The 72,089-nt window shown below is 41.1% G+C and overlaps 1 long non-coding RNA gene across 1 annotated transcript; it reads right to left on the bottom strand.

The window, feature by feature from the left end:
- Nucleotides 1-50,612: 50,612 nt before the first annotated feature.
- On the bottom strand, nt 50,613-57,640 carry LOC119866102. Its single transcript, XR_005379035.1, has 3 exons — nt 57,453-57,640; nt 51,940-52,716; nt 50,613-50,969 (listed from the first exon to the last, which is right to left on the bottom strand). It is a non-coding gene; the product is annotated as an uncharacterized LOC119866102 (long non-coding RNA).
- Nucleotides 57,641-72,089: the final 14,449 nt, after the last annotated feature.

Raw genomic sequence — 72,089 nt, 5'->3', positions numbered from 1 at the left:
CAGGTGTCACCTGGGGCCGGGGCCATGCTGGGGACACGAGCCTCCCTGTGCTCTGTGCTCTCTGGCCGGCGCCACTGGGGCCCTGCGAGGTGGGCATCGCGGCAACAGGGGAGTCACTGACCCCATCCGATAGCTCTCAGAGGACGTGGCTGCACCTCTTCCTTTGACGTCCTGGGTGAAAGAGGAAATGATGTCTCTCTGATCTTTTTTGGTTTTAATTGCCTTTTATTTTTTAAAAGATTTTTATTTATTCATGAGAGACCCAGAGAGAGAGAGGCAGAGACACAGGCAGAGGGAGAAGCAGGCTCCATGCAGGGAGCTTGATATGGGACTCGATCCTGGGGCTCCAGGATCACGCCCCGAGCCGAAGGCAGACACTACCACTGAGCCACCCCTAGACGTCCCTGTTTTTTTTTTTTTTTTTTTTTTTTGGTATATTTTTTAATAGGACTTCGATTTGCCAACATATAGTGTCACACCCAGTGCTCATCCCATCAAGTGCCCCCTCAGCGCCCGTCACCCCAGTCTCTCTCACCTTTTATACGTATCTCAGCATTGCTCATACGATGCCTCTTGTCTCATTTTCATGGCAGTTCCCTCCGGATGGAGACACAAAACAACTTTGTGATCAATTTACCCAAGTGATCACTAGAAGCAGAGTCAAGACTGTAGTCATGGTTGTCTGATTCCAAACACCTAAATATTGTTTTATTTTCCCCAGTGATTCAACTCTTTGAGGAAATAAACTAAGGCGTAGGCCCCTTCGGCACCATGCTGAGTGTTTAAAAATGCTCAGTGGATACATTGGTGGATTTTTTTATTTTTTATTTTTTATTTTTTTATTTTTTTTAGTGGGTACTTTTTTACTGCTCAGTTCACAAGGATAGTGAGAACCCACGTGCACCTTGAGTATTTTTCTCTTCCTGACCCTGTGGTCGACCAGATGGTCGGTGCCCAGAGCCTTGTCCCCCCCAAGAGATGCTCCGATACCGAGCGCTGGCCCCCGCAGGACCTCTGCTGCTTGGGAAGGAGCCTCCAAAGGTCATCAGCGGAGAATGACCTTCGCAGGGGCCAGTGTAGCCTCGTTCTGATGGTGTTTAGATCTGAATTCGCGGCCCACGCCAGGCCCCTGCTGTCCCCACGTTTCAATCCACGCGGTGAAGGACCCTTTGTGACTCTCCACAGGTAAGTGGCCCCACCAAGGCCACAGGTGAGCGCGGTTCTCTCCGCTGAGCAGCAGCTCGTCTCCTGGGCGTGAGCTGCATCCTCAGGAGTCTCTGCTCGTGTGTCCCCTCGCTGGACACAGACAAGGGGATGCACGGAAGGAGCACTGTGTGTGAGCACCGTCGTGGGCTCCATCCTTTCCCACATATCGCAGAGAGCGACAGCACTGACAGGTGGTGTAAGGCCGACAGGAGAGCTGGGGCCGCCGCCTGTGTGCCCAGCAGCAGGGTTCAGGGCTGCAGGACAGGGGCCATCCAGCCATCAAAGGACCCTGGGCTATGACCCCTTGGCATACACTCGCTTAACACAAACTGCCCATCGGGAGCAGAGGGCCTTCTCTCCGGGTGCCTGTTTCCTACTGAACACCAGCGAGGAAGCATGTGTAGTTCTGCGTATTCCCGTGTCACCGCGCCGCCCGTCGCCTGTATCGTCAAACAGCAGGTGGGTCACACCTCTCCTGGCAAAATCAGAGCTCGAGAGCCTCCCGCCTCGTGTAGGTCGAAGACCATGTTTCAGTGCGGAATATGGTAAAGGATCCCAAAGCACAGAAACCCGACACACTTGTGACTCCAGGACAAATGGGTACCAGCCCCTGGCTTAGACCACAGTTACGAGTGACGGGCACTGGGGGTTATTCTGTATGTTAGTAAATTGAACACCAATAAAAAATAAATTAAAAAAAAAAAAACCCTGCAGAACTACGCTTTTATGCACAGACAGAAAGAGTGGCATGGGAGAGGATGCCATTTCTCAGACTGAGGGCAGAATTTACTGTGACCGCACTTCCTGTGCACACTGAAGTCTTTGTCCCGTGTTCCAGACAACGCAGAACAAGGATCCTCCTGTTTCATTCAGGCAAACTAAGGCAGAGCACATGTTCCTGAGTTTCCTTTCTGGGTGTTGGAGTTCACCTGAGCGCTGGGGCCTCCGGCCTCTCACTCCAGCCCGGCTGCTCCCAGGTGCCCGACTCTCCCCGATGAGCCCCGATGAGCCCCAGTGCGCCCCAAGCAGGCACACGGTGACCCCACACCGGCTCTGCAGAGCTGCACCTGAGAAAACCACTACATCTGTGTGAACAAGGGTCACAAATGCAGCCGCCTCCGGATCCACACGGGTCCTACCCGCGGTAGGCTTTAGGGCACTCTTGTTTTTCAGGTGAAAATACTGAAATGGACACTGAGTGCAAAGCAATATGCTTTCAACCCACTTTCCTGGAAACCTAAGACTCTAAATTTTGTCTTTCCTATTTTAAAATATTGACTAATAGAGAAATGCTTTTCTACTCTAAGAATACTAAAAACTGCAAACGATAAATTCGATGTATACTCGATATCAATTTTGAGGCATTGACAAAGGAGCCCTGGGAACCATCTCCAACTGGAATTCGCACGTCCTTTCTACGGGGCACCCTGTGTTCCCACCCAACACCCCTTCGCCACGTGAAAATTGGCTCCAAGGGTCGCTTGAAAATCTAGTATTTCTAGAGAAGCCAAAAATACAGATTTTGAAATAATACCCACCTCTCTGAAACGCTTTTTTGAGAACTCAATTTCAAAAGCTCGTTCACTCCGAGGGCCACATATGCATTCTGTATGCGTGAGATCACATTTAGCCCACAGGCTAAGAATTTTCAACTTCTCACGTGGAAAATGAATTTTGTATAATGCAAATTAAATCATGAAGCTATGACAATCACGAGCAGTTCAACTTTACCCAACTCACAACTGTATAATTTACTGCGTGCACAGCTGGCTAGCACGTCAATCAACACGGTACACGGTTCAGGCTTTCAAATTCTCTAGGGTTAGTGAAGATGACATGACTAGATGGGATGATGATTGGGCACAGGAAGGTTTTGTGTGTTAGGAAATCAAACAGGGTGAGGTGTTTGCAACCCATTTTGCTGTCACAGTAAGTACGACTGCCACATTGCAGGGCATTTCCAGCGGTGTGCAGAGATTTCTGAATTCCTGTAATTTTTTTTTTCCGTAATGTTTAATGATAACGTTAGTGCAATGAATCTCATGAAGGGACATGGTGTAATACACCGTCTCGTTCATGCTTCTTGTGAGGATGTTGATACTGGGAACATCATTCTTTGTCAATCACACATTGCTAGCTCTCGTTATTGCCGTACGTCCACTTGTATATTTTAAACTTTTATCGATAAACAACACATATACAGAAAAGTACATATAATCAATCTTGCAGTTCGATGAATCTATACAAACAGAACATCTGCTTCGTCAGCACCCGGTTCAGGTGCTAGACGTTCTTCAGCACATTAACCCCATTTTGTGTCTCCCGCTAGTTTACTTCTCTAAAAGTGTAACCAATATCCTGATTTTTATTCATGGGCTAGTCTTGCAATCCTGTGAACTTCATATTGCTTTAAGAGTCGAGTACATACATTCAGGGACTGGTCCCCTTTCATTCACTATTGTGCCCGTGAGACCATCTATATTGTTGAATGTACTTGTGGCCAATCCATTCTTCACCACAGTGCGGCATTTCATTCTGCGACTATCTCACGATTTATTGATGGACCCCATTGACGGGCCTTCTGTAGTTTTTGAAGGGTTGGCCACTGCACACAGAGCTGCTAGGACACCCGTGCATGTGTTTTGGGGAACACAAATATTCACTTCTTGTAGACAAAGCCATGGAGTTCCTAGGCCATTGCTTTATATCTGTATCTACAGGCTCCTCGTACTGCTAGTTTTCCAAACTCACTGAGTCATGTCGGACTACTTAAGACTCTGAAAGCAGTTTATGAGCTTCCAGTTCTCAGTATTTTACACAGTACTGAGTTTTTAAGGTTATATTTTATTCTTTAGCCATTCTTATGGTTATGTATTTTCATTTTGAATATCCCTAATGACTAATTAAGTTGGACATTTCTTATATTATTGCCCTTTGGATATCTTCTTTGGAGGAGTGCTCATTAACTTATCTATATCTTTTGCTTCTTTTTATATTTTTAAATATATATTTCTATTGTTGCTTATATTTTTCAGACTTAATGACAATATATCCATTTCTTTGCAATTTTGTAATGAATTGGCTTATGATAAACATATATAATAAATATTAAATTAGTAAGGAGAGCTTACTCTTAAAGATTTTCACAAAAATATTAGAAATAAGTTCTAGCTATTTTTTTTTCTTTAATTAGGTCCTTTGAACATAGTTAAAGCTAATGATCTCAGGAAGCATGATTATCAACAGGAACAAATAATCGTAAAATGACAATTCAATTCTCAATTTGATTTTTCTTTTTCTTTACAATAATTCTGGACATCTAATCATGTTCAGACATGTGTGATACATCTGTTCAAAGAACTATACACAGGGCAATACACATATTCTTGCCCTCGTTATAAAGAGAAAACCCAAACAATTCAATTAGTATGAAAACTCCTGTTACATGTTTTTTTGCTTTTTAATTAGACATGAAAAGAAAGCATGAATCTCTCCAAAACTTCTCTTGATGCCATCATGAAACACATTTTTCGAGTTGCACATGCATAATTGTCTTCTGTGTTAACACAACGTGTCTCCCATCATTGCAAATAGTTCACTTATTTCTGGGGGAGAGGCTCTGAGGCTAAGGATGCAAATTCACCTTAATTTTCTGTGAGCAAATCACTTCCCGTGGTTCATGATGATGAAGTACGCCCAGGTCAGAGAAGAATAAAGGCTGCCTTTGCTGTTCTTTCTTGACAATTTGACCAGTCTCCATGTCACAGTCGCACACATGTTGCTAGATGCCTTTCAATCACATGTAACCTGCCTCTAGCTCTAAACCTCATCCTGGAAAAAGAATCCAGCTGGAAGAAAACAAACACAAGAGGAAATAAAGATTTTCCTTTGACACACCCAACAGCAGGGCCAGCCACGGACTTCCTGGGTCATTAAAAGTAATTAGTCTTGGCATACAACTAACAACTTGACAGCTATGTTTTAAGGAAAAGACACAAAGACATAATAGAATATATTAAAGGAAAATAGGAATCATCCTCCCCTAGGATGTATAAACTAAAATATTGATTTTTAAAGTCAAATTTTGATTTTTTTTAAATGTTTAAAACAGAGGACTGAATTATCGTGCATGGAGCTCTCAACAGGTCCTGGAATCCCACGTTTTTATAGGTACACCTTACTTTGATTTGGTGTTTTTCTTTCTCACTGCATTTTGGCTGTTTATTTAACATAGGGAGTGTGCCACTAACTTCATTTCAGTTTCTAAAATCCTAGGCTAATAGGATTTTAATCCTATTAAAATAGGATTAAATTTTAATCCTAATGTAACTATTTTTATAAAAAACACTCAACTCCTTTTTGTTCTTGACACTTGCGCAGAGCAGTGAGCCAGGGCATTTTAAGCTTATGCCCCAGTGCTTGGTCATTACTTCAGAAGTGCTGGCAAACAGCAATGAGTTAATAACTGACTTTTGAATTTCAAAATTAATTTAGGAAGATAAGTCAAAGACAAAAAAGGCAGTGGTCATCTGGGATGATTTGTGGGTGCTCCTTATAAGCAACCCCTTGCATCCAGGCCACCACGTGGAAAAAATATAATCTACATAAAAACAATGCTCTTGCTATGAAAAAGCAATAGTTTAATAGAGTCTTTATGGTTTTCACCTACAAATAGTGACAGTTTTATTTCCTTTTCCAATCTGGGTGCCTTTGATTTGTCTTCTTGCCCAACTGCTATGGGGATGGATTGTTTCCAATACCATAAGAGTGACATCATTTCTTTAGAGGATAATGCAATTTTCAAGTTTCATTGTGCTAATGTGGTGTGTCGTGTTAATTGACTTGTGGATGTTAAGCCATCCTTGCATGCCTGGAATAAATCCCATTTAATCATAGTGTATGATCCTCTTAACGTATCATTGAATTCAGTTTGATAATATTTTTATTGAGGATTTTTGAATCTATGCTCATTGGGGATATTGGCCTATAATTTTCATTTGCTGTGGTGTCCTCGTATGGTTTTGATATCAGTGTAATGATGGCCTTGTAAAATGAATCTAGACATGTTCCCTCCTCTTTGATTCTTTGGAAGAGTTTGAGAAGGACGGATATTGAATCTTCTTTAAATATTTAGTAGATTTTAGCAGTGAAGCCATCCGCTTTATATTTTATTTGTTGAATGTTTTTTATTACTCTCTCATTCTCCTTTCTAATAATTGATCTATTCAGATTTTCTATTACTTCATCATTCAGTCTCAGAAGACTGTATATTTCTAGGAATTTTCCATTTCTTATATGTTCTCCAATTTCTTGACATATAATTGTTCACAGGGGTCTCTCATGATCCTGTATATTTCTGAGGTATTAGTTGTAACTTATCTTTCATTTCTAACTATTTATTTAAGCCTCCTCTCTTGTCTTGGTGAGTCTGGCTAAAGGTTTGTCAAATGTATTAATCTTTTCAAAGACCAAGCTGTTGGTGTTATTGATGTTTTTTTTTTTAGTCTCTATTTCACTGCTTTCCATTGTGATCTTTATTATTTCCTTCTTTTTACTAAATTTGGACTTTATCCTCTTTTCCTAGTTCCTTTATTTGTAAAGTTAGATTGTCAGAACGAATAAATTAATTCAGTAAAGCTACAGAATACAATATCATTATGCAGAGATTTGTTGTGTTTCTATACACTAATAATGAACCAAGAGAAAGAAGTTAAGAAAACATTCCCACTTACAATTGTATCAAAAAGAATAAAATATCTATGAATAAATTAAATGACGAAGATGAAAGACCTGTATACACTGAAAAGTATAAGACATTTATGAAAGAAAATGAAGAAGATATAAAAAATTGAAAAGATATATCCCATGCTCATAAATCAAAAGTATTAATATTGTTAAAATGTCCATACTATCCAAAGCAATCTACGAATTCAATCCAATCCCTATCAAAATTCCAATAGCATTTTTCATAGAACTGGAACAAATAACTCTAAAATCTGTGTAGAACCACTAACAGACTCTGAAGAGCCAAAGAAATCTGAAGAAAGAAGAAGAAAGCTGGAAGCTTTACACTCCCTGATTTCAAACTGCACTGTAAAGTGGTAGTAATCAAAACAGCATGGTACTGGCAAAAAAGGAAAAAAAAAAAAAGACACATAAGGTGAATGAAACAGAAGAGAGTCCAGAGATGAACCCAAATGCATATGGTTAATAAATTTATGACAAAGGAGCCAAAAATATACAATGGGGAAAATACAGTCTCTTCAATAAATGCTGTCAAGAAAACTAGACAGATTACATGGAAAAGAGTGAAACTAGACAAAACACAAGAATTAATTCAAATTGATTAAACTTGAGTGCCTGGGTGGCTCAGTTAAGCCTCCAAGTCTTGATTTCAGCTCAGGTCATGATCTCAGGTTTGTGGGGTCCCCATGTTGTGATCCACACTCAGCAGGAGTCTGCTGGAGATTCTCTTCCTCCCTCCTTCTGCCCCTCCCCTCATTCACATAGGCTCAGTCTCTCTCAAATAGATAAATAAATCTTTAAAAACAACAACACAACAAATGGATTAGACTTGAATGTAAGACCTGAAACCATAAAATTCCTAGAAGAAAACATAGGCAGTAAGCTTCTTGACATCAGTCTTAGTCTTGAAGTTTTGGATCTGACTCTAAAAGCAAAGGCAACAAAAAGCAAAGACAAACAGGCAGGACTCCATCAAACTAAAGAGCTTCTGCACAGCAAAGGAAGCAATTTAACAAAACGAAAAGACGAAGCACTGAACGGGAGAAGATAGCTTTAAATCGTATATCTGTTAAGAGGTTAATTTCCAAAGTGTATAAAGAATTCAAATAATGCAATAAAAAAGGAATCCAATTAAAACTGGGCAGAGAATCTGAATAGAGGTTTTTCCAAAGGAGACATACAAATAGTCAACAAACACATGGAAAGATGTTCAACATCACTAAGTATTAGGAAGATACAAATCAAAACCACCATGAGATATGACTGTTAAAATGGCTATTACCAAAAAGACAAAGGAGTTTTGGCAAAGATGTGGAGAAAAAAGAATCCCTTTTCACTGTTGGTGGGAATGTAAATTGGTGCAGCCACCGTGGAAGACAGCATAGAGTTTCCTCAGAAAGTTAATAATAGAACTACTATATGACTCAGCTATTCAACTTCTGAGTACTTCTCAAAAACAAACAAACAAACAAACAAACAAACAGAAATTCAATAAGATGTGTTCCTCTATGCTAACTGTAGTATTATTTATAATAGTCAAGATATGTAAAACCCCAATGTCCATTGATTAAAGATACTGGAAATATATATACAATGCAATCAATATTACCCAACCATAAAATGAAGGAATTCTTGTCATTTGCAACAACATGGATAGCCTTTGAGGGTATTATGCTGAGTGAAATAAGTCAGACAGAGAATGACAAATACTGTATGATTTCTTATATCTTCCACTTATATGTGGAACCTAAAAAAAAAAAAACACAACAAAACTCAAAGATACTAAGAACAGAATGATGATAATCGCAGGAGAAGGGGGTTGGAAAGGGGCAAAATGGGTCAAGGGGGTGAGTTGTGCTGTGATGGATGATAATTGGACTTATTGTGGTGATCGCTTTGTAGTGTATACAAATATCTAATTATTATGTTGTATACCTGAAACTAATAACAATGTTAATGTTATAAGCCAATTTACCTCAATAAAAGTAAGGATGATTTATCAAAAAAATTGTTCAAAAGTAGACACTCTGCCATCAATAATACGTGCTCTAGCTATTTTCTACGCAGCTAGCTACCCCTGGCCCTCCTGTATAGAAATTCTATAATTGTCACTGAAAATACTCTAGAAAGGACAGCCAAAGAGTTTTATGTGTTATGAGACCTTGGCTTATAAACCTTTGGTTTATAGACCTTATAGATCTTCAATTTTTAAAAGCAGAAACATAAACTTTGTACTGCCAACGACTGGCATATATAGTTTATGTCCAGACTAAAGGAGGGTAATGTGGAAAAGTCAGGAGACTCCAATAGACCACTTTTTTGGGTCTCTAAAAACCTCCTGAATGATAACCTCCTGGCTCATGCCTGATGTAAATCAGAGAAGATCAAGAGATCTATGGTGATCTCAGGACAGAGGCACGTCCCTCCCCACAAGGCATGGGTTACTGATATGGTCCAGACATGCCCTGGGGCTGGATATGGATGGGACTTTTCAACCAGGCACGTGTCAGCAGAACAGAATAGGCTCAAGACAGCCTGTGAAGTTGCTACTGACCGCACACGACTAGAGAGGAGCTGAATTTGACCACGCCACCTTGAAGTTCATGAAGTTCATGGGGGTTTTATGAGGGGATGAGATCAACGGGTCAAAGAAGTCCAGGTCCTAATGAGGGATCCTACCACAAAATGCAGTGTGGACTATCCGACCAGAGTGATGTGGAGACACGTGTAGTCCAGTGGCAGCCCCACTAGTTAGCGGTGTAACCAATCACTCTCAGACTTCGGTGGCTAGAGCTCAGAGTTTATTACTTCTCCCAGATCTGTGGGTTGGCTGTGGGGGCTGTGGGCCTTGTCTGCTTTATCTGACCTTGGACAGAACTGTTACTGAGTCTGCAGTCAAGCCGAATCTCTGGCTAGAGACTGACAAGGTGAGTCTTAAAAAAAATACGCTTTCCTAAAATTTATTGGCATTTTCCCCACAGGTGAAATGAAGCTTCAAGGTGAAAACAGTAAGTTTATGGGGGGGGGGTGGATGTTGTTTTGCAGACTTGTACAAAGGGTGTGAGAAGTCCCAACAGCACAGAGATTTCAGATGTGTCTGATTTCACTGTAAAATCAGAAGCCGTAATGTTTCTATTAATTGTACCAGGACTGCCGATGCTGCCCGCAGTGCTTCTGCAAACCAAAGGAGGTACGTGTACGTAAGTTGAAGAAATGCTGTGTTTTCTTTAATTTTCTGAAATATTTGTTATTTAACTGTAACCTCCGCTGCTACCACCCAAATTAAACTCTTCTGATCGTATGCCCATACGATTCTATCAGCATCCTAAGTGTCCGATCTGTCCCTTGTCCGACTTGCAGAATTGCTGAGTTGGCACATACACAGCCCTCATGCCGGTGGCTGCTCTTAGGAGGAGGTAAAATTCGTAGTTGCTGGGATACTTAATATTATCTCAATATTAAGCCAAATACAACCTCACAAACAAATAGCATGTTCATATTTTTATTTTTCTGCTTCCATCGCTTCGGTTATTCTTTTCTTTGGCATGAAATGCCATGTACATCATATTAATGTCAGTCTTTCTCTCTCTGTCAAGCTTCCTTGCTGGAACCCTGTCCTCTCTCTGCTTCAGTAAGGATGCGTGAGTCTTAATTTTCTCTCTCATACATTTCCTGCACAGCCACCAGCAGGGAAAGCATTTTGGTCTCCTCCGAAAATGTCTACTTGAAATTCAGGGGCATCTAACAAGAAGGTGACATACAGGACAGTGTCCACCCTGAGTATTGTAGCATAGACTTTGCCCACAGAGTGTTCAAATAATTTTGCAAGTTAATTTTTTTTTTCAAAACAATGCTGATTTTCAGTTTCTCTTGAAATACTAGAACATCTGGCAGCCCTAGGACTGCACTTCCAAAAGGCAGGACTTTCTAGTTTGCCATAATCCATCATCCCCTACTCCGTGAGACGCTATTTACCACCAAAATTGCACTCTGTTTCCTACATTAGAGTAGAGAAATACATTTATTACGTCTCTATCGCCAGTGAAAAATTTAGGTGAGTTGAAACATGGGAGAGAGCATATTTCTTTGTGAAAGGAAAACCAATTCACAGGTGGCCACCTGGTCTGCTACTGTCATGTTGTTACCCCTGCGGGTTTCTGGACTGCGATGCTACTAATCATGCATGGGCTCGTTTTTTACATATTTTATGTATATGTTTTATTTCATTTCCCAGAGTATAAATTAACTGATGATAAGGAATCACCTTTCAATGCATATTTTACAACTTCATACTTGAATACTTTACTACATTTGTTTTCATAAGTGACTTCACCATGTTCACATGTATGTGCTTATACACACACACACACACACACACACTCACGATGAGAAAGAGAAGCTTTTGGGGAAGAATGCTGGTGAAAAGAGTGTTGGTCCCACGTCTTTCAGGGACTACAGAGCTACTGTGGTGTCAGCTGCCAATGCCTCATGATTATAAATATTGGAATTTTCATTTCTCTCATCGCTGATTCTCAATCCCATTGAACCACACCTAATGTTGGTTTGTACAAGTTTCAGGATAGGTGACTCTCCATTCTATAATGTAACCCGATGCAGCCTTCTAAGTTCTCAGGTCTGTCAATGAGCCTTCTCTCAATCTTTGCCAATATAACCCAAAGTCTTCCATGTCAGCGCATAGGCCCATCAGGCGTTCTTGAGAAGAAAACTGAATCAAGGTTAAGTAAGTTTGTGAAGTATATTTTCATTTTAAAAGTCTTTGAGTAGGGCTGTCTGGTGGTTCAGTCGGTGAAGCATCTGCCTTTGGTTCAGGTCATGATCTCAGGGTCCTGGGATTGAGTTTCGCTTTGGGGTCCCTACTCAGTGGGGAGCCTACTTGTCCCTCTCCCTCTGCCACTCTCTCTCTCTCTCTCTGTCAAATAAATGAATAAAGTCTTTTAAAAAGTAAAAGTCTTTTAGCAAGTGTGAGTGTGTTCAAGACTCTCTGAAATGTCAAATGAAGAGACTCCTTTAATTTAGTATAACTCAGCATTTTCAGGTATATTGGAATTGAGAGCACTTTTCCCCCCATCCATCCAAGTGGGACTGAAGATTCTTAGGTTACCACTAGTAAGATCTTATCATATTAAAAACTTGATGGTTTTTAATCTCTTGAGGAGCTCAAGAAAAATCAATAAGAAATTCTCTTTGTCTCTACACTATATCTCAAATTTTTAAAGAAATGGGTAAAATTATTTTTTCTATTTACTTCCTTGGAATATCAAATTCAAATTTAAACTCATCATAATGATGAATTCATTCATTTTCCTTAATGCATCTTCCTTTTTGTTTGTCCTTTTTATAATTTTATGTAGCCTGTTTTACTTTAAGTCACTCTTTTAAACGTATGTTTAAACATGTTTGGGGGACACCTGGGTGATGCAGGTCTGTTCAATGATTGACTTGATTTTGGCTGAGTCATGACCTCAGAGTGGTGAGATCGAGGCCCACATCGGGCCTCCCACTCTGCACACAGAGTTGACTTGAGTTTCTCTCACCCTTAGCCCCTATCCCCCTGCACACTTTCACTAAAATAAAGATTTATATCTTTATAACAAATATTTAAAAATATGTTTTAAGCTGATAACCCCCAGTTTGTTAAACATGGCACATTAAGAGCGTATGCTGATTTCTGCTTCCATCAAATGAAAGTGAAAGGCAGGTTGTGTCTGCGGGTGGACACAGGTCGGGCCTCAGCCAGATGGTGGTAGGACCCACCCACAGTCTCTAGCTTTCTTTCTTCTTACAGCATCACCCCTTGGTTATGCTGTGCTGCCATGGCTCACTGGCTTGGCCTTAGCTTTCAATTTCTCACCCTACTTTGCAGGGTCACTGATCCTGGTGGTGAGACCAGCAGGCTGACCCCAGGAAGTGAACTGGCACAGTCACTCATACCTTCCTCTTCACACTCACAGCCCGCTGCCTGCTGCCCAGTGTCAGAAAACTACTGTTTTCATCTTGTTTTTCAGTTGTTTAATGTGGAAAGATCAACCCAGTCTCCTTTTCACACTGGCCTGCTCGAAGACTTTTGAAATTTAAATTTTGCATTCCTGAGAGCTACTCCCCTTGGTCTATATGCATTATGTTTCCATAAATTGCTAGATTTATAACCAAATTTCTGAAAAGCAGTACAAAGAGAATAAGTTTGGAAACAGATCTGTACTGAGCAATGAAGATTAGAACAGAAGTAGACTTCTCATCAGAAAGCACGTAGGCTGGAGGATTTTCGCATGATATGTTCATGTGTGATACTGATTTGTACATTTGCTTGCTTCCTCTCACACTGTCCTTGACTTGTTCTGATGAGTGTTCTGTGGAGATCATGAAGAAGGTGTGGCTTCATGCTGGAGCCCAGGTGACTAGGGGATCCCATCCCAGCCCTGTCCCTGGAATGTCCCTTCTGCTCACCCTTCCTGCTCTCAGAAGCTGCAGGGAGGATACCACCGCAAGAGGGCAATGTGGTGTTCAAGCACTACCCTGATGGTACGTGACACTGAGCCTAGTGGAGGCCTCCGTATAAACTTTTAAGACTCCATCGAAAGATGATGGATAAAGAAGATGTGGTCTATGTATACAATGGAATATTCCTCAGCCATTAGAAATGACAAATACCCACCATCTGCTTCAACGTGGATGGAACTGGAGGGTATTATGCTGAGTGAAGTAAGTCAATCAGAGAAGGACAAACATCATATGGTCTCATTCATTTGAGGAATATAAATAATAGTGAAAGGGAATAGAGGGGAAGGGAGAAGAAATGGGTGGGAAATATCAGAAAGGGAGACAGAACATGAAGACTCCTAACTCTGGGAAACGAACTAGGGGTGGTGGAAGGGGAAGAGGGCGGTGGGGGGGTGACTGGGTGGCTGGCACTGAGAAGGGCACTTGATGGGATGAGCACTGGGTGTTATTCTGTATGTTGGCAAATTGAACACCAATAAAAAATAAATTTATTATTAAAAAAAATAAATAAACTTTTAAGACTTGCTGGGCTGGGGCAGATATCTCCTCATCACATAGCCACAAAAGACAAACTTCATGAATAAGTTCCCTTGATTATTAAGGCCTCTGCCTACCTACATCTTAGTTTGCTTCTTCTTTGGTCTCTTCCTGCCATCCAGATATGGGAACTGGTTTCACATTAGATCCAGGAAGTTTCCAAGGTGGTTATAAAACTTCTCTTCTTCTCTTCTGTATTATTCAAAAGATTTTGTATTTAATTGAAATTAATCCTTTCTAAAATGTTTGATAGAATTCACCAATAAAGATTTCTGGACTTGGAGTTTTCTTGGAGAGTGATTTAAAATCAAAAGTGAGTTACAATGGAAGATGGTGGCAGAGTAAGACCCTAGGCTCACCTTGTCCCATGAACACATCTAGATAACTATCAACTCATCTTGAATATCCCAGAAATCAAGCCAGAGACTAGTAGAACAAACACCTTAACTAAAGGGAGACAAGAGGCCATATCAAAGGAGGTAGGAAGTGATGAGACTGGCACGGAGAGGAACAGGTCCTGGCTTTTGCAAAAAGGACAGAGCTGTGGTCACAGGAAGAGAGAGAGGAGCACACAGAGGGACCCACAAGGTGAAGTTTCCTCTCAATCATGGCTGGAAAGTGAGAAGGGCTGAATTTCATGAGTCCTGGCAACTACCAGAGCTTCACCTGGAATTTTGAAGGCCAGGGTGCTGGGCTGGGGGAGCTCAGAGGACACTGCAGCTTTTGAAGAAAAGACAAGGCAAACAGCCCGTGGACAGTGAGGAAGGAGTGATCTGAGAGCACCCAGGGCACACAGTGGGGAGATCAGCTGCTCATCTCAGAGCCTGTCCCAGAGAGGCAGCGTTCATGGAGTAACCCCTCCACCCCAGGAACAAAGGTGCTGACAGGTGCCCTTTCCTACCTGCCCCTCAGCATAAACACAGAGCCACCTGTGAGAACCAGCACAGAGCCAACACTTACTCCCTAACTTGCTGATACCAAGCCTCACATCCACACTTGGGCAGGACTGCCGCCACCCTTGGGCACACCTGCTTCAGTCCCAGCATGGCGGGACCCTCCCCCTGGGATACTGGCCCAAACCCTACGCACACTGCCTTTCCTCACCTGTGAGTTTTGCAGAGCCTCTGTTCTGGTGGAGGTGGTGACAGGTCTCATTTCACAAGCAGACCAGAGCACATCTAGTTAAAAAGCACCACATTCAGACCAGGGACCAAATACCAACATCAGAAAATCTATGTTAGAGGGTTTTACTATTTTTCTTCATATATAGGTGCTCAGAAGAGATGGAATATGGCAGTAACCAGGGTCAGTTTACCCAAGATACTAATTACTCTCTATTATGAGCTAAACGCCTCTTTCTACACAAACTGGTGTGTGTGTGTGTGTGTGTGTGTGTGTATGTTGCAGCCTTTGCAAAATTACTTAATATTTGTGTAGTATGTGCTTCGTGTAAATGTCTTACAGAGATAAGCTCATTTAATTCAATTCCCATAATAAACCTTTGAGTTAGAAATCCACCCCATGCCTCATTCTGCTGTGCAGTAATGTGGTGCTTCCCCTTGTTCCTTTGCTGCTGCTTCAGCCCCCTGAATGGAAAGCCTCTGGTCACCCAGTGCTTCTGTGAACGACCCCTCTGCTAAGTTAAGCCGCTGCCCTTGCAACCTCTGCTAAGATTCCAGGCTGAGTCATGGCCTCAAATCGGGGCTCCTACATTAAAATGCATGCAACTCAGGTCACACCTGTCGGTTAAAGATACTTAGGGTCTATGGGATGCCCAGGTGGCTCAGTGGTTGAGCGTCTGCCTTTAGGGTCAGGGCGTGATCCCCGGGGTCCTGGGATGGAGTCCCACATCGGGATCCCCACAGAGAGCCTGCTTCTCCCTCTACCTGTGTCTCTACCTCTCTCTCTGTGTCTCTCATGAATAAATAAATAAAATCTTTTAAAAAAAAATACTTACTGTCCTGAAAGTATTCCTTCCTGCTGTCTTCCTCTCTGTTCTCAGGTTCTTTAAGACAGCATCTGTATCATTTGCTTTTTGTGTTTTGTGCCTTATGCGAGTTTCCAGCCACAGCCAGTAACTTTTCTGCGTAAAAGAATAGCCGATTCTGGCTTCTCAGACCAGTCTAACTTCCCTGCTGCCTCTTCATCTTTCTGAGTTATTTGGCCAATCTTCATACATACATTTACACACACACACACACACACACACACACTCACATACCTTCCAGTGAGGGGATTTAACTGTTTAACTCTTGCAGTGAAGGTAACCATCCGTGGAAACCATGTTGCCTGGGTGGGTAAGCTTGGGAACTTAAGAAAGCCTGGCTCAATGACATGCGGATTTTTTCACCTTTTTCTCTCAAGTTTTCATTTGTAGCTATTAAAAAATAAGTCCTTAAAAACATCTTTTACGTTCAAGTCTGCTTTGACATATTTGAGGGGAGGGATGGCAATTGCACTCGTAGAAGAACACAGGTGAAATCTGCCTTCATTTCAGCTTTTTGCCACGAGCACTTCTCCTTCTTCACTTCTTCACCTGATTGAAAAGATACCTGATAGTCAACCGCGTGATGCAAAGTCTCTATAGGAAAGCATATGTCACATTCTCCTTTTAGATGACTGTGGATGGAGGTGGTTGATAGGACTAGAAGGCCATTTACCTCCTGGCTTGCAGGCATGAGTTTGGGTTCCAATAGCATTGGCAGAGGCTTCATGTTTCTGGTAGAAACAAGGCGAATGCCTGGAGAGAAGCATGGGCATGGCGTGTAAACCCGAAGTTCTCAAAAACACATGCAGTTTGCTTTTTGTTTTCTTTGCTTTTAATAAGTATGAGCCTGCTGATGAGCCACCAAGGAATGCACACAGTAGGTCTTTGACTCATTTAAACTCTGAAAACCAGAAGCGGTTTGGATCGTGCATATCCAGTGCTTCTCCTGTGTGACCACATAAACCAGCACCGGATATGCAATTATTTCACTGTTTTCTGTCACCTGCGACCTTCTGTATGTAAGGGCTGTGATTGCATAAAGCGGCCCTGCCTTGCTTACACTTCCAACTCCAGCGTCCAGCAGTGTAATCAGCACATACAGCCACTTAGTAACTAAGACTACTTGTTGCATTACTAAAAGGTGTGCACTGATGGCTAGTGTTCCGAATGCGCTCAGGTATTTCAGGTTCAGGAATCCACAGAAGGGATATGGGAAGGTGAAGGATGTGGAGAGGGGAAAGCCAAGTCTATTACCTGCAGAGTAGGGAATTCTTTCTAGCGTGTTTCAAAAGACAGAACATAAAAGTGCCTGGTGGCCAGACAAGATCTTTTGAAGAAAAAGTGAAATGCTTGGCTTAGGATCCTGATGTTTCATTCTCTGGCACCACCGTTAACAAAATTCTCTGGGAAGTATGCGTGTAGTTTGCGTGTGTCTCACTGAAGCTGTCGTTGAACCTTCTTGCACACCAATATTAACGGTTCACAAAGTCCTCATTTCAGTGAACAGAATGGTGGACGTCAAACTTTTTTCTTCGTATTTGGGTATTTGGCAACCTCGGTTTTTGCCAGATGTTTTGTTTTTTTATTTGATAACACATTAGCGCTCTGCACAGACAGCTGTTCCTGGAGAACGGTGAAATATGGTAAGTGATTTTGAATTTGGGACATGAGCAGAGGAAGTCTACTTCGGGTCTTAAATATTTATCATATGAAATCGTCTTGGGATGCCTGGGTGGTTCAGTGGTTGAATGTCTTCCTTTGGCTCAGGTCATGATCCTGGGGTCCTGGGATCGAGTCCTGCATCAGCCTCCCCGTGGGGATCCTGCTTCTCCCTCTGCCTGTGTCTCTCCTGTCTCTGTGTGTCTCTCATGAATAAATAAATAAAATCTTTTTTTAAAAAATCCTCTAAAAATCAAAGATTTTCAGTCTGCCCAAGAGAATAGCAAAGTGGATTATCCATAAATGCATTTTCTCCATTTTCATCTGTTTGGATAATCTAAGAAAAACAAGAATCTTTATAAAAGTGAAATAGTTTAATATTAAAATAAAAGCATATTCACAGAGCTCACATCGCTTCTTGCAGCTTTAATGTTGTCTTACTATAACATGTTTAAATCGTGACTTTCTTTGAACATATTTTTTTTTCTTTGACCCGTATGTTTTCAAAGTGCTTTGCTCTCCATAATGTATTAGCAGTGAGCAGGCTGTTGACTCTGAAAACCAAAGTCGGCATTAGGAATACAAGGAAAATCATTTCTAATTTGTAAATTCTAAAGCATTTCCCCCTTGGTCTCTCATTTTCTCATCCTTTCATTTATTAATCAACATACATCATTGATTCACATATACTTTTAATATATTTTATTATGGTTACAAACATACAGATAAGTAGAGATGTGAACTGCTTTGATTAATAGTAATTTCGTATCATCTTGCCCTTAAACAAGCGTCAGCAGAAACCATGTCTCTGGAGATGTGCTTACTCTTTGAAGTTCCTCATCCCAGATTTTTTAAGCCCACCCCCAGTAGCAGGTCTCGCCGGGGTCAGCAGCGCACTGGGGGAGGAGTGCCAGGGCCTGGCAGGGAGCTGCCTCAGCCTGACCCTGGCTCCTCCCTTTGGAATATTCTTGGATCCTCTACCCCGTGTGTGCAGTTCACTCGTGTTCACGTGAGCCCTGGAGACCAGCCCAGGGGGCCTCCCAGGGCCAGGGCCAGGGCCAGGTCAGCAGCCTAATGACTCTCCTTTGTTGGGGGATGTTTTCTTCATAGAACCTTGAGACATTGGCTGACAGAGTGTTGCAGACACGTTGATTTGAGATGACTCTCATTAGAGACAAGATGAGGAATCATTGTGAGCAAAATGGGGAAAAATGAAATAGGTTGCATATTTTATTAACTGGTATGGTTTTGATGAGAAAATGGCTGCTACTCTTTGTCCCTCTGTATGAAATGTCTTTTTTTTTTTTCCCCTGGCTGCTTTTTAAGATTCTCTCCTCCTTTCTGGTTTTATACAACTTGATTATGATGTGCTTTGGAAAAAATAATAACTAGGCAGGAAATCATGAGATAAAAATACAAAGGATAAGGGACTTAATGCTGCTACGGAAATTTTGGACAGACCCTGGTGGAGAAAGTGATGTTTGAGCAAGTCTTAGAAACAGTGGTCAGATAGACAAATGAAACCCACATTTCAAGCAAAGGGTATTGAGTTCATAGGTTGTTTGGGGGAACACAGAAGACTAGGGTTTGGGGGGCTCGATGTGAGTTCAGGACCAGCACAGGGATGGAGTGCTCATTTGCATATGTACAGTAGGAAAAGTTTACAGGAGATTTACAGAGGCAAAATAAGCAGTTTGGTACTCAGGTCGGCACCTCTGAGAAGAGGTTAGGGCCCATACATTAATGGGTAGGCACAGGTGTGAATTGAAGTCATAGGAAATCTCAGTCTAACGGTTGCAGGAGGACAGACAACACAAGATGGGCTTAGACATGTCATCGCAGTACCTTGAGTCCACGACCTTGAGTAATTCATGGACGAGTAGAGTCCCTGAACTCATCCCTCCGTTCTCAGGGTCACCCTGGATGTGGCTGCTCCACCCAGAAGTGCATGTTCGTACATCATGACCTGATTTGTTTTGTTTCCAGAAATTTGCTAGCTCCCCACCACCTGTGGGGTCACATTAAAAGTCTCTAGCCTTGCAATCCAAACAGCATCTTCTTCTGCTCTCTCACATGGTTGAGACATTAATTTTTCTTACTCAGTATTCCTGTGCACGTTCGATGCATGGCAAGGCCTAGCATCAGATCTCTCTTGCAGGAAGTTCTCACTCCCTCCAAATACAGAGTCTCTCCCCCATGCACTGTGTGTTCGGAAGCATAATCTGCTGTCTGTGCGTTAAGTCTCCTGGGTGGTAAGAGCCATTGTGTTTGTAATTTTGCAATAATCATCATGTTTTTCAGTATGGAGACATTGTCTTCCATTTAATAAGTAAATAGACATCTCTCCTCTAGCTTTTCATATCAGCCGACATAGCATCAGAGAAATATAAGTAAATTAGTCAATATATACTTAAAATTAAAAGAATAAGATATTATAATAGTGTACCTTGAGTTACATACATTATATAAAATGAATATTGTCGGCTCAGCTGTATCAAGTAGTTTTAGGGGGCTTCAGGGGCTCTCCAAGGCTCTCTATTGAGTCTGGCCCACGGAGATCCCTGTCTGAGGAGTGGACATTCACTGCCTGTGTCTCTCCATACTCTCTGCCACCCTGTCATCCGCTGCACTCACTCCCTCCTGCCCTGCTCCCTGGTTCTGACTGGAGCCTCAGAGCGGCCTGCACATCTGTCAGGAACTCATCTCTTACCTGTTGGGGTTCCTCTCTACCCCACCTGTCCAGATTCCACTCTTAGTTTATCACACTCACTGATCCACTTTGTGTGCAGACCAGGACTTCTATTATCACCATTCACTTCTTGATCACACTAGGAAAATGCAAAATTATTGTATTTATTGGTTTACTTTGTACTGGGTTCTGCCCCTCATGTACATACAGACTGTGTGAGGACAAGGGAACTGCACTCACAGGGTTAAACAGGCAAGGGACGCTTTACTCAAGATGCTGCTGTGGACAGTGCTTGAAGTCACTCTGCTGAGACAAAGTAGACAGGCTTTAGGGAGGAGATTTATTAAGGGATGGCATGTCCGATGGAAGGTTCTGGAGGAGAGCAAGGGAATCGGTCCACAGATGGGGCCACCTGAGCTTGTTGTTCAGGGCTCCTTGGGCTCTGGGTCCTACTCTTCATGGAAACCCTCAGGTCCACGCAAAATACAGTCCTGTGTCATAGAGGTGGCCAGAAGCTCTCAAGGAGAGAAAGAGAAAGAGTGTATATTTGTGGTTTTCTGAGGCAAATGTCATGGGAAAAGGGGAGCTGGGGTCCTCCACTCAGGAAGAAATATCAGGTTCACTTGGGCTGAGGCGGACAGCACAGCCCAGCTGCCTAGGTCACTGGTCCTCTGCCCTTTGACCAAGAACACGTAGCAGCCATACAAGATGAATTTGGTGAGCAAATGATGATTACGGCCAACGAGAAAGGTGCAAACGGTGGTTGACCTCACCCTAAGTGCTCATCTCCCACTGCCTTCACATTGTGGGAGGAACTCAAACATAAGCACCAGGCAGTGACCTGAGCTTCATGAAATGACACAGCTGAGAGGGTGTGAAAATATGATAGAAAACATATTCATGGGCAGCCCCAGTGGCTCAGCTGTTTAGTGCAGCCTTCAGCCCAGGGCCTGATCCTGGAGTCCTGGGATCGAGTCCCACGTCGGGCTCCTGTGCGGAGCCTGCTTCTCCCTCTGCCTGTGTCTCTGCCTCTCTCTCTTTCTCTCTCTGTGTGTCTCTCATGAATAAATAAATAAATAAATAAATAAATAAATAAATAATAATAAAAGAAAGAAAGAAAAGAAAACAAATTCATGGTGTGGTTCTCTTCCTCATGCCAAGTAGTCAGAAACCTTGTGGGGTACTTTGAGTTGTGGCAGTCACTCCTAATTTCGTGTGGGTATGTGCATTTTTTTAGGCAGGAAAGGAGTCTGGGTGAGGATAGGCTGCTCCCTGTTTTCTCTGGAGGTACCATGCAGCTCCAAGGCCTGGGTTCCAGCCAGCCCAAGACCCTGGGGGCGGGGGGCGGGTTGGCCGGTCCATGTGGCTCGGAGCCCTGCTGTGTTTGACTACAAAGAATGGTCATTAGAAGCAGTGTGGGGAAGGGCACAGATAGGATTGGCTGGAGCACCTTCTGAGTCTTCAGTACCCCATAAATCCTGTGTGTGTGCGCGTGCGCTCACGCATGTTGCTAAAACAAATAGGTATTTGACAGGTCATCATGTTTCTTTCCCCCAGAATCTGAGTGACTGCCTAAGCTTTAGGCACAGGCTGAGCTTTTAGTAGAATCAAAAGTTTGCCTCTCACGTGTAGTAGCTGCTGAGCACAGGGCAAATGCTGACTGGCACAGGGGAGGCGACCGAGTGCTTCCTGAGGGTGGCCGCGGTGAGCAGGTGCAGGCCGACACTGCAGGACACTTCTTGGGGGTTAGCTCCTCTAAGACATTTTTATTATTCCTCAAAGTAATTAAAAACACATTTCCAAATAAAAATCTTAACACTCTGAATCAAATATCCTAAATATTAAATTACATCTAACTAGAGTCCATTGAAACAGTCTTCATTTCAATAGAAAGGGTAATAGGGTACCTCACATTATCCGGGTGTTTTAACACGATCACGTTTTTTGTTCCCAAACAGTCCTTTTTTTAAAAATGTTGTTTTAACTGAAGAGAAATTGACATTAAATTATTTTCTTCCTATGTTGTTCTGTAAGAAAAACAGGTTTCAGAAATGGGAGTTTGGAATGATTCAGGGTTATTTCATATACATTCAGTACACAAGGTCTAGAGGTAAGAGTCAACATTTTTAACCGATTTGTTTTTATGCTTAATTATAATGCCTAACTTTTCTAACCATACATGTTACTACTTATGAGAAAAGACTAAAATTTTAAAACAGCAATTTTCAATGAAAACTCTCTGAGGGAATCCCTGGATGGCTCAGAGGTTTAGCGCCTGCCTTCGGCCCAGGGCGTGATCCTGAAGTCCCAGGATCGAGTCCCACATTAGGCTCCCTGCATGGAGCCTGCTTCTCCCTCTGCCTGTGTCTCTGCCTCTCTCTCTGTGTGTGTCTCTCATGAATAAATAAATAAAATCTTTAAAAAATAAAAAAAAGTAAAAAATAAAAGTCTCTGAAAAATTGAATTTTTAGATGAATCCTGAGTGACTTACATATATGCACAAATGTTTTGTTTTTGTTTTCTGTAAACTCAATTCAGAATATTTGGGGCAGTGAAGAAGACTGGCCTAAGACCCTGAAGTATTTCAGAAAATAAATGGTTAATTCCATCCATGAAAATAGGTAAGTCATTCTAAAAGTGTAGTAGGTCTTTCAGTGAAAAAAAAAAAAAAAATTCCTATAAGCAAAGTACATTTGATGGATGGCAAACATATGCAAAGTAAGCTTTAGTATCAGCAAAGCATTCTTATTTTCTATTTATCTGGCAATCCTGAGTGTCCAGTTCACTACTGTGACAATCACCCTCAAAGAGTGTGGCTGGACCTGGGACCTCCCCCTCTAAACTCCCAACACAACACATGTGTTTTCTGTGTCAGGCATTTTTGGCATCACAGGTGCCACCTGTACAGAAGTGGAGGGTAGTGGGGGATAAAGCAGGTAGTGGGGGATAAAGCAGTGGAGGGTAGTGGGGGATAAAGCAGTGTGACTTGAGGAGAGAACGCAGGTTAGACATGGTAGGTAGAGGCCTCGCACCCATGGGGTGACAGTGGCTCTGATGGGACGGGCCCTCTAGCTACACCAGCTCACCAGCCGGAGGTGTGTGGAACCTGCCAGTGTCAACAGTGACACCTCCAGAGAGGTGCTACACACGTGTGCTCAGCAACATTTCCCCTACGGTCTGTTGCAGCGATTCCGAAAATACGTTATTTGGCTCCATGGATCACTTGGCATTGGTGAGTGGTGCCCATGGGCACTGTTTCAGTTTCCTTGTCTAGTTGGGCATAAACTAAATTGAATAATACCTCGTGTCCGACTGCATCCTTGGCGAACACACGAATCTTACAGGTGGCTCAACTTCCTCAGAAATAGATGGCGTGTACTGTAAAAATCGTAAATATAAATAGAAGTGAGGATAATAGGTTACGTGTTGAATTCCTAGCAGCTCATTTTCTTGTGAAATGGTGCAGTACAATTTCAAACAGCCGAACCTTGTAAGCTGCATTTTGTTTACTCTAGGTCTATTTACTTCTTCTGCGTGGCAGTTTAAAATGGGGTACTTGTAATTCTGATGCAAGATCTCATTTTTTTTTCCTTTAATATGCCTTCTCTGAGCTATCAACCCTGCTGCTGCCATTACTTTATTATTTGTGTTGTGAAAATAACTTTTTTTTTTTTCCAAAAAATGCCTCCTACCAATTTTAGTTATATGTGTTTTCGGTTTTCCTGATACCTTTTTGACATTTCAAAGAAAGCGTGAGAGACAACAGGATGTAAAGGTTAACTCTCCAGTTGAAAATGATGCTGGGGTGCAGAGGTAGACGCGTGGCTGAGGGGTGTTCTGGGCCACCTGCTGGGGCAGCAGGGACACACTGGCCCTGGATCCCCTGCAGCCCCATAGATGAACCCTCCTCTGCTGTGGATGAGATTAGATGAGGAGACAGTCCTATGGGCTGAAAGAAATGGGGGTAGGGAAAACATATAAACCACTAATAAGTGGCATTTTTAGGGTGACATGGAAAGATATTTAAGATCATCCTGTTTGAATGAGATTTGAAGGATGTGACAGGCTGTAGTGTGAGGGATGTGTCATCAGTGACAGATGACACACACACTAGAGTGGTTAAGTCTGAAGGCAGTAGACACACACACACACACACACACACTCACACCCCATACAGTGGGGCCATGTGTTGAGCAGACACCATGATTTATAAGCCTTGGAGGCAACCTAGATGGGAGGCAGGTCATTCTCAGTGGATAAAAGTCATGTAAAGCCAGTGTGGGAGAGCAGGAGCAGAAGCAGGCTTGCTTTGAGGGAGGATGGAAAGGAAGTCGGACTTGAGAGGCATTGCATGTCGAGTAGCACTGGCCGTCGGAGAACGATCTTTAGGAAGGAAAGGAAACCACAGGTTTGTAGTTCTTAAATGGATCAGAGTTAGAAATAAAGATTTAGGAGCCATAGTAATATAGGGAATGAGTGTCATGGGTAGGGCGACCCAGAAAATTACATAAAACTAAGAGAAAAAGATTGACAATAAATAGGAAAGAGCATGAAAATACAGAGGGTGGGCAGAGGACAAATGTTAGCAGAGGAGACTCTGTAATAGAGGCAGAAGGTAACTTGGGAAGATAAGAGAATGAACCCTAATGAACTGGAACCTTGCGCATTAGTGATTATCTTAGCGGGGCCTCTTTACTAGACTAGTTATGTCAACATCCATAGTGTAGTGGATTGCTGGCAAAATAATATGAGGAACTAAAGTAGACTCTACTTCTAAGAATTTTGGTGTTTAAAGGAAAGAAGAAGATCCAGGGAAGCCGGTTAAGATGGGGCAATTTGATTTTTCTGTAAGCACAATGTAAGGAATCAATGGACACGTTGAGGCTGAAGATATAAGTGATAAAGTATCTATTCAAAGAACTAATGGACCGAGGGTATAAGAAGTTATGTTAGTGTTCCCTCAGCTGCAGAGTAAGAAATTTCAAAATAAGCCAAGCCAAAGAAAAGAAAAATGACTTCTGACAATGGAAGTATTAGGAATCTATCCACTTACGAGATAGCAGGCTTAGCCTGCCAGGACCTGAGATGGCAGTCAGCAGAGGGGCAGTGAGAGTTGGGTGTGTGCTGTGACGAGGAAGACATAGGTTAGGGTAGAAGACAAGTGGGTCTCACCCAGGCTGGTACTCAGCCCATATGCCCCGAAACAGCTGTAGAAGGTGTTAAATTATTAGAATATTGTCCATCCTACCTCGTAAATGGTCATATGCCGAATCTTTCAATGGCCCATTTGCTTGCTGTCGAAAGTGCTCCATTTACCTCCAGGAACCTCAAAACGTCCAGCATTCAGATGCAAAATAGATAATTTCTGGCAAAACAAGAGACTCTAAGCCCTGGCTTCAGCTGTAAGGCCTGCAGAATTTTTATGAGAAATGTTACACCATTCTTATAATTGTTGACTATGGTTCATGGTGCAGGAGGTGATGATGGAACAGGAGGCGATGATGGTGCAGGAGGTGATGATGTAGAAGGTGATGATGGTACAGGAGGTGATGATGGTGTAGGAGGTGAGGAGGCAGGAGGTGATGATGGTGCAGGAGGTGATCATGGTGTAGGAGCTGATAGTACTGGAGGTGATGATGGTGCAGGAGGTGATGGGGTAGGGAGGTGATGACGGTGGAGGAGGTGATGATGCGGGAGGTGATCATGGTGTAGGAGCTGATAGTTCAGGAGGTGATGATGGTGCAGGAGGTGATGATGATACAGGATGTGATGATGCTGCAGGAGGTGAGGAGGCAGGAGCTGACGACCCAGAAGGAAATACAGGAGCCAGGGCACTTCCTCAGCCTCGGTTTCCCTCTGTGGTTGAGCCTGCACAGCGGCCCCCACGCCCTCACATGTCCTGCTCTGCTCACGATCACTTCAGTACCTGGGGTTGACACCAGTGGCTTCGGCTTTGGGTTTGAGGGCTTCTCGGAAAGCACAAAGTTTTCACTGTCTAATTTTCTCATGCACGGTGGGTCCGCACCCTTGGGGGGAACTGCTTCTGCAGACCCCAAGGCTCGGAATCTCCTCACTCCTGGAGAGAGTTGTTCGGTGTGCTGACCTTTACCTGAAGCGTTTTTCCTCAGGGGCTGAGCTGGCCTCTCACATACACACGTACATGCAATGGAGCATGCATTATTTATGAGTGTGCATTGCGTGAGCTCCCAGCTCGCATGCGCAGGCATTGCATTTTTCTGATATGACTAAAAAATAAATTTTGAAAACCACCGATTTTATTTCTCAGGTTGGCCCCCTGGACTGGAATTGGGGATGGGTGCTTAGATCGCTAAGATCCTGCGACAGAGCAGTATTTCACTTGGAGGGAGGACTCTGGTGGCTTCCGCTGGAATGCGAGGACGTACTGTCTGGCCTCATCAGCCGGGAGCACTGGGGAGCTTAACCATTTCTGTCCACAGTGGGTCATCACAGCCTCCCCAGCTGGTGCTCAGGCACAGGACCCCAGACAGGCCCTGCTGTGCTCATATTTCCCAAACAGTAATCCTTGAATCCAGACTGGATAAAGTGACGGCCTTTATAGGGCCTGTCAAGGTCAAAGTGTCCTAATTGTCGTGCGGAAGCGAACCTTGCCAAAGACGTCCATTGGCAAATAGACTGTGATTTAAATTTTCTTTATAAAGCTGCTACCTAAAAACTGTCATCACAAACATATTTGATTTAAACCGTGATCCTTCTAATTAAGAAAAAAACTCTTCTGGGGTCAACACTTACTTTTGATAAGCAATCCACTATTTATGGTTTGATTATATCTCTAAACCAGTCCACATAAAAGGTGAACATTCAGATTATAGATGTTTCTTTAAAAGAACGAGGCACATTTTGATTACATAAGCTGTTAATTTAACAAATATCCATTGTGTTCCTATTACCTGTCTGGTGCTGTGGCAAGTTTTTAGGTGTAAGAATGAATAATCCTTGAATCCAAGAGGTATATAATTTTAATAGGAAAGAGACTTAAACTCATGCGGTCAGAAGACGAGCAGGCCTTGGGGTTGCTGGGTGACCTCATGACCAGAGTCGCGCTGTTCTGTTACACACAGAGAATTCACAGACCACCAACGTCAGCAGACAGAGTTACTGTGACCCTGACGGATTCAAATTCCGGAAGACCACGGTGTCCCCATGGCTGAACGCAGATAATCATGAACACAGTCCAAGACCTACAATCCCAAACATCCCCTCTTCTGGCTGAGGTGAAGAGCCGCTACTTCTTTGCCACCTACAAACTTAGCTTTGCCCTAGCCTGCCCTACGGGTGATGGCCATCAAGATTCCCAACCCACTTGCTACTATAGGAATGTTTATGTCTTTCCCCCAAATTTGTAGGTTGTCATTTTAAGCCCAAAGTGGATGGGATGAAGCTGTGGAGCCTTTGCAAGGTCATGAGGGGGGGCTCTTATGGAGGGTACCCACAGAGCACCCTTGTCCCTTTCTGACATGAGAGGATACCAGGGCGGGGCCTGCACCCAACCACATGACCCCGTCTTGGCCTGGCAGCCTGCAGACCCGGGAGCAAGGAATTCCACCTGTTCACCAGCCCCTGGTGGGCAGTGCTTTGTTCTAACAGCCCAGACCCCCTAAGATACCAAGCCTGAAAGGTGCCAGTCCAGAGCAAGACCCCCATTTCCATAAACATCCCCCAAATCCCCTAGCGGAAACTGAAACCCTAATATATAAGTCTTTCCTAAAACCCTCCTACTCGAACCCCGTGATTCCCCACGTGTGGGTTCTCCCTCACAACACCGAACCAGAAACCCAACCAGCTCAGCTACACCTGTCTTCCTAGTGACCTTTGGCCAGGTGATATTGACAAAGGAATTATAATCAGAAATAAACTAGGATGAAAAAAAAAAAAAAAAAGAAATAAACTAGGGGCGATATCTTCTCCCATCCTGTAGGTTGTCTTTTGGTCTTGTTGACTGTTTCCTTTTGCTGTGCAGAAGCTTTTTACCTTGCTGAGGTCCCTCTAGTTCTCTTTGGCCTTTGTTTCTCTTGCCTTTGGAGATGGGTCTAGTAAGAAGTTGCTGTGGCCGAGGTCACAGAGGTTGCAGCATGTGTTCTTCTTTAGGATTTTGATGGGTTCCTCTCTCCCACTTAGGTCTTTCATACATTTTGAGTTGATCTTTGTGTGGATGTAAGAGCTTCATTCTTCTGCACGTGGCTGTCCAGTTTTTCCAACACCATTTGTTGAAGAGGTTTTTTTTTCCACTGGATATTCTTTCCTGCTGTGTTGAAGATGGGTTGACCATACAGTGGAGGGTCCACTTCTGGGTTCTCTATTCTGTTCCATTGATCTATGTGTCCATTGTTGTGCCAGCACCACACTGTCTTGATCACACCTCTGTAATACAGCTTGAAATCTGGAATCGTGATGCCCCCCTGCTTTGGTTTTCTTTTTCAATATTCCTTTGGCTCTTCAGGGTCTTATCTGGTTTCATACGAATTTTAGGACTATTTGTTCCAACACTGTGAAGAAAGTCCATGGTATTCGGATAGGGATTGCGTTGAATATGTAAATTGCTCTAGGGAGCATAGACATTTTCACAGTATTTATTTTTCCAATCCATGAACATGGAATGTCTTCCCATTTCTTTGTGTCTTCCTCGATTTCTTTCAGAAGTGTCCTGTAGTTTTCAGAGTACAGATCCTTTACCTCTTTGGTTAGGTTGATTCTTAGGTATCTTATGGTTTTTGTGTAATTGTAAATGGGATCGCTTCCTTAATTTATCTTTCTTCTGCCTCTTTGTTAGTGTACAGAAATGCCGCTGATTTCTGTGCATTGATTTTTATTTCCTGCCATGTTGCTGAACTCCTATAGTGAGTTCTAGCAATTTTGAGTGGGAGTCTTTTGGGTTTTCCACATAAAGTATCATGTCATCCTCTTTCTTTCATGATTTTATTTAATTTGGATCTTTTCTCTCGTCTTTTTGAGAAGTGTGGCTAGGGGTTTATCAATCTTATTGTTTCAAAGAACCAGTTCTTAGTTTCGTTGATCTATTCTACTACTCTTCTGGTCTCTAATCTTTATTGAGTTGAGTTCTGCTCTAATCTTTATTATTTCTCTTCTCCTGCTGAGTTTAGACTTTATTTGCTATTCTTTCTCCACCTCTTTTAGGTGTAAAGTTAGCTTGTGCATTTGAGACTTTTCTCATTTTTTGAGGGGGATTTGTAATACAATGTACTTCCCTCTTAGGACTGCCTTTGCTGCATCTCAAAGGTTTTGAACAGTTGTGTTCTCATTTTCATTAGTTTCTATGATTTTTAAAAATTCTTCTTCACTTTCCTGGTTGACCCATTTAACAAGACAGGAAGCAACAAATATTGGCGAGGATGTGGGAAAAGGGGAACCCTCTTACACTGTTTGTTGGTGGGAATGAAAACCAGTGCAGCCCCTCTGGTGAATAGTATGGAGGTTCCTCAAAAAAGTTGGAAATAGATTGACCGTATGATCCAGCAATTGCACTACTGGGTATTTACCCCAAAGATACAGAGGTAGTGAAACGGCGGGACACCTGCTCCCCAACATTCATAGCAGCAATGTCCACAATCGACAAAGGATGGAAAGAACCCAGATGTGCTTTGACAGATGAATGGATAAAGAAGATGTGGTCTATATATACAATGGAAGATTACTCAGACATCAGAAAGGATGAATACCCACTATTTACACCAATATGAATGGAACTGGAGGATATTATGCTGAGTGAAATAAATCAGTCAGAGAAAGGCAATTATCACATGGTTTCACTCATATGTGGAATATAAGAAATAGTGAAAGGGACTCTAAGGGAAGGAGGGGAAACTGAGTGGGAAAAATTAGAAAGGAAGACAAACCATGAGAGACTCCTAACTCTGGGAAACAAACAAAGGGTGTGGGGGGTAGGTGTGTGGGGATGGGGTGACTGGGTGATGCGCGTGAAGGAGGGCATGTGATGGGATGAGCACTGGGTGTTATACACAACTGCTGCATTATTGATCACTACATCTGAAACTAATGATGGACTATATGTTGGCTAATTGAATTTAAATTAAAAAAATGTTAATAAAGAAATAAACCATGGAAAAAGTTATGAACTGTGTGTATGTGAGAGAGAGGGAGAAGGTGGGGAGGGAGGGGGAGGGAGAGATGGGGAGAGGCAGAGGAAGGCAGAGCATGAGTGCCTCACGAGCACCATCTCTGCCTGGGTTGTTTGTTAGGTAATGAGGTCTGGCAGGAGTGCAGTGGGTTAGGCACTGTTAATACCCACGTATTTTTATGAGGCCTCAGAGGGAAGAGGAGCCAGTTTAAAGCTTTCCCAGAGTCACACCACCGGAGCTGTCAGGACGTGGAATCCCACGGCTGAGCCATCATCCGTACTTTAGGCAGATCTGTATATAACAACACAGATTTATGTTACTATTTGATAAAAAGCGAACATGGTCAGTATTATTAGACATGACCCTGGGTCACCCTTATTGTTATAATCCAGTAACAGTGAGGGAAGAGTGCTCGATGAATACTGGCCATCTGGCTTTCTTCTCAGCTAAGTTTCTCCGGGGGTGGGTGGTGTACTAAGGAAGTGGACACAGTCCACGCGGGAGAGAGGTGACATGGGCATGACTCACAAAGGGACCACCAGGCCAGTTCCCCAGTGCTGGTTCCTTCATACTTATTCTGAAACAGGCTCCTGCCCATGTCTGAAAACCCAGAAAAGCCAGAAGTTTCACAGAGCTGGGATAGATGAATGGGGGAGAGGAAGGAACAGATTGAAACACTTGCACCCCAAGTGTGGAATTCTGGGGTGACCTGAGATAGGGAAGATGAGAAATTGAAGTTTTGATCAAAGTTCAGTGTCACCCAAAGATGCCATAGCCTCATTCCAAAGCCTGGGACTATATTATGCAGAGTCAACTAAGAAAATGTTTTCCTAGACCACCTGAGAAGGCCCAATGCCATCCACATAAACCTGGAAAAGCAGAGAACTTTCTTCACTGGGAGGCAGGACAGGGATGCAGCAGGAGAGTATTCGAGGGCTTCCCAGGGTGGGGAGGAATGGACATCCTGATTCTCACTCCCTTTGAAGGGGCTCATGCGCCAGACTAAGCGGAGGACTCAGAGCTGAGAGGGAGCCCGAGTTGGGGAGATGGGGAGCTTGTTCCTCCAGCCTCAAGGGACTGGGTCTGCCAAGAACTCAAGTGAGCAGAGAGCAGGTCAGAGCCTGGACGTCTGACCCATACTCCTGGGAGCCAGCAGATTTGTGTAGTGTGAGCTGCTCCCTTTTGGTGATTCATCACAGCACAAGAGGAAAGTAATAGTTAGCTCGGACTTTTTAATGTCACAAAGTCAGACTTTCAATGTCTGCAAGTACCAAACACATAATAGGATTTTCTCGTTATCCGTAGGCAAGTAAGGAGAGAAGTATTAGAAAATGTGTTTGAAGACGATTACGCTTTTCCATGCCCGTGTGAACTCAGCCTGTCCTGGAGCCTTCATGGGAACTTCAGTAGGTCTTAACAACTACTCCAAGGCATGCATTTTAGATGCAAATCTCCTGGTGGTCTGCAGGTTTCTGAGAAATGCCCTCTTGCTGAGAACCATGGAGAAGGTGTGGAGAGACAGTGCCACCAGCAGTGGGGCAGCTTGGCTGAGTCCCTCGGGGACAGGGGGCTGTAACCAAGGCCTGAGAATCCCCCAGGAGGCCTGCCCGTCTGGGCTGAGTCCCTGAGGCAGAGCCCTAGAGTCCCCATCCCTGATGCTTCAGAACACAGACTTCTTGGGTTGAAGGTCAGAAAACACGGCCATCAGCAGGTGTTCTCTGTGCTGTCTTCTTGCTATTCTTCCCGTGACCTCTGCCCAAACCTCTCTTTCTGGCCCCTTTGCCTGTCCTTCTCTTCTCCCTCCATCCATCCTGCCCATTTCCCTTGTCCCTGACCAACAAATGTCTTAAACCACTTTTTAAGTTTCCCCGAATACCTGAAATTGAGTGAAATGACCTCTGTAGCAGGAAAAACACACACACGATCACATAAAATACGTCTGGCAAAAGAACGAATTCCATTCTTTATGTCTGTTAATGTAACATAGTGGCCGAAGACTTTCAAACATGTGAAGAAAGCTGTAATGATTGAGCACAGCACCTACAAGTAGGCTTGTGTCGTCAAATTATGACATTATTGTTATTGTCACCGTTCATAGATTCTAAATCTGCGCCAGGATCTCTGATACATATTTTATGTATGTTATCTCCTTTAATCCTTACAACTCTCAGAGATAGATTTATCTTCCTATTTTAAGATTAAGACGTTGGGAAGTAGCATGTCCTAGGAATAGCGTGATGCTCAAACACCAGACAGCACTGGAATTAGCTGCTCTGGCTCTTGGTAGAAAATTTTGTCAGACTCAACTGAAGAAACAGCTGAAAAATAGTGGTGTAACTAATATCTTGCCTCTTTGTCTATGACTGAGACACCTTGACTTACCTAAAAAATCAACAAATCCCTAAAGATGTTCCCACTTGTAAATATTCCTGATGCTACAACCATTCTAAAGACAACAGAATCTCAATTTATTAGATTTTTCTAATTATTATGTCATTTCTTGATGCTTTTTGCCTTCATGATATTTATATATCATAATTTTAATCAATGTTTTCATGTTGTAATACTTATTTTAAAAGTATGGCATACTTAACATACGTTTGATCAATCATCTGTCCTAAGTCATTCTTTATAAACCTTAGAAAAGTTTACCCACTGTGTTCTTACTATGCTGGAGTTTCACACTCAACTTACTACCCATATTTCTCTTAAAGATTATCAGACTTCTGTATTATATTTCAAAAATAATGACCAGGCAGTGAAATTGTTTTCTTGGAAAACTCACTTTATTGAATTATGATATTCCTATGAGAGGATTTATCTATTAATATGTGTATTTATTTCCAAAACACTTTACTTCAAGGACCATTTCTTCAAATTATGTGATTCTGTAAATTATCCACCTTCTGGAAGAAAAGAGACATGATGGCACTTTGATCTTCCACTCTGAAGGTAGTTTGTAATATTTTGGTCGCCAGCTTCTCGGGTGAGTATAATTATAATTATAATAAAGATGTTCCTGGGGAATATATACATCTACAAGCATTAATGAAATAATTTATTCAAGTAAGAAAAAATCAGTTCCTCAAAAAGAAAAAAAAAAGTCAGTTTTCTGAAATTAGAACTCTCAAGAACAGAATACTCACCAAGAAATTAAAATTTTAGAAATGATGATGATGATGATGATGATGAGAAACAGGAATGTTGTCCCCTTCTTTTAAAATTGTTTACCGGACTCTTCTTGGAGACAGAATAGCTGCATAATTTCTTAAACTGAGGGACCTAGCCATGTTCAGAAATAGCCTTGGGACTCTTGACTCTAAGATTGTTACATTTTGGATTTTTTATTCTGTAATTTTCTTTAAAAAATACTAAAATCAGGTTTGACATCATATTAACCATTGTGCAACTAAAGATCGCCAAGATTTCATGACTGGTACTTGTGTCTTTTCAATCCTGTTTTTGACAAGGAAAAGCCAAATCTAGAGCCTTTTGCAAACTAAGTTGTCCAGGGGAACTGGGTTGCCACACACTCCAGTGCCGGCTGCAGAATTCACAACTAGAGTGACTTTGTATTCACATTTTGAACAGGCTCCCTCTAATATTTGAGGATATTTGCATGGGCTGAATAGTGTTCTTATGAAGTAGCAATAAATATGCCAGAAGTATTTTTCTGTTCTAACAATGATTGGATTGCATGCTCATTCAATTCAGAGCTCATTAAACTGCACGGTTAATCTTATATTTAAGGTAATGAGATAGCATTATAATAATCAAATGGCATACCTTTAAAGTGGCAAATGCTCATTAGTGAAGAGTTGTATAAATATGGAATCTTATTATCTATAATCAGAAAACGAAGTTTTAATATTTTCAAATCTGTATTTTATAAAGCAGTTTGTAAACAATCTACTCTGCATAAGTATTATTGAAAGAAAAGAGGAAAAATAGATTATATATATTGCAAGACTTGGCACAACATATTTCTAATTTAAAAGTGAAATCAGTGATTTATTTCTAACCCAGTATCATCTATTATACTTCATTATAGTTATTCATTAGAATTTTGCTACTTTGGTCATTTTGTTATTAACTTGTAGATTTGTCTCCGGTTTATACTTGTATAAGCACATACGCAAAAGGAGTTTAAATCTAGTTCTGTATTTGTACAAATAGCCTTAAAACAAAATGGCAGTAAAGAAATAAAAATATAGGGCAGCCCCGGTGGTGCAGCGGTTTAGTGCTGCCTGCAGCCCAGGGCATGATCCTGGGACCCTGGATCAAGTCCCACGTCAGGCTCTCTGCATGGAGCCTGCTTCTACTTCTGCCTGTGTCTCTGCCTCTCATTCTCTCTCTGTGTCTCTATGAATAAATAAATAAATAAATAAATAAATAAATAAATAAATAAATAAAAATATATTTTGTTTAAAAATATGCAATTCAAATTTGAAAATACTTCTAACATAAGAAGTGCTGTAATAAGAATATTCAAATCTGTAACAAGTCTTAGACTTAAAAAAATACCACCTGTATTACCGTGTTAGTCAGTAAAATGATAGGACCTTGCTCACGTGCACTCACTGCTAACATGGAAAAAAAATGCCTGTTTCCATACATTTACAAGTTTGTTTTGCCAGCCCAATGATCTAAAATGATATTAAGTGGGTGGAAACACCGCGTCCAGGTGGCACACTTGGGGGGCACCCTGTGTGGTCCATCCTACAGTGCCCCGTCACCCATGGGAGGTGCCATAAATGAGCAGTAAAAGAAGGAGGTGAAAATCCCCTAGCTTCCCTGGCTGGCTGCTTATTTTGTTTTGTAATTTTGCCCTGTGACCTTCTTGAGGTCCTATTGATTCTTTTCAGTCAACTCATAGGAAAGATGGATGAGGAAGGAATACGTTTCAAGGGATTTGTTCTATTTGCATACCATTAAACTGATTCTGGCTCCGGGGGGAATTACAGAAACAGCCCCAGTCTTTGAAAACATAGTTTTCCTCTTATTTTCATTGATGGTTTTGATTTCTCCATCTGTAAAAGGAGCTGTTTGAAATTCTGAAATTCTAAATTATAATGTTAGCTTAAAGTATGTAAGAAAATGAGTTTGCTACTCAGCTAAAATGAGTTTATATTTCAAAGAAAATGTTTTTTTTTTTTAATTTTGTAATTGAGATTCCACATATTCCCAAGAGCTTGTTTTTACTAAAGCTAATTTCACTTTGCAGATTTGTGGGTGAGAATGTACTTTTTCTATATTACCAAAATTAGCATTGAGAATTTCTCTTTTTTTTTAAATTGGTCTTTTTCATGATGCAAACAGATCCATGTCAGTGATTTCTTCATTTTAATTGCAGACGTCTTAGTTATAAAACAACAAAAATATGCCATGTATCTCATCAGATTCCATTTCGTACTGTACTCTTCCATGTTGCTGTAAAAATGAAATAAAAAAAGAGATACTTTTGTGGTTGCTGAACCAGTGAGTTATCTTTTATACTTTCTGGAATCCTTTAATAACAAGTATTTCCTTCTCTAAAATCTCTCGCTTCAAAATACTTCTCTCTCTTTGAATCTTGTGACTTAATTATGTGAGAATGGGTAAATATTTAACATATTTATGTCAATATATTTAGCAATTTGATGGAATGGAAGAATTTCTTTAATATAAAAACCACATACTAAAAAGAATAGAAATTTAAACATACTTAAATTTTAAAAAACTTAAAATTTATTTTTGTATCAATTAGAATAGCTTACTTTCTTACTAAAAGTCTTCCCACAGAGACCACTCTGTGATCTTAATCTTCCTTGATAAATTCTTCTGACATTTAAGTTGAAATTAGCACCAATTTTACTCTAAATCTTCTTCATGGTAGAAAATATTAAGCACTTCCCAAATAGTTTTGCAATACTGATTCTTCCTTGAAAAATCAATCGTTGTAATTCAATACATTAATAGAAAAGAAAGAGAAAGAAACATTTGGACAAATTCTGAAAAACTATTAAAAAAAATCTGACATCTTGGGGGATGAGAAGTGGCTGGAATTAGCACTTCCTAAGGTGGGAAGCTCTTAGGCAGATCATGCATCTTGGCTGATTCCATAGTTATTTGTTGTTTTTTTCCCTCCACTTCAGAAATGAGTTTTCTGCATTTTTTTAATGTCCATGATTATATATTTTTTTCTGAATGGACTTTATATTTTCACAGCACCAATAAAGAAATAACATAGTTTTCTCAAATTCCTCTGTTCGAAAAGCAGAAATGCTTTGAGATGAAGGGATATATTGCTTATAATAATTGAAATACAATAGTCGAGGGATCTCTAGGTGGCTCAGTGGTTTAGCACACCTGCCTTTGGCCCAGGGCGTGATCCTGGAGTCCTGGGATCGAGTCCCACGTCAGGCTCCCTGCATGGAGCCTGCTTCTCCCTCTGCCCATGTCTCTGCCTCTCCCTCTTTGTGTCTCTCATGAATAAATAAATAAAATATTTTTTAAAAAAAAAAGAAATACAATAGTTGGAAATACAGTTGACCCTTGAACTGCACAGAGGTGAAGGTACTGACCTCCTCACACAGTTGAAAATCCACGTGTAGGGATCCCTGGGTGGCGCAGCAGTTTGGCGGCTGCCTTTGGCCCAGGACAGGATCCTGGAGACCCGGGATCGAATCCCATGTCGGGCTCCCGGTGCATGGAGCCTGCTTCTCCCTCTGCCTGTGTCTCTGCCTCTCTCTCTCTCTCTGTGACTATCATAAATAAATTAAAAAAAAAAAAAAAGAAAATCCACGTGTAACTTCTGATTCCCCCAAACCTTAACTGGTGGTAGCCTGTTGTTGACAAAAGCCTTATCATTAACATAAAGTGAATTGATATATATTTTGTATATCACATGTAATAATACTATATTCTTTTAAAAGAAAAGATTATTAAGAAAATCTTAAGGAAAGGAGGTACCTGGAGGCTCAGTCAGTCAGGCACTCAAATCTTGGCTTTAGCTCAGGTTGTGATCTCAGGGCTATGGGGTCAAGTCCTGTGTGGGGCTCTGTGCTCAGCGTGAAGTCCGCTGGAGATTCTCTCCCTCCCCTTGCCCCTCTTGCCCCTGGTGTGCTCTCTTTCTTAAAAAAAAGAATATTATGAAGAAGAGAAAGTACATTTACAGTCCTGGACTGCAAAATGCACATGTAAGTTGACCTGTTTTTGAAGGGCCAGCTGTAGTGTGCAAGGTACTGAATATCTATTTACACATAGTTTTTTTTTTTAATGTATTAGAAGAAAAAGCCATACAAAAAAAAAAGGAAGATATGTTTTTAAAAAGAAATAAAAATATCCCTCTGAACTAAAACTCTATTGCAATTCAAGGACATATTCCAACAAAGCCTTTCCTAAGTATTTCAGGTCTTCATCTCAGGATGGAGACAAAAGGGATTTAGTGTAAGGAGCAGGCTGAGAGCTAAAGGGGCATAAAGACAGTGAATGAAGACAAGGATGCAGTGTTTGTGTAGGAGCTGGAGAAAGGGTGCGAGAAGACCCAGCAGTGAGTCCCATTTTTTTTTTCTTCATCTTATTACCTTACCTTAAGTTCTCTAGCTTTGATCAATACGTACTTTTTTTAAAAAATTGGAGTTCAATTTGCCAACATATAGCACAACACCCAGTCTTTGATGCGTTGGTTTCCCCACCTCCCTTGTTAGATGTCATAGTAATCTCAGACAAGGTGGGAAGCAGGGGGACTCAGGCTGAGGGAGTCATGAGCAGCAGTGGTCACAGCAGGAGAGCCTAAGGAAATAAACCAGAAGCCTGCTACACTTCTGAGTGTCTCGTTTTGAAACAGGACTGGAGTGCACGTAGTCTACTCAGAAGTTGGTCCCAGGGATCCCTGGGTGGCGCAGCGGTTTGGCGCCTGCCTTTGGCCCAGGGCGCGATCCTGGAGACCCGGGATCGAATCCCACATCGGGCTCCCAGTGCATGGAGCCTGCTTCTCCCTCTGCCTGTGTCTCTGCCTCTCTCTCTCTCTCTCTCTGTGACTATCATAAATAAATAAAAAAAAAATTTAAAAAAAAAAAAAAAAAAAAAAAAAGAAGTTGGTCCCAAAGACAAGGGTTTGGGGGGCAAAACGAGAGGAAGCCAAAACCACTGAAAGGCACCATTTCAGACCCCAACACACTTGCTCCAGGGCCTCAGAGGACTCTAGAGGATACCTGCTAGCATCGTCTGGGAAAGGGGGGAGGCTGGGCCATTTACTGAAGACTCTCCCCCCGCTCCCCACTAATGGAGAACCGTTCCAAGGATGTTAATTCTCCCTCATTTTCAGGCTGTGTTTTCCCATAAGCTGATTAGCTGTGAGGCTTTGGAGAAAGCCTTGAGTCAAAAAAGTGGTAATGGGGAGTGGAGTAGGTCTTTGTCAGCAGGAGCAGGAGCTGTCTGTTCCTGCTGGCCAGATCACAGACTCATCCAAAGCAGTCGTGTCACCAGAAGTATCTAGTTACCTCAGGTGTGACAGTCCATCCAGTTTGAAAGCCAGCAGATGTGTTTGGTAGGAGCAATAGAGTCTCATTCATTCATTCATTCATTCATTCATTCATTCAATATATGGAGCTGCTATGTGTCTGTGTAGGATATATAGGAGCAAGATATGATGGTGAGCAGCCCCAGCCCTGGAGAGTCCGTAGTCTGCAGGCCATGAAAACATGCATATGTTAAGGTACAGGGTGAAGGGAACATAGAGACAAGGTGCATCCCCACCCAGAGGTGGGCACTGACATAGGGGCTGGGAAGTATATCTGGGGCAGTGACTTCTAGACTGAAACGGGAAAAATTAGTTGAAATGATGTAGGCGAATTCAGGGAAGGGATGGGTTCTGTTCAGGGACAGAACTTTCATATTCTTACACAGACTTTTCTTTCCTGCTTCTGTATTTTTAAACTTCTCTGAATTGTATTGGGACCACATAGAGGACAGACCCTACTATGTGTTAACTGCTCAGTAAGTGTTAACTTTTGTTTTCATCATCATCAGTGTCTTTATCATTAAAATCATGTGCATCTTTAAGCAGAGGGAATGCTAACAGTCCAGAATTCCTTTCCCACTGGGTAATTACAGCAAAGACTCAGCTTAACATTAGTTTCATGGAAGTGCAGATCGTAAGAGCTGTGCAAATACTGCAGTGGGTAGCATAGTGACATTTAGGTCCCTGCATGGAAATAATCAAGTATTAGAAAATGCACTATCAAGGAGTGCCTAAGAGTCTGAGATTTAGCATCAGAAAGGTCCTAGTTCCTGCGTGGCGTTGCCACTTACCCTGCATTGTGATTTGTAGCGATAATTACATTTCTGTATTTTCAATATCTTTAACTGCAAAATGGGTATAATTATAGTTCACACTCAGTAAGTAGCTTTGAGGTTAAGAGGGATCACTCAAGCAGAGCATCAAACTATCTGGCACATAATTTGTCCTGAGTTGGAATATTTATTGTTATTATCTTTTTTTTTCAATACTTAAAGAAGGCAATAATTAAATCAAACTACTAAAAAAAAAAGACTTCCAAGCTACCATTGACCTAAGCGCCCCCCAAGCATCACCCCCAAATTAGCATCACATTTGGGAATTAAGACTTCAACATACAAATTTGGGGGGGTACCAACATTCATACTATAGGGTCTACTGATACACTAATAATTCATGCAATGGTAGACGCAGATATATTCAATTGGATTTTTACAGGCAGATCCCATAATGCTAATTATTTTGTGACATTCCCAGTGGACCTGACCTGCTCGGAGTAAAGGTGACGTACATTGTGTTCCTTGGTGCTGAGAGACCTGATGGAAGAATTGATGAGAAGACCCAGACTTCTGGGGGCTGATGATGCTTTCAGTAGACACGGGCTTGGTAAGGAGGGTAAATAATGTGGTTTTCTATTGATAGCGAATGTGGGGACAGAGGAGAAGCCATTTACAGGGAAATTTCCCTGGTCTACAGGGGAAAAGAGGTTTGGCTTTATTGCATTATAGACATTAGATAGTTTTGTGGCTTCATTTCCAAAGAAAATTTATCTTGCACTTCACAGCCACTTTCCCAGTTCAGAGACGTCCGGGACGTCTGAACATTCCTTCTGACCTCTGAGTCTCACCACTGCTATGAGCACATGTGCGGCCACTGTACTCAGCTTCCTACAGTTCACTTAGGATCATGTCATCCTCCAGTTCAAAAACCTTCAAAAGCTCCTCGAGTAAAATTTGTATCCCTTAGCCTGAGATTCATCATCTTTCTAAGTTTTTCTTACGCAGCCTCCTGTGGCACAGCCTAGGGTTCCACCCATCCAGCCTGCCATTATTTCCTCACCTCTGCATGCTGTCTCTACGGCAGGAAGCTTGCACTCTACCTGTCTCCATCTGCGAACAAACATCTTCTTTGTCCTTTGAAGCCCAGGCCAGAATCATCGTGATAGAGGTTGTGCTGACCCTTCGTGGTGAAAATGCACACGGCTTCCTCAGCAGTTGCTTTAAGCGTCTAGTAGAACATGTCTGTTCGTGTAACCACTCTGATGCATTTTAGTCTGAGGCATCCTCTTGATTGTAAATCCCTTTGTGTTCTAGAACCAGACTCTTTTTAGCAGTCCCAAATGCAACTTGGTATACAGTAGGTACTCAACAAATGCACATTTACTGAAAAAAAGATGGCCATTTGTGATGAGCTGCTGATTCATAATATGTGAAATATGTGTAGCTAAATGGTGCAAAATATTTACTTAGGGACCATCTCAACCATGACTGTACTGGTAATTCCTGCCTCCACTGCAGGAAGAATATTAATTATGTCCAATAAAATGTTACTGCAGAATGCTGAGTAGGGTTACAGAGACTCTGAGGACCTGAGCTTACAAGGACTTTTAATTATCACATCATAAATATTACAGACTATACCTTTAAGCTTCAGATGATACAAGTAAATGGATTTTTAAAATGTTTAGCAGACGATGGATCTGTTTGACCCATTGCTAATTAGGTAGGTTGAGAAAACACTTTTTATTCCCTTGGTTTAAGTTTGCTTCTCTCATATTCACCTTACAGTCAATAAGAGCTTGTCTCATAGAAAAGAGCCCTGTTAATAAGATCTCAGTTAAATCAATGCAGTGGGCTTTGAATGAAAATGATAGATGCTCACATTTATGTGCGAAATATATTATTGAAATATAAACTTCATATAAAAATGAAAGAAGGGAAAATTATAAGACACTGTCCTATATGGTTCATAGATTCTGAATTTCAATATTTTAAGACAGGAGAATGTCCAGATTATTTTTGAAATGTGACACAGAAAATGTGTTACTCAGAGCGAATTTTCAAAGTTTGCAAACATTTCGCCTCTCAATAAATAAGAACAACTACCATCACTCAAATGCATACTTTTATTGAATTTCAAAACTAGGGGTTGTATTCTTGGAAAGGAAGAATTATAGGCAGTTCTCAATGCATCATAACCAAAAGAACATTGAGAAACACGTAGATACTTTTCTTCCCCCTCAGTTCCTTTCAGGTGGCTGTGTCTGCCAAAATAGATTGCCGGGTAATTATCAAGCAAATGCTATATACAGAAAATTACTTCTCACATAGAAGATCCTATAAAGGTAGAAAACATATTCTTCTGTTTGGAATTGTTTATAGTTTGTTAGAGTGCTGGAAAAAACATTAACAGGAAAAATATTAAAATTTCATAAAGGAGTCAATAATTTGCTGGGTATATCAGATGCCATTATCTAGATCTGAAAACAGAAAAATATTACACCCAAGCCATGTGCACTAACTCTGGAAAGAAATGAAAAACAGTGAGAAGAAAAGTAAGGAAAAATAAGATGGGACTTTTGTACCCAAAATTCAATGCGCTAGCCTCCATAGACCTTGTTGAATCTGTCCCACTAAAATATGAGCTTCGTTCATGCAAGTATTGAAAGTATTTATTTTACCTCCACGCAGCCTGGCCCTTAGCGTGTCTGGCACAAATGAAGCAATGAGTAGCAACATGGTGCATGCGTGGTGCATGAATGACTGCGAATGCGTGAGTGTCAGGAGCAGCTCAGGACGTGCACACCGAAGTCGTGTCTTTCACAGCATCAGGTGTACTCAGTCCTGAAGCAAGGCTACCATAACCATAACGCAGGTTCAGGATTCCAAATTCAAGGGTATTTCACCATGTGCTTAACTTAGCTTCTTACACAGCACACAGAGTGAGACCCAAGAAAAACCACACAACAAACACGATAACACAGGGGGTTACACGTTATCCAACCAAACACGAAGTTAGTCTGTGGTACACGGCTGAGATGAGGCCTTCCTCTGGTCTGGGCCAGCTCTCAACACTTACTGATTCTCATGCACAAGCAGGGAGGGGTCTCAATTCTGTTCAGAGGTGATTTGGGCAGAGCCTTGGGGGAGAGCTGTCTTTTGGAAGTGGTCAGACATGGAGGAGTCAGGTCTGAAGAGTCTGACAGTTCAAGGCCAACATTGTTCCCTGTTTAAAGGGATGCAGTGGGCCTTGGGCCCCTGCAGACCTCCGCTGATTCTGCTCATCATCAGTTCTGGGGTGTCGTCAGCTGGTGCCGGTCTCAGCAATCTCCTGTCTGAAGTCCCTTTTTTTTTTTTTTTTTTTTAATTTTTTTTTTTTTTTTTATTTATGATAGTCACAGAGAGAGAGAGAGAGTCAGAGACACAGGCAGAGGGAGAAGCAGGCTCCATGCACCGGGAGCCCGATGTGGGATTCGATCCCGGGTCTCCAGGATCGCGCCCTGGGCCAAAGGCAGGCGCCAAACCGCTGCGCCACCCAGGGATCCCTGAAGTCCCTTTAACTGCTGGCACCAGTGTGCTCTCTACAGTGAGTGAGTGGAAAATTGAAGGAATGAGGGAATGGTTTACTCAACTGACTAAATTCATGAATTTATTTTTTTTTTTAATTTTTAGACAAAGGGAGGAAGCACATGTGTGTGAGCAAGGGAGTGGGGAGAGGGAGAGAGAATCTCAAGCAGACTCCTCGCTGAGCATGGACCCTGATGTGGGGCTCAGTCCCACACCCTGAGGTCACGATCTGAGCCAAAATCAAGAGTCTGACACTCAACCCACTAGACCAGCCAAGTGCCCCTCTCATGGATTTATTTTTAACTGTTCCTTATTTTGGCTTTATTACCCTTGCTCTGTGCAATACTATTTCTGCCTCTCTGTGGTTAAAGCAATCACACAAGGAGGCCAGTGCACTGAGGTGGCTCTGATACCCTGGCGCCCTACGTGAGCCAACCAAAACCCCAGCCAGAATCAACGCACTAAATCCCAGAAAATGATACATAAGAGAAACCAACCACAAACAATCAGCTAACTAGGCTTTCCCAAGTAGGGCAACTGCATACACTGTGGCCGATTTCCTAGCTTTGCTTCTGCGTCTTCTCTGTAAGCTTCCTCCCCACCAGCCCCTGGGCACCTTTAGTCTGGGACTGCTCAATTGAAATCTGTGTGTGCTCCCATAAACTCCCGAGAATGTAATGTTCTCACCTTACCTTTTGACAGTGTCTTCTCCAAATAATGCGCTTTTAATTTCACCTAAGAATATAACCCTGAGTGTGTCCCCACTTTATAATCCCAGCCCTTGCGGTGCCCTTCTAGAATTCTTCCAAACCTCTGAATTCACAAGAGAATATTAAAGAATAGAGTGGAAAAATAACACTATCTGGGTAGGCCGGTAAGGCATTTTTTTTTTAATCTCTTATATCTTCTTCCCATATATTAGATTAGAATTCATGACAATTTGGATGTGTCAGTGGGTTTTTGATACGTTCTTGTTAATATATGGCATGAACTGTCTTTTGCGTTAACATTTCTGACCATTCTAGGAGAGACTCTTGAACTAAGTAGAAGCTTTCTAAAAACTCACGGGCACAGGGCTTCAGGATCTTTGGGAAGGAACTCTGAACACCACAACCAAACACTAAGGGTGTATTGAAAGTAGTTCAGGCCTCACAATAAATAAAACAAACTGTAAATATAGGAATCTCCAGTTGGTAAAGGTCACATAGGACTCTGTGTTCCTAGGTGTTCAAGGGAAGTAGCATGGGAAAGAAGACATCATTTCTAAACTCATATCTATAGTATATAATACACAGTAATATATAGTCAATCATTTATTTTGTAGAGGATTTCTGCATCTGTGTTTATGAGAGATGTTGGCCTGTTATATTCTTTTTTCTAGAATCTTTATCTGGTCTTGATATCAGGGTAATGATGGCCCCATAGAATGAATTTGGAAGCTTTCCTTTATCTTCTATTTTTTGGAACAGTTTGAGGAGAATAACTATTGATACTTGTTTGCATGATAGGTAGATGGCCTGTGATGCCATCGGGCCCAGGACCTTTGTTTGTTGTGAGTTTTTTGATTACCCACTCAATCTCATTGCTAGTAATTAGTCTGTTCAGATTTTCTGTTTCTTCTTGATTCAGTTTTTGAAGACTACAAATATATGAAAGCATTAGAGTGTGGTCACAAGTATGCCAAGCTTAGGGGAAAGCTGACTCTTGAAAAGAGGGAAGAGATTTGGGATAACAACCATATTATCAAGTGTCACCTGAGGGCAAATTCCGGTCCATGCTCTACAATGCCATTCAACTTCATGCAGAAAGCCATGGTGCTACTGGACCACGGAGTGAAATAATGAGTTTTAGGCTATGGTGTCAAAGCTGCTGAACAATGAATGAGGAGTTCTGGAAATGAGGGCTCTGTAAAGAGGAAGGCCTCCTAATCTGTTTATAGATTCAAAACACAGCATTAGAAGACCACTGAACCACTCATAAAAGAGATGACTCCAAGCATGGGCACCTGGGTGGCTCAGTGGTTGAGCATCTGCCTTTAGCTCAAGTCATGATCCTGGGATCCTGGGATTAAATCCTGCATTTGACTCCCCTAGGGGAGCTTACTTCTCCCTCTGCCTATATCTCTGCCTCTCTCTCTGTGTGTCTCTCATGAATAAATAAATAAAATCTTAAAAAAAAAAAAAAACAATGACTCCAAGTAGAAGGCACACATGAGAGAGCTCAAAGAACTTGAGCAGATATTCCAGCCATTAACCAACGCAAAGGAAGCAATCTGCAATTAGAGGCTGACCAACCCAACTTCCTCCTAAAACAGTATCAACAAACTGCAAAAGCGAACATAGACCAGAGTCTTTATAATATTTCTTCCTTGATATCCAATATACAATAAAAACTACTAGAGCTGAGAAGAGAATAAAAATTGGAAACACGGATAAAAAGGGCACTCCATAGCAGCTTTGTCAAGAAACTCCAGATGTGTGAATTAACAGATTTGATCTTAACACAACTCTTAAAAAGTATATCTTTAGAGAGTTAAAGTCATATATGACAGTGACCTACAAGCAGATCAACAGTCTCAGACTGGAGAAAACCAAAATTAGAAAGAACAAATGGAAAATCAAGGGGTGAAAAATATACTAACAGGAAAAAAAAAATCAGCGAAACGTCTTCAAAAGAGACATTTGACAGCAGCAAAAAAGAGGAGATTTGATGATAAATCAATAGAAATTACTTGTAAATTGCTTAAATGTAGAAGAAACACCTGTACTGGTAATACAGTGTTAGGGGACTTCTGTGTTTAGGTCAATGCTTCAGTCACGGATATGGATGAAGTCACTTGGGGGAGCAAGCATAGGGTGAAAAAGAAAAGGACTTGAGACTGAAGGTTGAGATATTCCATGTTTAAAAGTGGGTAGAAGTCAACAAGCCTGCGGGAAGTTCTGCTCAGAACCTACACCAGGGCAGCAGCCAGGAGGATGTAGAGAATCGAGGCTGTTGTGCTTTAGCCCTAGAACAACCATATTATCAAGTGTCACCATCTGCATTTAACAGTTAAGTAAACTGAATTTCACAATGCTTTATTAATTTTCCCAGTTCCATTCGATGATTTTGAGTTGTATGTATCATTTTAAACTAGGGTCTTGGACATCCTGGGTGGCTCAGCAGTTTAGTGCCACCTTGCACCCAGGGTGTGATCCTGGAGACCCCAGATCGAGTCCCTGCATGGAACCTGCTCCCTGCAGGAGCTCTCTGCGTGGAGCCTGCTTCTCCCTCTGCCTGTCTCTGCCTCTCTCTCTCTCTGTGTCTCTCAAGAATAAATAAATAAAATCTTAAAAATAAAATAAAATAAAAAATAAACTAGGGTCTTTCTGACTCTGAGATCTGCTTTATTGCCACTGTGGTTTACTGCCTGTAATTACTGCCATGAAATGGACTTTCAGAAATTGGTAAAGAACACGTTTGGACTTGAAATATCAGAGGGGATTTAGTTATGGACAGAGGTTTAAATATAGCATTTCTAGAAACTATCTTATTCAATAAACCGTCTCCAAGAGCCTCACAAAATGGCTGACAGGTGGCAGCCACCTAATGGCTATTTGTCAAACAGTAGATGAATTGATAATATAAGCAAAATTATGATGGTAGAGAACGTTGAGACAATATTCAGTACATATGTAAATTCTAATTTAACAGGAATAGATTATTCATCACAAACTGCATTTATATAGTGTCACATAATAGATATTTTACTCACAAAGCATGTAGAGTTTTAAGGAGAGGATGTAGAACAAATTGCAACATGACATTATTTTTCGAAGAGCCAATAATTTCAATACTGCTCTTGAAATTGAGCCTGAGACCATTATCATCATGCAGCCCCCAACCATGTTATAGCATAACTGGGCAGACTATGTCATCTGTCTTAGCGATCAATTGCAGTCTTCAGAGCCTTTGCTAAGAGCAAATCAACTGTGCAACGATTTATATCAATTATTCAGAGCCGTGGAATGACTGGAATATCAGTCTTTGAAAAATAGGATTGAAGAACCAGAACCCTTAGAGCAGGACTTTGTTCTATGAGAAATATGAACAATTTTCAAAATTCTAAGCAAATGATATTTGAGAATATGCATGGATGGTAGAAAGTATAAATATTAATTGAGGCTGAGGAATATTAATCCTTGATAATTAGTATTCTTCCATGGTATTAATCAGGGATGAGCCTAAAATGCTAGAACCCAAAAGACATCAAAATGCAAAAGCTCTAACAAGATAGTTTCTTTCTCTGTCACGTAATAGCACAGAGATGACAAGAACAGGTTCCTAAAACAGCTCTGATCATGAGGTCATTCAGAGACAGATTTCTTCTATCTCTCTGACACTTTTCCTGAAACACTTGTCCTCGTCTGCTTGTGGAGCCAGGTCACCTCCATACCCACATTCCAGACTGGGGAAAGAGGGACGAGTGTCTGGAAGATAAGTGACTTCTTTTCAAGAAAGCAGTGTGGAAATTCCCACTTAACAATTCTGCTCATATTCTATTTATTGAGAAATTATTCTAGCTATAAGAAAGGCTAGAATGAGTAATGTTTAATTGGTTGGCTATAGGCCCAAGCCTTACCCTATTTTAAAAGACATATATCCACATTCTGACTTCCCAAGTATCTGTTCTTACCCTTTTCCCCCTAGAAAACACACACACACACAATTATGACAGAATGTTTGTGTCTCCTCCCAAATGCATATGTTAGAGTACTAATACTCAGGACGGCTGTATTTGGAGGTGGGGTCTCTAAGGAAGAAATTAAAGTTAAATGAGGTCACAAGGGTTGGGCCCTGATCCAAGAGGATTATTATCCTCATAAGAGGGGACATCAGAGAACTTTCTCGCTCTCTGTTCCACACACACACCAGGAAAGACCATGTGAGGACATGGCGAGAAGGTGACCACCTGCAGGCCAGGAAGAGAATCTTCACCAGAAGCAGAATCCATTGGAATCTTGATCTTGGATTCCTAACCTCCAGAATTGTGAGAAAATTAACTTATGTTATTTAAGCCACCTAGGCTGTGGTATTTTGTTATGCGGCGCAAGCTGATGAATACACTCACACACGCACACACACACAACTACTATTTAGAAAGAAAGAATGGAAAATGCTCAGCAGCAATAATCCAGAAAAGCTATAAAATGCACCTGGGCAGGAATTCTGCTCTGGCGTGGAATACATTCCTTGGGCATCCCCTCTGGGCCTTGGAAATTGTCCTTTCCCCAAGGCATGGAGAAAGATACGAAGAGAACGCTTGCATCCTTCAAAAGCACAATAATGGATGTCCTTGAGAAATAGGAACAAAGACAGGAGCCACTGCTGTTGAAATGGGCTTCTCAGTTCGTTAGAAATTGGTAGATTCTGGTGTGGCCGGGACATTTAACCAAGAGACAGAGTGTGGTCTCCATAGCAGGTAATGGTACCAAAGAAATAATGTTTTGGTTTGACCTACAAGGGTCTTCACAGACAGCTAGTTGATCATGATGTGTTGTCGGACTGAAGTGGATGGCAAGCATCTTTATATCTTAGTTAATATTTTTAACAGAAAATTACTCTTGATCTGGAGTCATTTGTCCTGTCCTTAAATGCATACTTTCGACGGCATCTTCACATTGGTGATAGAATCTGTGCATTGAGGACTAAAATTGAAGGAAGAGTCGTGGGAGTTCCTACAACTTTCCCTATATGTTAGAATTGTAACCCAAAAGATATGCCATATTTCCTGGGGAGTCACCAGCATTAGTTTTGCTCTCAAAGACTTCGAAAGTGTAAATTGAATGAGTCTTAATGCATCTCATTTGGACTTCTGCTGAAGTTGGACAAGCCTTGGAGAAGGACTGAGGTTGGCATAGAGTGCAGGTGCTCTTCCAGATGGGTTCATGTGGGGGTGGGCACATTTATTTGCAGCTACCATTTTGGCAAATGCTTGTTTCTCTGTCTCAATAAACAGAGAGCGCAGCCCGATTTGCTAAGCACCGGAGTGAAGTTCTCATCTGAGGGCCACGGCATCTTCTCAGGGTTCTGCGCAGCAAGCTTTGAGCGCTCTGTGGACTCCTGAGAGGCCCTGAGACCTTTCTGGGGTGTCTCTCCTTAACATAAATGCTATTTGTATAATAATATGGAATGCTGGTCACATTTTTTCTCTGTTGCTGTTCTCACTGATGGTACGAAACGATACTGGGTAAAACTGCTGCGATCTTAGAAAAAGCCACGGCAGTTGCATCGAACTGTGTTAGTGGAGATTGTTCACTGGATGAACTTGGAGGAAGAAGATGATTTGTTATAGCAGCCTGAACTGACAAAGACGTGTGTTAATCACAATTTTGCCAAGTATTTGTATTTTTAGAAGCTCAATGTAAAAGAGAGTTGTACATTAATTCAATCCGTCCAAGAGGGTAGAGTCAACTGAAAAGTGTACAGGAATGTCTTTGTGAGAGTATGATGGCAGGACACAACCAACCAGGGACGAGGAAAGCGAATTTATGTAACTACCGTTAATATGAAATAATAAAATTGTAATGGGAAAAAACATTTGAGTAACTCAGAACAAAATACCTCTGATCTGATTTCATTGCAACACAAATCCAATTTTTATGTAAATGTTTTCATTAGCCATAACCCTTCAAATTAATTTCAAAAGGTCCGTAATTACCGCTTACTCACATAAATCTAAGTTGATCCATTCTGAGCCAATAAAAACAGTCCAAGAAATAGTCATCCCTTTAATGCAGCTAACAGTCATATCTCAGCTATGGGAGAATTCAGAATCCATGTGAATTATCTTGAGAATTTTTAGAGAGTTTATTTGAGGATAAATGTTAAGAATTTATTTGAGGGTAGACACTAACAAGGACCTATTCGAGAATAAAAACTAACAAGATACCAACTGCTAGCCTGCAATTTAAACTTTAAACACCTGGCCATGTAAAAATTCTCTAGGATGGTGCATCTGTTTGACCAGATGGCACTTCTGATGTCAAAGTGCCTGAACAGGGACTCCTGGGTGGTTCAGCGGTTGAACTTTTGCCTTCAGCTCAGGGCGTGATGGTGGGGTCCTGGGATCGAGTCCCACATCGGGCTCCCTGCATGGAGCCTGCTTCTCCCTCTGCCCATGTCTCTGCCTCTCTTTCTCTTTGTCTCAAATAAATAAATAAATAAATAAATAAATAAATAAATAAATTGTTAAAACAAAACAAAACAAACAAAAAAAAAAAACAAATAACAACAAATTGCCTGAGCACTTTGACCTTGAAACTACAAGTGAAGTGACCACTCCTTATGTTCCTCATCGTCCCTACTCTTTATCCTCTGATGTGCAGGTGACTCTGAAGAGTTCACACTATGCTTTTATCTCCATCGATAGTCCTAGCAAAGTGACAAGGATAGTGAGATGGAAACTGCAACCTTCATGTTTGCACGTGAAAGGATCGTTACTCACGAAATCTGATGGTTCAGCATGGTAGAGCCGATGAATGGTAGTGCTCCAAGTTAAACCCGGGCTCTCCAAAGCGCATCCATTCCTCTGTACAAATTTTCCATGCCCAGGAGCAGTAATAAGCTTCATAAGTTCAAAGAGATGACATAAACTTAAGAGTATCTGCTTTGTAAAAAAAAAAAAAAAAAAAAAAAAAAAGAGTATCTGCTTTGTAATCCAAAGAGAGATTTTGGGGGAAAAAAAAAAAAAAAAGGAAGCCAGGAAGTACATGTTATACAAATCAGCCTCAGGAAAGCGATGACAGCAATGCATTCCTCAAGTTGTTTTTAGGATTTGAAAAAATGGATCCATTTTCCTTTCCATAAAAAATAGGAACTCTTGTGGGTTAAAAAGAGGAAGAACGAACAATCTGAGAAATCACTGGGAAATTGGTATGACTTATGCCTAATTATTACCGAAGAGAATGTCAGCTTTGAGCTTCTGTCTGAAATCCAACCACTTGGCATATGTGATTGGACAGTTGAGAGAGAATTTGGAAAGTCAGATTGTTTTCCCTTCCAAAGCCAGATGTCTAAAGTATTTACAGACTTACAAATCCGATTCTAAAATCTCCTTTCTGTCCAGAAGTATGGTGCTTACATCCCTCATCAATTTTCAAGAGTATCTTCGCCAATCTCCCTTATGTGCTTTTTACCTCTAGGGGCCCTTCCCGTGTAATCATTTCCAGCGTTCCAGGACTCTGAGAGTGAGTGGTGTAGACCGAGGAGGCCCAGAGTCAGGTCACACTGCCTAGGCCACCAGGGCGCTTGTTCAAAGTCAGGGTCCACGACTCCCACAGTAAACTGCTGTGTGGGTAGAGACTGGCTATCTTATTTCAAGCAAAAGTTTCAGGTTATTAAAAAAAAAAATGAAAGGAAAAGGAAGGAAGGAAAATAAAAATGCTCTACATGTTACGTTCTACAGAAAGTACAAGGAAGGAGACTGGACACGTTTGCCAGTGTGTTTCTGTGCTAGATAATGGGTAGAAATACTCCATCATCAAGGATACTAATTTTTTTTTGGAGGTGGGGGGTTTCTACTCAATTTTAGAAGGTATCCAAAGTATTTTTCAAAAGAAAGTCTCACTACTCACCTAGCATGGGGGCAAATGTCCGAATGCTGAGCACAGCGAGCCCTATAGGGGATGGGGGACCTAGGGGACTCTCCCTGGCTGCTGGTTTGGAAAGCAACGTGGTGCAGCCACTTGGGAAGACACTTGCCGCACAATCCAGCGACTGTGCTCTTTGGCACCTCCTGAAGGAGTTGGAAACATGTCCATGCGGAGTCTGCATACGGATTATGACTTTTGTCATAATTATGCAGCCTTTTGTCAGAATTGCCAAGACTTGGAAGACAGTCTTCAGGAGGTTAGCAGGTGATTCAGCGGTGCCTCCATACAGGGGAAGTCACGCAGGAATTTCCGGCTCAGGAAGGAAGGAAGCCTGGGAAGATCTGTGCATCTCAACTATGTGACCTCCTGGAAGACATGCAGTGGTGGGGACGGTAAAAGACCAGTGAATGGCAGGGGCTGGGGAGGGAGGGATAACAGGGCAAAGCACAGGGTTAGGTTCTGTAGGACATGGTAAGGGTGCACGTGTGTCTTGACAGATGTTCAACCCCACAGACTGTATAGGAGGGAACACAGGTGTCTGCTACCGGCCATTGGTGATAATGATGCCAGTCCTGGCCCATGGGTTGTGACAAAGCAGCAGTCTTCTGGGGGGTGTTGCAGCGCGGGAGGCTTTGTGTGCAGGGCCGGGGTGTGGGGCAGCTCTCTGTACACTGGGCTCCACAGTGCTGTGAGTCCTAACCAGCTCCTCCGGCAGTGTGTTCACTTAAAAAACTCACAGCATTTCAGAGGATAAATATTCTGAGGCCAAAAAAGAAAAAAAAAAGAGTCATTTGTCTCATGAGAATATTTTTATTTAACTCAGGGCCAGACTATTTCAACTCTATGATTTAAAGTTTTAAATAAGTCTTACGGGAGCACTTTTGTGACCTTAGGTATATCAGTATATGAAAAGCTTTGCAAAAACATATTCAGGGGCACCTGGGTGGCTCAGGGATTGAGCGTCTGCCTTTGGCTCAGGGAGTGACCCCAGGGTCCCGGGATCGAGTCCCATGTCGGGCTCCCTGCATGGAGCCTGCTTCTCCCTCTGCCTGGGTCTCTGCCTCCCTCTGTGTCTCTCATGAATAAATAAATAAAATATTTTTAAAAAATACATTCGAGTAAGGTGTTCCATAAATTTGCTTATTCTTTAAACTGATTTATTATTGAAAATATCAACTGCCAATTTGTTCTGTTCTTATACTTAATCATTAAAAGTTAAACTGTAGTCATTAAAATAGAAGTATGCCTAAAAACTGTCTAGACTATGAAAGACTTCAGTACCAAGTGTTTGCTGGCTATAATCACTGTGCCTGTACTTACCATTTTTAGTTAAATTCCCTTTCTTTCCTTTTTTTAAACAGATGATAATTATGCTTATCAAGTCCTTATACATTCCATTCCTGAAAACACTAATTTGCCCCTGTTCCAAGCTATATTTTCAATGCTCATGTAAGATACGGTTATAGAGCATTATCTGACTACATAAAACATTATTCTCCAAATCGTTCTCCTCATTCATTTTTTAAAAATCATTTCATTTGGTTTCTGATATTATTCCTGAGCAGAATGACCACTTTTCTGGGTGCTCATGACTACTCTGATGCTGAGTGAACAAAAGAGGTTAAATGTTACATTTCCCCAAGTTGTTGTAAAATAATCAACAGGCTTAGCAATAACCATATCTTTGTGACCATTCCTCTCTCCGATCTAGTGTTTAGATGTGGATATTCAGATTACTGGGTAAAACCCAGTCAACAATTTGGGGAAAGTATAAATAAATTGGCTTAGTATTTATATTTAGTATCTCCTTAGGATTTTTCTTTACAATAACCCAATTTTAGAGATCTCTAAAACTTCCCGTTGCTCTTCAGCACATGGTTTTGGCAAATTGAAACAACAAGACTTTTGATAAGTTCGAATAGTAGGATTTCCAGGAAGATACTGGAAATATTTTTTTCTGACACAACAACAAAAGAATAATTATTAATCTTTCTTAAATTCTAATAGCAACACACTATATGGGTGTCAGTGTTATATAGACAGAAAGAACAAAAATACAAATCAAGCTTGTTCTTTTTGTATACAGATAGGTCAAATTTGAAGGTCATTAGAATTCAGGTCATTATTTAGACTTTTTGAGACTCTATAGTGTACTAGAAAATAATTGAGGGCTGGTATGATCTGCAAAGCCAGTATAAGGAAAGAGAACCCATCTTCTTTGTGAAACAATCTCAAGATTGGAATTGATGGTCTCATGAATGCAGTACCCACTCACAATGTCCGTGCTTTTGTGCCGTGAAATTAGAATATAGATTTAACGTCTCTCGTAGGAATATGAGTATTGCAAAAAAAAAAAAGAAAGAAAAAAGAAAAAACCTTGAAGATACTGAATTGTTGAAAACCTGTTACTTCATGAATTGTGTTCACTTTTTAGAAAAATAGCATATATAATATTAGTCATTTAACAATAAATATGTCAACATGTAAATCTATGTCAATGATAGTCATGACATGAGATCAAATATTTATTTGAATATATGGTCAATATAAGCTTTTAAAATGTACTCTTCCCATGCCGCTTCCAAACATTTAAAAATAGCATTGGGGCACTGGGTGGCTCACTTGGTGAAGCATCTGCCTTTGGCTCAGGTCATGATCCCAGCAGTCCTGGGATCAAGTCCTACGTCGGGCTCCCTGCTCAGGTGGGAGTCTGCTTCTCGCTCTCCCTCGGCCCCTCCCCACTGCGTGTACACGTGTGCCCTCTCTCTATCTTTCTCTAATAAATAAATAAAATTTTAAAAATAGTATCAACGGGTTTATAAAGTAACTAAGTAACTATACCTTACCAAGTTTGGAATCATCCCTTCCTTATGTAAAAAGTTACTGTTACGTGCAAAATCACAGTAGTTTTAGAATTTTTTTTTTCTTGTCATTTAGCTCTTTAGTGTGACCAACTGTGAATGCATGAAAATGTGACAGTATTGTCCAGAAAACACCTGGACCTTTCCCCCCAGACTCTCCAGCCGTTAACAGTTTTCCAAATGTACTGATGTGTCTAGTTATACATTTACCTACCTCCCTGCCCGTCTGCCCCTATACGTCTTGAAAGTAAATCACATTTCTAATATGGTGGCTGTAGGCAGAACATATCTAATAAAGTCGAGTCTTAGGACCTAGTAAATATGTCAACTGATTTTTTTACAGAAGTGAAAAGCACTGAGTGATCACGTGGAAGAAGGCTAGCCATTGCTACAAACCACTAGATGTCCATATTAAAAAAAAAAAGAAAAACATTGATTCAAACCACATACTGTATATGAAAATTAATGGACCTTAGGAAGTAGAAACATTTGCACATTGTATATCTGATTATCTTGGAATGACTAAAAATAAAGACTGAGCATACCAAGTGTTGGCTACGATGTAGAGGAGCTAAAACTTTCATATCCTGCCCCTGAGATGAACTGGCTAAATTGTCCAGTCCTATTATAAAACAACCTGAGTTTCTTAAAAAAATAATTATAACCATACAGTATATATTTTTTACAGTATATAATTTTAAATCTATTATTTTATATTTTAAAAAAGATTTATTTATTTTAAGAGAGTGAGTGAGCACAGGCAAGAGGAACAGAGGGAAGGAGACACTGTAAGGACGCGGGCTCAATCTCACGACCCTGAGATCTGACCTGAGCTGAAACCAAGAGTCAGATACTCACTCTACTGCATCACTCAGTCACCCCACATCTAAATGTTTTAGCTCATCGTTTTTGTGAGATTTTTATGAAAGTACATAATAATGCTTTTATTTTCTTTGCTATAAGCAACACTCTTGAACAGACTATTTTGCAATAATAGACATTTTCTATAGGGGCACTCTCCATGTGTCAACCGCTAGTGACCCATGGCTATTGGTTGAGCCCTTGAAGTGTGGTTAGTAGACAGAATGACTTAGCTTTTAATTTTAATTCTTGAAAATTTAAATAGCTACACATGACTAATTACTAGCATATTCAATGAGACACCTCTTACATTCCGTTTTTATGACTGTGCCAAAACATTTAACTCTATTACTGTGGATATGCTTTTAGATTTCCTCCCATTTTTGGTTAACATTAATATTGCTGATGTAAATATTACTGTGCATATTTTACATGAATTTGTGTTTTTATTTCTGTTATGTGCATATCTGTGCTACTGAAGAGGTTTTTATTCAACTTCAGCAGGTTATGCTAAACAGTTTCCAAAAGTGTTAGCACATCCAGGCTGTGAATCCCTACACACTCTGCCTCCTTGTTTACCTTGAGTCCTTGTACTGGGTGACCATTAACAATATGCAGTATGGTTATAGTAGTTCCCAGGTGACATTTGGTCAGGCTGGTAATGAAGTCATTAAATTTCCCAGGTGCGCATGCTACACCATTGTAGCTTTTACCTTAAATTGACAATTATTAAATTTCCATCTCTTTTTAACAATTCTTTATAATGTATGAATCCTTTATAATGTAATCCTTTATAATGTATGAATAAATTCACCAAACTTATTTTCCAACTCATTTTCTTGCTATATTTTTATGACTTTATTAACTGAATAATGTGTAATTTTCATCTAATTATTTTTGAGGTCTTTGCACTTTCCTGTCCTATCTGAAAATGAAAGAGTTACAATATGTATAAAAATGATTATACAATATGTACAAAAATAATTTGTGCATTTTGCTCTGCTTTTATTTTTTTTTTCTGTTATTCCAACAATGGAGTAATTTCAATAGTTGAGGACACAATGCGTGCAACTCAATAGCCTCATCGAGAGCACAGATGCTGGCCAGATGGCCATTTCCCCCATCACTCTGTATTCCTATTGCTGACAGTGCTCACAGGTCTCCGATTCTCTTTGATCACAAGGTTATCTGAGTCACCTCAAGACGTTTGTGTTGTATATTCATCTTTTTATCTTAAACGGCTGGCAACTATTGAAAATAGTTAAAAATCCTAAGGTAAAGTCTGATGGGGTAGCAATAATACTATAAGGGAATCAACATATATATATAAAACATATTATAATTCAGAGAAATCAGAATTTTCTATATACCCCATTATTTAACCATGTTGAAACTCTGCACATTTGTAAATTATTGATAAAAGGAACACTTGTCATACAAAATTGTTATGAGGAGTAAGTGAGAAATAGGTCCAAAGTGCCTCAAACAGTTCCCAGTATGCAGGAAACACCTGTAAGTGGTTGTCCTTCCCATTGCCTTACTAGTCCTTGTAACAGCACCACTAACAACATTGATATTGTCGTGTTTCGATCTGAGGAGATTGGGAAAGACTTCTCTGGAGTGGCCAGTTGTATCATCCTGCTGGGGCTGCCTTAACAGAACACCATAGACATAAACTACGGTAGCTTCAACCAGAGAAGTTCTGGAGCTGAAAGCCTGGGGTTGGGGTGCCAGCAGGGCTGGGTTTTCAGGAAGGTCCTCTTCCTCTCTTACCTGTGGTGGCTCCTCACCCTCTTCCTGGGCCCTCACATGGCAGGGAAGGACAGTGAGCAGACTCTCTCATAAAGACCCCAATTTCATCACCAGGGCCCCATTGTCATGACCTCTTGGAGACCTAATCACTTCCCCAAAGCCCCACTTCCAAATACCATCACCTTGGATGTTAGGACTTGTGCACATGGGTAGGGACTATGGAGGCAGTTCAGTCCATACTGGTAGTTAAACTGAATTTTCTAGGCTCCATGGAATGCAGAATTTTGGTTGATGGAATGTGGTCATGGAAGAGACCTTCTGTACAGAGTGAAGCGGGAAGACAAACAAATCAGATAGAGTTGTGTATGTTCCTGAAAACGCTACAAAAGGCTGGATGTCTTTATGAGTGACCGTTGTAGCCATATCAGAAGTGGCTGTAACCATAGTAGTAATAGCAGTCTGCACTGATTGAGTGCCTGCTGATTACCTGTGACCAAGGGGGCTTCCCATTCCCCTCAGCTTGGTTAAACTTGTCTCCACCTCGACTTCTTTCTCACTTTAGCCACCATAGAACCTGTGTCCCAATCAATGAGGTGCCTCTCCTCCCTTTTTCTGAGACCATTTACTTAAAAAAACTTGTAAACTCTTCCTCTTCCCCTTCAAGAAGTAAGTCTTTAAAAAACATCTTGTCAGTTTTACAGCCCAAGACTGTCTTTCTCAAGGATCCTAGGATGTCCCTTTGAAATCCCATCACCAAAAAAAAAAAAAAAAAAAGAAAAGAAAAGAAAAAAGAAATCCCATCACCAAGAAAGCTAGAAAGTTTCCACCCTCTTCCCAGAGAGTTGAGTTCAGACCCCAATCTGGCCTCGTTCTCCTATCAAAATAACCTTGAATGGAAAACCTTCTCTACCTGTTGTTTGCTGTTTGATGAAATGTTTACTTTGACACCTGTCACTGGAGGATTTGATTGACAGTAGTAGTCAACTATATAGTCATCTTAGCAGTCCTGGGAATGAATAACTTCTACTCTTCCCTTTTTCAAAATGGGGGACATGGAGGTGGATTCAAAGAAATTAAGGGCTTTGCCCACGGTCACCCTTATAGAAAAAGATGAGGGCAGCTTGTAGGTCATAGCAAATTAATTCCCCTGAGTAAATTCACTCCATGCTACTTCCTTGCTGATCCCTGGTTGCACTGTAAGAGGGGAAGTGGTAGGGGTGACTCTTTCCTAGTCATTAACCGGTAGCTTTCACCCTTGCCTCCATCTACAGCCATAGGATGATCTCCCAGGCAGTGCTCTGTAGTCGCTCCTGTGCTGCTCCACAGGACTTGCTCATGTCTAACAGGACACTTCTTACCCACAGCGTGTGGAAATTCTCCAAGAATTGGCAGTTGTCTGCGCAACAAGAGCTGGTTTGCTGAGGTTAGGATAAGACAGCTATACCTTCTTTAACATGACAATTGAATTGTGCTATATTTTTATGTGTGTGTTTAGCCGACATATTTTCCCTTAAAAAGTGAGACTAGGGGATCCCTGGGTGGCGCAGCGGTTTAGTGCCTGCCTTTGGCCCAGGGCGCGATCCTGGAGACCCGGGATCGAATCCCACGTCGGGCTCCCGGTGCATGGAGCCTGCTTCTCCCTCTGCCTGTGTCTCTGCCTCTCTCTCTCTCTCTGTGTGACTATCATAAATAAAAATAAACATTAAAATTAAAAAAAAAAGTGAGACTAATGTAGGATTAGATGAATTATTTTCTGATATGATTCATGTAACTGGGCCTCATGCACACGTACGTATATCATGTAACTGCCATATATTTACAAGGAACGTATATCAGATATGTAAGAGGGGGCAGGGTGTCACACTTTAAAAAAAATATTTGATTTATTTATTTGACAGATAAAGGCAGATAACTCTGCGCACACACAGGGGAGGAGCAGAGGGAGAAGCAGACTCATTGCAGAGCAGGGAACCCCATGTGGGACTCGATCCCAGGGCCCTGAGGTCATGGACCTGAGCTGAAGGCAGACGCTTAACTGACCGAGCCACCTAGGATGCCACATTTATAGAAAATAATAATTAGATTATGAAGTGTATGGGGACATCAAATAAATTAGAATCAGGGATTACATTAAAATGGAATCCAAGAGTCTATGTATTGGTTAACTCTGACCTTTAAGAAGACAGGTTGATTCAGTGTTTGAAGAAGCACAAATATCTGAGCTCAGTAAGCAGAGGAAATCATTTTGAGCTGATGGCCTATCATGTTAAATAAAATAAAGATAAAAAGTTAATTGCACGCCTAATAAAACTTATTTAGATGGTATGAGACAGACTGTATATTTCAGATTTGTGAGTCAAAATAAGAGTTTTACTTTCTCCTCATCACATAGTCTATACTTATTTAAAATTTTTGAGAGGTGGGACCCCTCCCTGGGTGGCTCAACAGTTGAGCGGCTGCCTTTGGCCCATGGTGTGATCTCAGGATCCGGGATCGAGTCCCCCATCGAGCTCCTTACAGGGAGCCTGCTTCTCCCTCTGCCTATATCTCTGCCTCTCTCTGTGCGTCTCTCATGAATAAATAAATAAAATCTTCAAAAAAAAACTTTAAAAAAATTTTGAGAGGTAAAAATTTGAATTTTCTAAAGGGTATAACATTGATAAAGATGGTATCATATAGATTCTTTAGAAATTTTTAAGAGTGCGGTGGTGTTTGTCCCTTAAAGTAAAAGACAAAAAGGCATAGTCACATTTTATACGACATTTTGGTTTCCATACCGATGTGATTGGCATCTATGAACACTATTTATATCCGCATATTATTTCAGGGCATGAATACCAAGAGCCAAATGCTGATCGCTAGATCTTACGCTTGCCCAGATTTGAGTGAGTAATCTTTATCTCTGTGATATCATTTGTATTCAGTTCACCTGTTGGCATTTATCCTGGATGTTGACTCACCCTCCAAAGGAAATCATGAATTCAGGAGAAAAATAGAGGCTCAGGCCTGGTAAAGTTCCTGCTGCAAAGCATAAAGCTCCACTACCAGGAAAAGAGCTTCAGCCAAAGCACTTAATTCCTGCTTGATCATTTGACAAAGAACAAATTTAAGGCCTAGCGACGTACCAGGGAAGAGATTTTTGCGTCCGTGGGACAACTCGAGAAGTTGTTCACTATATTTAAACTTCATGGAGAGACAGCGGAAAGGCCTCTGCGTGGTGCATTCACTATGTTACTCCGAAAACGTATTTTGAAGATAAAATATTGAACACTACGAAAAGCCACACATCATGGTGTTTCGTAGTAAAAAGCAAAAAAAGAAAAAAAATTAAATGTAAAGATTGTATATAAAGTTGCGCAACTGTTTCCTAGGCCTAGAGACCACCCTTTTGGAAACGAACCTTCTTGATTATGAAGGTAGGCGGCCAATCCCTCCTCCCAGTACGTTGATTCCTTAACTGTGTGAAAAAGAAAAACAAAAACAAAACACATGCATAGGCTGGAATCTTCTCTTCCATAAAGCATGTTTTATATGGATCAGCAAACTGTGACTGTGAAAGTTTAGGGTTTGACCCCCATTCCCTGTTTTCTTTCCGCGCTTTTTGCGTGGAGAGTCTGCTTTGTTCTCACAACGGGTGTGTGAGTGTGCGGGGGGTGAAGCTGTGCATGTGCTGGTGCTGTGCTTTTGTGAAAGTGGAACCCTTACAGGGTTCGGAAGCTGGGGCTGCCCTGCCACAGGAGCCCCGCATGGGCTGGTGTGTGTCTGCCTGCTGCATATATATATAAATATATAGGGTGCTGGGTTGGCATTTCGGGTGTTGTCTGGAATAAGTTGACTGTGTCTTGCACGTGGGCCTATGTAAGCCTGAGGATGTGAATGTTTGGCAAATTCCTCCTACAGTTATCTCTGACGATACAGAGACAAAACATGCCTGTGGGAGCTGCCCTGAGTGGGGTAAATACACTGGACAGGACCCAGGACCAAGACAGAGCTCTGGCCTGGACCGTGAGGTGTTATGCCACCAAGAGCACCCACCCCCTGAGGGTTGAGATACCCACCCCAAGGAGTCACCTTTCTCAACTGCAGAACCCTGTTGGGTTTCACGGCCCCTGATACAGAGGTGTGCTTTAAAGGACTTTGGATATTTTCTTTCCCTTTGTACAATACTTCAAATACATTTTGTTAACCATCACACTTATTTTTATTTTTTATTTTATTTATCTATTCATGAGAGACACAGAGAGAGCGAGAGGCAGAGACACAGGCAGAGGGAGAAGCAGGCCCCATGCAGGGAGCCCGACGTGGGACTCGATCCCGGGTCCCCAGGATCACACCCTGGGCTGAAAGTGGCGCTAAACCGCTAGGCCACCCGGGCTGCCCAACCATCACACTTATTTTGAGCTGTGCTTTCTAGAATAGCCAGGCTGGCGTAGGTCTTTACTGGGAAACTGTGTTCAGACCCGCCGTCGGAGGGCCACTGGGATTATCAACATTAGAGCAAATACCCAAGTGAAGGAACAGGCTGCTGTCGACTGGTTCTGGAATATACCTGGGCTCTATGCATTGGAAAACATCATCAGTGGCTAGGGGTTTGGTAATGCAGAGGGGATGTTCTGTGATTAGGTAAAACCATAATAAAGAAAAAACACTTTGTGACCTCAGGCTGCTGGGCTGGAAATAGGGTGCCCCTGAAGTACCGGTAGGCACCCCAGCTATCTTGCTAAGTCACCTGGCCTCTGGCGATGGAGCTAAGTCCCTGGGAAGTCACTGAGGGCACCGCAGTTTCAGAGGCCCTCCGGCCCCGTGAGGACCTCAGCAGGTGTCAGAGGGCGCAATTCTCAGGGACCAGCTCAGACTGTGGGGGGCCTGCCTTCTGAGGCCTTCCAGTGATGTGCATGCTGCTTTGGTCTGCTTTTAGTTTTTCATAATGTCAATGTCAACATGTGAACAAGGACTTCTCTTTCTTTCACCTCCCTGCATGTCTCTCCCGGACGCCAGCCTGAACCCGCAGTGCTCCCCCCGCTGAGCCGCAGAGATTCTGCGGCTCCCTGCGGACACACCGAGGGTCTTGGGATTGGACGTTCCACTCCTGTGATTATGGACTTATTTTCAAAACACACACCCACGCATGAATGTACTCACACAGACGCATGCACACACATGGATGCCACACACCTACACACACATGCACACACATGCACGCAGACACACCCACACGCATGCATGCAAACACGCATGCACACAAACACACGCACACATGCACATGCAGCTGCACATGCACACACATGCACACAGACACATGCATGCACACACGCATGCAGACACACCCACACATGCATGCAAACCCAGACAACCATGCATACACTCACACAGACACACCCACACATGCATGCACACAAACACACACACAGATGCACATGCAGCCAAACATGCACGCAGACACACATGCATGCGCACACATGCTTGCACACAGATACTCCCGCACACCTGCACGTAGATACACGCATGCAGACACACCCACATATGCATGCAAACCCAGACACCCATGCACACACGCGCACAGACACACCCACACACGCATGCACACAAACACATTCACACACATGCACGCAGACACACATGTATGCTCATACATGCTCACACACAGACACACCCACACACCTGCACGCAGACACACACAGGCAGACACACCCACACACGCATGCACACAAACACACACACATGCACGCAGACACACACATAAACACACATGCGTGCACACATGCATACACGCACATACACAAGTTATAAGCATATGAACTAATTTTTATTAGTCTATATCTACCTGTTAAGATTTTAGGCTATTTTAATAAGCTTCTTTTTCTTTATTTCTCCTCTCCAGACTTTCCAAAATGAAACTATTATACTCCGTTATAAAATTAATTAATTGAATGCATTACAAATAAATTATTTATAGAATAAAATGGGGTCTACATAAGTATCAAAAATGTGGCAGGTTGCTGGTATTATCGATTCTCCTCATTTGTCTACTCTGTTCTCTCTCTTCTCTAACCCGCTATGAATCCTGAGTAAATCAGAGGTATATACGTGTGCACGTAAGTCTAGGACCCACACATACACACACATGCATATATATATGTATATATTATATGAATGATTTATATTTCATATAAAATTATGCTCCAAATTACTGAATCAAGGAGTCATCAAATACATCTTCAGCGCCATAAGAGGAAAATAGTAATATAAATAATACTCCTTTTGATATCACTGCAGGCGGATTTAAACTTCTATGAGGCACAGACATTTCTGGGTGGAAGAAGCAGGCAATACAAACTTAAAGGATACAAATCTTCAATCTCGAAAACATTCTCCTTCCTTCACTGCTTCTGTGCCACGAGCCTCTTATTATCCCAATAAATATGGTCCAGGACGTCTGGTGTCTAGAAGCCACAGGCAGTGAAAAGCCCTGGGCCCTTTTATTACCTGAACCGTGTTTCTTACCTTTGGAATTAATGAGGACACCCTGATGTTTATTCTCCCAAGGAAATTTCTCTTTAGCCCGAAACAAACTAAAAACACAGAATGAGAAATAAGATTGAAGGCATTTCTTATTTCCCACGTCTATTTCCTGGCTAGAATAAGGAGGAGTTTGATCACAGTTTCTCTCTGATCACAATATTTTTGTCTGTAATTAAGCTTCTTATTCTAGAATAATTGATGTTTCCAAAGTACAAGGTTGGAGCGTGACTAACGTTTAAATCCTCTCTCGACATGTTAAAAAACGTTATGAGGAGCAAAGAACCCATCTTTAAATTCTGCTTTCCTATATCTTCCTAAAAAGTCAGATATTTAAAGACTATACACATCTGAAAATAAAAAAAATATTACAAATAAGAAATTAGGTTGCATTGTTGTTCCTTAACTCCTAATGGGGAAAAAACAAAACAAAACAAAACAAAACAAACAAAAAAACACAACCTTTTGGAATAGCAAGCGCGTATGTGCTGAGGGGAAGAGCAGCGTGGGCATCTATGTGCAAACCAGTGGAAAAGTGTAGATGTGGACAGGGGGGCGCACAGACTCAGGGCATTTTGGTTTTACCTGTTTGCATATCTCAGTTTCAAACTCAAAAGAGCATTGTCACGCTGGCTTTATATTTGGATTTAAGTTACAGTCCAGCACAGGACAAATAGGGAAGCATATATGAAATCTGTTCTTTTTTTTTTAAGATTTTATTTATTTATTCATGAGAGACACAGAGAGAGAGACAGAGACATAGGCGGAGGGAGAAGCAGGCTCCCTGCGGGGAGCCTGAGGTGGGACTAGATCCCACAACCCTGGGATCAAGGTCTGAGCCAAAAGCAGACGCTCAACCACTAAGCCACCCAGGTGCCCCTGAAATCTGTTCTTCAGATTCTGTTCATTTTTACCTTCAGGCTGTGTCTCTGTATCATTTTGCTAGTGAATAATAAGTCCTTTATTTGACAGCATCATTGACTAAAACATTTCCCTATCAAAAGGATGTAACGGGCATCCCTTAACACTAAGCAGCCCGTGTGTCCTGGGTCCGTGTCCCCTGCTCCGCGAGCTCACATCCCTAGCTCTGCTGGACCACCCACACTTGTAAAAACCCTTCCATTGGTGACACCTCTCCCGTCAGCCTTCCACCTAAAGCTCCAAAACACATTCTCTGCTCACCTCTGTCTAATATAATCACACGCGATTGAAAACTAACTTCCCTATCCACCTCTCCAGAGCCCTTTTATTCCTCTGAAATGGAAGAAATTCCCCCAAAAAACCTTTTCCAAATTCCTAAAATAGCTTGTCATTGGTCAGATCACACACAACAGCCACTGCCTTTTTGTGTACTGATTGAAGAAAACGGCTTCATGTCATTTCCTAATACGAAAACTCAAAATTCTAGCAGCCCAACTTAAACCATTGTACCCCCTAAGTGGCCTAGACACGAATTATGTCATTAGTGGATGCTGAATAGATATTGGTTGAAATAATAAATTATTGGCAATGGAAAATGCTCATATATAAATCTGTGTGCTTCAGAAACTACAATAACAACCTATCAACTGTGTTGCAGTCTCTTGATGGCAAAACAATTAGTGAGGGTTAGAAGAAAGAAAAAAATGGAATTTGCTAGCAATTAATTATTAAGATGCTGGGAAAAACTAATTATCATTAACGCTTGGCATACAAAAAGGATCTTCACATGTATTCCATAAAAAAGTATTGCAAAATCCTAAAATAAGTAAAAAAAATACTCAGTTTTCTTTCCAAGTAATGAGGTGCTAATAGAGTAAATACATCTTTGGTCTTACTAATAAAAACCCTTGCCAAATATTGCACTGTTGAATTGTGGTATAAAATAAAGATCTTGGAAATTAAACATTCATTCTATAAGAGTATAAGTGTACTGGAAATATTAGAGGATTAAAAATCTAAAACCTGGGCTCTAGGGATCCTAAGCCTTTTTAGGTCCCACAAGTACTTTTTTAGGTCCCACAAGTACCATGTATAACGTGATAGTTTGGAGCCTTAAAAATCTCTCTAGAACGGGTGATATTAGAATAAATGAATTTACTATGAATTTGTGAATTGATCCCAGGAAATGCACAATATTTTGATATTCCCTTTGACGTAAATTTGATTCAATCTCCACCAAAGAAACATGAATTCAAATTGGAAGGACACCTGGGTGGCTCAGCGGTTTGGCGCCTGCCTTTGGCTCAGGGCATGATCCTAGAGACCTGGGATCGAGTCCCACGTCGGGCTCCCTGCATGGAGCCTGCCTCTCTCACTCTGCCTGTGTCTCTGCCTCTCTCTGTGTGTCTCTGATGAACAAATTAATTCTTAAAAAAAAATTGGATCAAAACTACAGAGGAAATTTGAGGTGGCATCCAAATATGACACAACAGAACCAACTCAACACGCTGAGTTTGGGGAGTGGGCAGGGAGACTTTGGTCCTCCTGGATATTTCTCTCCTGACTTCCTTCAGTCTCTCTATGAATGGGAAATAGAACTAGGACTGGTCAGATTCTGTGAGACAGGAGTTTGAGTATAAATACCCTGTTTTCATTTCTCTCTCTGCCCTTTCTTCTGTATTTATAGTTGATGTGAGAATGAACTTACAAGACAACCACATTGATTTAATGTCTACTTTTTGGCAACAGGACCCTGATTCCCTTTTTCCATCCATCTTCTTCCATTTCACATCCACCTACTTACCTGTTACAGTATGTCATATATATGCACGTGCCATAATTGCATTAGGTTTGAGAACCAGTTGCAAAACCCACTGCTATATGTTGGCGAATTGAACTCCAATATAAATGAATGAATGAATGAATAATAAATAAATAAATAATAAATAAATAAATAAATAAATAAAGTCAGCACAGGAGAAAGAAAAAAAATCCACTTGGGATCTTGGTGTAGAGATAGTAATGAGTGTTTATATGAGGACATAACATAAACATGCATTTTATCCCATGATTCTCTGTATTTGGCTACCTTTAAAGCTTGGGGAGAACTTGAGTATTTAGGCAGAACTATTGAAATACTATGATATATCATCGAAACATCATCTTTACTTCTTAAAATACCCACTTATTAAAATGAGAAAACACATAAAATAAGAGTCCCGTTAAACCTTTGCAACCTCACATTGTTTGCATGTGTTGGGTTGAGTTTAAGGTGTGGAAGGGTTTCATTTGTTTATGTATCAATGTCTATCTATCCATGAAGCAAAAATAAGCCAGAGTTGCAAAAAAAAATCAGAATATCTAAGCATGTAAAAATTGTTAATTTTTAGCATGTGTACAAATATATGTCCTAAGATCACTAACCAGATCAATAATCAGTACATATGACAACTCTTTGGTATTTGGCCTCATCGAATAATGAAATACTTTGATTAGTTAATAAATATCACAGTTCAAGTATCAAATTCTAAAGCAAATATGGGACACCTGGGTGGCTCAGCGGTTGAGCGTCTGCCTTTGGCTCAGGGCATGGTCCCAGGGTCCTGGGATCGAGTCCCACATCGGGCTCCCTGCGGGGAATCTGCTTCTCCCTTTGCCTGTGTCTCTGTCTCTCTCTGTGTCTCTCATGAATAAGTAAATAAAATTTTAAAAAGGAAATATAATAATAGACATTAAAATAGTGTATGAATGATATTTTCTTGTGTGTTTGAGAAAGACCACAAGGTCTTGTAGGACCTCAGAGCAATCGTGAGGACAATCACTTAACCTAGTACTTGGCAGTTGTGATGTTTTGTGTTAATAGAGTGATCCTGTTGGTGGAAAGCTGGTTATCAAGGAATATGTTTAATAACAGGCCTCTAATATTTTAACTCTATTGAATGGCATACCCTACTAAGAAGTAGATTATGTCCATTTGTTTAAATTGCAATCAAGTATAATACATCTTTTACAGTCAACCATTGATTGCAAAAGCAATAATAATTTATATTACTCTGTTTCATATAGATCAACACTAAGTCAAGTGGTTTGAAAAACACACAAGTAATGCTCTATAAGTATTCAGGAGGGATGTGTCTAAACAGAAACAACTCATACTAAATCCTTACTTAAGCTAATTTTAGTAGAAAAACATAGAACATAGAAAAACGTAGAACATAACGCATACTGTTCTAGTGAATTAAAGCAAAAGTAGCTGTAATTATGCCCAAATTTGTGTGGAAATTTAGTTATAAAAATCTATGTGTGTGTGTGTATGTAGATCATTTGAACCAATCTGTCTTAATTCCCCTGTTTTTTTCCTGTCTGTGCTCAGCATTTTTAGGCCTTTCCACTGGTGTTTGCTCACCTCAGGTGGATTTGAGTACTAGTCATAATTCCATCCTCATTCTTCTGTAAGTCTGACAGTGTGTGAATATCCCTCTTAATCCCTTGGGAATCTGCCACAAATTTTAATACATTAGGCAGCACTCTTTGACCAAGAGCATTTAATTAGTTATAAGTTGATGTAAATACCAGTATCAGTAAGCACTCAGTAATCAATCTTAGAATTTCCTGCACTAGTCATATCAAAAAACATAGTTTTGTTTTTGTATTTGTGTTTGTCTTTTTTAAGGTGTTCATTACGTAGACTTATCAGAATTATTGACTAGTGCGATTGGTAAACTGTATCACTGGTTTATTACCTGAGGTTATGGAAACTCGTTTAAGGAAAGGGACTAAGAGAAATGCACAGTTGTGCTTGGAGAGGAGGTCTGATCTGAAAGCTCACAGGTGGGTCTTTTCCCCATCTCTGAAATAAGGGTTTATGAATTCTGCTATGCATCCTTTAAAAACATTGGTACATTTATTTGCCAATATATTTGGAATGAAAATAATACTAATTATTGGGTGAACATCAATCCTTTGTAAAATTTCTTTCTTTGCTGCCTGAGTTGTGTGTGTCTGTATCTGTGTATGTGCACATGTAGAAAATTTCATTTTTGTAATTGGAAACAATATAAAAAGGGGGATTTTAAATCATGTATTTGTGTCGTAATAATAGTCCTTCATGTTCAGTATCAATGTTCTAGTGAGAGCATTTTTCATGTGTGGAATATGTACTTTGATCCCCTGAGGTTCACAGTTACTGATGGTTGTGTGTTTGCGCTGAATTCTATGCAATTTCATCAATTGTGTAGGTCCAGCTGTCCATTGTGACAGCCGATATACTAAACCTTTCCAATATAAAAAGTAAAAAAAATAAAAAATAAAATAAAATAAACCTTTCCAACATCACAGGGACACCTCATGTTGCCATATTTATTTTATTATGTCCTAACAGTATCTGTCGTGTCTAATTAATAGAAAATAGATCAGTGTATCATCTTTGAGGCTCACTTTTGTGTACAAGAAATTTTGGAAGTTACTGCTTATAATGTATTTATGATTCATATTTAAATTTCAAGGTATAGGTGTCTTCATTGTTGGAAACATCCCAGATGTGGTTTCATGTAAATGTACCTCACCATTAGGACAGGCTCAATCAGTAATGGTGATTAAATCTCCTAACTTAAAACAAAATAAAGAACAAGAGATAAAGATCATAGCTAACCCAAGAGAATTCTGGAACACTCATAAATAGCATTCTTCTAAAGAATAATGGAAATCTATGGGGCGCCTGGGTGGCTCAGTGGTTGAGCGTCTGCCTCTGTCTATGTCTCTGCCTTTCTTTCTGTGTCTCTCATGAATAAATAAATAAAACATTTTTTAAAAAAGAAATCTAATTGTATGCTGTATAATTAAAACTAAAAAAAAAAAAAAATGTGGAACTCTTTAGGTGGCTCAGTGGTTTAGCTCCTGCCTTTCGCCCAGGGCATGATCCTGGGGTCCGGGATCGAGTCTCACATCAGGCTCCCTGAATGGAGCCTGCTTCTCCCTCTGCTTGTGTCTCTGCCTCTCTCTGTGTCTCTCATGAATAAATAAATAAATAATTAATCTTTTAAAAAAAACTTAAAAAATGTGCAAGTTTTCTAGGTGTTGAGTACAGACTTTTCAAAATATTATTGAAGACCTCTCAGTAAACTATAGTAATGCAAAAACCTTCACTTAGGAGATCAGTGGATATTAAAAACTGTTGTCATAGAATGATAAATTCTTATAAAGTGTTGTTAGAAAATGGGAAAATTCTGTTATCCCGTAACTCTCTTCTCAAGAAGTTGGCAGAGTTCAATGCTCGTTTTATGCCCTCGAGATTAAGGATGTTAAGGTACAAGGAAAACAACTTAGAAGGACAAGCAATGCTACTCCTGTACTTGTTTTTGTCAAATCCCTGATGTTATTAAGGAAATTTTAGTCAATTCTTGAGACCCCCTGATGGGGACACTTCGAGAAAGATCTTACAATAATTGATTCTAGAGGAGGAGAGGCAGGAAGGAAAACAGAGGCAGAGATGACTCTCTGGGTTCTCTGAGCACCAGGAATGAGGCTCTGCCTTGTGGCAGTGCGTCAGAATTTGTCCTTTACATTCCATCCAGGGATGTCACCTACTGCCTCCTTCTAGGTAGTTCTCACTTCCAAAGATGCATCCATGGCAAGGAGAGTGGTTCACAGGTGTGTCCTCTTGAACAGCCATCTTCCCAGATTCCGTTTGGCTCATTACTAGTACTGCTTTCATTCCTCTTTTGGTACATCATGAAATGAAGTGTTTTTTACACAGATCAAAATCCCATTTAATATACATTTTAGGATTTCTATTTATAAAATGAAAATTAAAAGTCTGGTGTAACAAATTGTTGGAGTGATTTAGAGACAAGTCATAAAGTTTTAGACCATAATTCATGAGATTGAGCTGACCTGCCATTTCTTTCGCATAAAGTCAATAAATCCTAAAGGAAGCCTGGGAAAAACTGTATAAATAGAAGAAGATATTACTGTGCATTTTGAAGAAATAGCTCAGCACTATAGCTTACAAAACTTCAAATGCAGGATTATTATTAAATAGTTGATTATGCATATCTGTTTATAGTATATTGCCTAAAGCATCATATATATATGTATATATATATACATATAGCCTAGAAAAATATATCTATATTTAAATATATAATAAGCACATGAATAATGCATGTTACACATAGTTATATTATAAAATATAATAATATGTCATATTAAAACCTAAATATTTAAATACCTATCTATAGAGCTATATCTATCTAGGCTATATAGAGACATATATAGATCTATAGCTTTATTCTGTGGCTCATATACTCTCTTTTCTGACTCTATCCTCTTTTTCCTTAATATAGATTTTACTTATTTTTTCATGAGAAATGCGGAGACAAAGAAGTAGAAACATAGGCAGAGGCAGAAGCAGGATCCCTACGGGGAGCCCAATGCAGGACTTGATCTCAGGACCCTGGGATCACGACCTGAGTCAAAGGCATATGCTCAACCACTGAGCCACCCAGGTACTCCTGACTCTATCCTCTTTTACAAACTTACTATTCCTACAATGCCTTCACTTGCACAAATTTTAACATCATATGTCTGCTTAGGGTCCCCCAATACTACTACTTTTGTCCCTGATTTTCTTGTAACCTATATTGCTCACAATTAGGAAGAATTCCTCTTCTAATTTACTACAGAATTTTTTTTTTTTATTTTCCTACAGTACTTTTGACTATGTGCAGGATAGTCTCTTAACTACATGCATCCTAACAGCCCTAACAGACTCCCAGTTCATCACAGAGAGAAATTGTCAGGTCTGTTTTTACATGATCTGTGTAGTCTAGCTTTTTTCAAGTGGTACTCACTACTTAATTGGGGAATAAGTAAAAGAAGGTTATTTCTTTAAGGTAGTTATAATATAGTCAAATGTTAGAATTCTGAAATGAGAAGAAGCATATTTTAACTGTTTCTAATTTTATATCTAAGAAAGGTGTTTGATGATGCCCAGATTCATTTAGGTAGTGTTGCCTAAAATGTTTTGGAACTTTGTTTAATTTTAAGAATTTTTTTTTCCTGCAGTGTTGACCTATGATTATTGTAGTCAGATGATCTACATTTAATCTATTTTAAATATAAGATTTATTTTGAGACTACATAGAATACTCATGATTAATTTCTGTGGTAGCAGTTAATGTACCTAAATAAAATATTTCTATTTACTGAGACAAAACT

Source organism: Canis lupus, chromosome 26, assembly GCF_011100685.1.
Source record: "Canis lupus familiaris isolate Mischka breed German Shepherd chromosome 26, alternate assembly UU_Cfam_GSD_1.0, whole genome shotgun sequence".
In the NCBI taxonomy this organism is placed as follows: Eukaryota; Metazoa; Chordata; class Mammalia; order Carnivora; family Canidae; genus Canis; species Canis lupus.
The sequence above is the reverse complement of the archived record's forward strand: the minus strand, read 5'-3'. Positions and strand labels throughout refer to the sequence as shown.